This window comes from Tenrec ecaudatus, chromosome 9 (genome assembly GCF_050624435.1).
Source record: "Tenrec ecaudatus isolate mTenEca1 chromosome 9, mTenEca1.hap1, whole genome shotgun sequence".
NCBI classification, from domain to species: Eukaryota; Metazoa; Chordata; class Mammalia; order Afrosoricida; family Tenrecidae; genus Tenrec; species Tenrec ecaudatus.
Window position 1 is genome coordinate 103780275 of NC_134538.1, and position 72089 is coordinate 103852363.

A 72089-nucleotide genomic window follows, 5' to 3' on the forward strand; every position below is an offset into this window, starting at 1 on the left:
TAACTTTCTGTGAGTTTTGAAATATTTCAAAATAAGATAGCATTAAAATAGCATGTGTTGTTCTTTGAAGTAGATAAAGAATTTTTACAGTTGGAAGGGAGTTTGGAGCAACCAACAAAAGCAAAGGCCAGTGGAATGACTACAGAAGGAACAGGACCAGCAACCAGAGTCGGTTCAACCTTTTGCAAAAACACTACATTCGGGGCCTCTTTGGAAAGGAAGATGATGGCTTTAGCGTGAGACGCCCCCAGTCTAGAGAAGAACTCTGAGCTCCCCCACATAGCAGCCTCCCCTACTTCTCCCCCAATCAGGACTGGAGGCTCTCTGCTAGCCCATTCTCAGCATCCCTTCAGATCTCTTTTCCGTAAGAGTGTCGAGATGACCAGAGCTGCACACAGCCCAGCGGGCAGCACAAACACAACAATGTACACAGAGTCAGTTATCAGTCACCGCAAGTCTTCTCATGACAGAGGCAGGAAATATGGGGAAACACACCCACACACCGGCACAAAAGTCAATAGAGTAGGTGGACTTAAACTTGAAACTGTATCATTTATTTATTGAACCTCTTTCATATGTGACAGGCACTCTTAACTTCAGGGAATATTGTGACAAGCAAGTAAGCAAGGTGCTTGCTATTATAGATATTGCATTTTCTGATGGAGACAAACAATGGGAAAACTAGAAAAATAACATAGCAAAAAATACCTAATAATCTGCACTGGGGAATCCAAGTAAAGTTGGGTAAGTAAGAAGGGGAAGAGTGAGAGTATATGAAATGTTTGTGTGGGTATTAGCTGGGGCGTTAGAGAAAGCAGCCAGGGAATGTGCCTCTCGTATCGTGACCTTTGAACAGGGATTTGAATGATGTGCAAGAGGAAGACTTACAATATCCCCGGGCCAGAATAGGACAAACCTGGGGAGAGACAAGTGCATGTGTGAGAAATATTGAACAGACAGCAAGGAAGCCAAATTGTTAGGAGCCTAAGAAGGAAAAAGCGAAAGTTCAGGAAGTCTACTGGGAGGACTTTCATGTCCATCATGAAGGACATTGGAGGTCATTGTGAGGGTTTATATTTCATTCTAAATTATTGAGTTTATTATAAGAGATGCAAGAAAATATTTCAGCCAGTAATTTTTTTCAAAAGATTGTGCAAATTAAATTTTTTAAATTTTGAAATAAAGTAGATGAGCAGATTAGTAGTTCTAACACACACACACACAAACACACACACAGAGGAGTCAGTAGGTGAGTTAGAGGAAAATGCTAAACAACTTCTCCCCAAATACAAGACATAAACAATAAAAAGATGAAGCAGACAGAAGGGATGAGATGCATTCGATGAATCAAGATGTGAATGAACTGTTGAATGTAAAACTGATTATCTGCTCTGTAACTCTTCACCCAATTCACAACAGAAATATATCTTTAAAAAAATATTCCCACGGATTTAAAAATAAAGACACGCTTATAATAGGGCATTAGAATTTCAAAAGAGGCAGTAAGCTAATATTGCTTAAATAGATTAGTCTCGCTTGAGAACATAGAGGTAGTTTTTTAAGTAAAATAATAGAAAAGAAAACAATATGCTTAAGTTATCCTGCTAACTGATTTGGTAGAATTCTATCTTAATTTATACTTAATTATTTAAAGTAGTCGTATCATATTAGGTATGTAAGAAAAAAATCTTTAATCTAAAACAATCAAACAAAAAGGTACTACTAGAAACCTAAATAACATTTAATAATAGAATTTTTAAAACTAGTTGACACACTGACAAAATCAAGTTATTTCTACTGCTTTTGCTAATATTTCATATCTACCTTGGAGAGATTAGATACAAGAAATAAAAGAAATATAAGTACTGGAAAAGGAAGTCCAAAACTGATTAATTTTTACAAGAAAACCAAACTAAACTAAAAACTCAAAAATATGCAAAGAAAACACACAACCAAATATGAAAAAATAACACAGGAATCAAACAGAGCCACCATCGGGGGGGAGAGGCAGTGTTTCGTTCCATGATGCACAGGATCACTGTGAGTCACAACAGCCTCAGTGGTGACTAACGACGACAGCAACACACGAAACACCAAACAATGATCTTTTCTATGCGCAGTTACTAACATGCTAGAAAATACATAGGATAAACTTTTTGTTCATAAATCAAAATCTATAAAATATCCCAAAATAAATCCACTTATAAATGTGCAGGGCAAACATAACAAAGAAAGTACTTTTATAGGAAGACAAAAGAAGACTTAAATAAAATGATAAACACCACATCTATGGTTGGGGAAAGTCACCATTTAAAGTAAAATAACTACTGAAATCAAGTCAGTTATGTCTCCTAGAGACCCCATGGTCAGAGTAATATTGCTCCTGTGGGTATCCAAAACTATAAATCTTTATGGGAACAGAAAACTTCATCTTTCAGAGGGACTGGTGGGTCTCCTACTATGCCACCAGGGCTCCTCAACATTTAAAAAATGCCAATTTTAATAAACCTATATATTTAATTTATCTCATTGCTAAGCTCAGTAGCATTTTCATAAGTTTACATGTTAATGATAATTTTTACACTAATGCATAAATGTGAAGAATAACTACAATGTTCTTGTTAGAAATGGTAACTGAGCTGGAGCAATAAACTTTGCCCAACTTAATATCTAACTGTATTACAAAGACATAGTGGTAAAACTCATATGTTATTTGGCACAATAAAAAGTAGATAATTATTATAAAGAATATAGATTTCTGAAATAGATGTAGGAAGATGTAGGAAACCCAAATAATGGAACAATCACAAATGTCAAATGGATATCCAAAGATAAATGACCTCACAAAGACTTGGAAAACTCAAAATCAAAAGGAAACTGAGGAAAAGATACGTGTTTCCTTATAATATTCTGCAAAACAAATAAGAGGGTTAATTGGTGAGGTGAAGCAGAAAGCTATATTTGTGCTACTAGCATTCGTGTAAATTAATCCCATCACTCCAGAGGTCACACTGATATTGCAGCCATTAGTTAAAACTAAACATGTGCATACTCTATATGACTTAAATCTACTTTAAGACATTTACAGAAGCATTCATACATTTACATGAAGATATTTATTTTCAAACACTCATACTTTTACTTTCAAGGTATTTATATGCAATAACAAAAAATTGAAAACAATCTGGATGCTTGCTATTAGAGGAACAGTTAAATAAACTACAGGACACCCATAGAATGGAATACTACATAGTATTCTGGAATACTACACTATATTTCCAAGAATACTAAGGAGTCTTCTGGAAAACCATGGTACACCCACAGAGGTAGCATATGAACTAGAACCAATGGTCTTGAAGGAAGAAGCTCAAGTTGCACTGAAAGCATTAGCCCAAACAGGACTACAGGAATTGCTCTAATACCAATGGAAGTGTTTCATCAAGCTGGCGAAGCACCAGAAGCACTCATTTGTCTACCCCAAGAAATTTGGAAGACAGCTATTTGGCCAACTGACTAGAAGAGATTAATATTTGTGCCCATTCCAAAGAAAGGTGAACCAACAGAATGCTCAAATGATAGAACAGTATTATTGATATCATATGCAAGCAAATAATCACCCAACAGCACTTGCAGCAGTACATTGACAGGGAGTTGCCAAACCTTCAGGCTGGATTTAGAAGAGGATGTGGGACAAGGGATATCATTACTGATGTCAGATACATCTTGACCCAAAGCAGAGAATGCTAGAAAGATGCCTACTTGTGTTCTATTGACTGTGCAAAGACTTTCAACGGTGTGGATCAGAAGACACTGAATAACTTCGAGAACAATGGGAAATCCAGAACCCTTCATTGTGATCATGAGGAACTTGTACATAGATCAGGAGGCAGGTGTATCAACAGAACAAAGGAATATGGCATGATTTAAAATCAGGAAAGGTGTGTGTCAGGGTTGTATATTCTCACCATATTATTTAATTTGTATGCTGAGCAAATCATCAAAGACCAAAATCCTCATTACATTGATTTTGTCTTTCTTAGGTCCACAATCAACGCTTATGGAAGCAGCGTCAAGAATTCAAAAGTTGAGTTGCATTAGGTAAGTCTACTGCAAAAGGTCTCTTTAGAGTATTGAAAAGCAAGGGTGCTATTTGGGGACTCAGGTGTGCCTGACTCAAGCCATGGTGTTTTCCATTGTCTCGTACACATGAGTATATTGGATAGAGTAAGAAACATCCAAAAATCAATGCAATTGAAAAGTATCATGGACTACTAAAAGGACAAACCTTCTTTTTGGAAAAAGTACAGCCAGAGTGCTCCTTAAAGGCAAGGGTGGCAACCTTAGGCTTCTATTCTTGGGACATATTAGCAGGAGAGACCAGTCCCTGGAAGGATATCAAGCTTGGTAAATTGGAGGGGCAGCGAAAAAGAGGAAAGCCCTCAACAAGATGGATTGGCACAGTGGCCACCATGGGCTCAGGCCTAGGAATAACTAACTGTGAGGATGGGACAAGACTGGGTGGTGTTTCATTCTGTTGTACATAGCATTGCTGTGGGCTGGAAGAGGTTCAATGGCACCTAACAACATTGATAGGTAGCACATGAAAAGCATTCAGGCAGGATCAGGCAAGCTGAAAAGTCTCTAGAGTTAGATGTGAATGCATTTGCTATTTCAGACATAACAAAATGAAACTCATTGCAGTTGAGTCAATTCCAACTCATAGCAAATCTATAGGATAGGCTACAACTGCCCCATAGGGTTTCTAAGGCTGGACTCTATAGAAGCAGACTGCTACCCCTTTCTCCCATGGAGTGGCCTCTTGAACCACTGCATCTCCTTCATTGGAGACAGAGATGCAACTTTCAACAAGAAATATTGCTTGGACATACTTCACAATCCCACCTCATTTAAAAGAGATAATGATAGGTCTCTAATTCAGGGATTTCTTCATTCATCCGTCAGTTTGCTGGACTCTGGTGGTTGGCACATGGCTGTGAGGCTGGACACGAGGCCACCAGTATTTCAAATACCAGTAGGGTCATCATGAGAGAGAGATTTCAGCAGCGCTTCCAGACTGAGGCAGACAAGGAAGATGGAAATGACAATCTGCTTCTTTGAAAATTGGGCTGTCACCCTTCTGGATCACAGTGGAACGTGGACGAGGCAGTGCTTCACGCTGTTGCACACAGTCCACACGCTCTGACTCAGAGTTCACCTTGGGAGCACCAAACAGCCTCAACAACAGGCTTCAGAGGTGGCCAGCCCAGCTTTGAAGTTACAGAGGCCTTGTTGTTTCAGTTTTTCATAGGAATAGGAACCAATACATGCATCTTCCCTCTCACAAAGATCCAGTCACATCCCAGTTTATCCAGTTCCTTAGAAAACGGCATTAAGCTACAAAATCACAACAAACCATGGCCATAAAGTCGATTCTGACTCATGGAGGCCTTACAGGACAGACAGAGCTGCTCCAGGTGGTTTCTGAGGCAGTACGTTTTCAAAGAAGGGGAAGCCAGCATCATCTCTCTGTTCCTCCCACCCACCCCAGGGGCGGTGTGTCTGAACTGCTGACTTTTTTATTGACAACGCAATGTACAATTCATGAGGGTTTCTAAGGAAGCAGCCCCCAGATTAGACAGCGAGGTCACCCTCAAAATCATGTGAGAGGAATTCAGTTTTCTGTAGTAAATAGGTATCTTTCAATACCCCTTTCCCCCCCAAAAAATTTTAAAATTAAGGGTTAAAATGTCAAAATAAATATATCTGCCTTATTTAAAAAATGAGAAGAAAAATTAATAAAATCATTGAAAAAGAATGAGCTAACAATATATTTAACAAGTACACACATAATATAATACCATATATTTCCATTGGTACAGACATAAAAGAAAATAATTGACAAAGATAAAAATACATAAGAAATTGAGAACAGTGTTTTCTTCTAGAGAAAGTTCAAGGAAACTTTAATTTTATTAGTAACCTTTCATTATTTTACAGTGAGAAAGCATTCATGTCTTGCTCATATAAGTAAAAATAAAGAAAATATTCGACAAGTCATGTGCACCTGTTTGGGGGTCAGTAATCATGATCAACATACTTCTGACTGTCTTCTTTCCATGTGAGTCTGTGTTAGACTGAATTAAGGTCATTCATTTTATTAACATAAAGTCTTTTCCTAGCGCTACTATTTTCAACCATCTTCATGCTCGAGAGGCATTATATAATGAGTAAAACTAAAATAGTTGTGTTTATCAATACTTCTATGCAAGGAGGAAAAGGTACTATACTGGCTGAAGGAATACTAATGAAAATAAGTTGAAAGCATAATGGAAATCGTGCCCCATACTGGGGAACAATTATTACCCAGATGCATATTTCCCAACTATTGTTGTGCGGTGCTGTCAAGACATTCTGATTCCTAGGGACCCTGTGTTAGTCAGGGTACTTTAGAGAAACAAATCCACAGAAACTAGTGTATAAGAGCGAGTTTTATATAAAGGGTAAGTGCACATCAAGAAAACATCCCAACCCAATGCTGCCCAAACCCACAAGTTCAAAATTAACCCATATGTCCAACACCAATCCACAAAGCCCTCCTCCATCTCACAAAACACACACTATGATGCCGACTGCAGGAGGAAAGCCAAATCAGTGAATGTGTAAATCATCTCAGCACTGGCAGAGGTCTCCACACGGCTGCTCCAGCACCCAGGACTGCATCAGGGAAGGTCCAAGTGCCTTCTCCTTGGGGATGTCTTGCAAGAAGTGAGCCTTTCCAGATGAAGCAGGGAACTGTCTAATGCAGCTGCAACCTAGTCTGACCATCACAAAGCAAGAGACCCAAGAACTGGAAAGGTGAGGCTCACCAAGCCATTTATCTTTCCAACCTTCAATTAACCCCACATATGTTTATTGGCCAGGTTGGTACAATGAACTACCTCAGACCCCATATGACAGAGTGGAACTGCCCCATAGAGTCTTCACACTGGTGATCTCGACAGGAGCAGATTTGTAGGTCTTTTCTCCTCCTTGCTGCCGATGGGTTCAAAGGAGCAACCTGACCCTTGTTGTTGGTGCCATCGAGTTGGCTCCAACTTATAGCGATCCCATGCACAACTGAATGAACCCCCACCCCCACACCCCACCCCTACCCCAGTCCTGTGACGTCCTCACAGTTGCTCTCATGTTTAAGCCTATTGTTGTAGCCACTGTGTCAACTCATGTCATCAAGGGCCTTCCTCTTTTTCAAACCCTCTCCACTTTACCCAGCATGATGAACTTCTCCAGGGACTGACCTCCCCTGACAACATGTCCATAGTGTGTGAGACAAAGTCTCACCATCCTGGCCTCCTAGGAGTGTTCTGGCTTTACTTGTTCCAAGACAGATTTGTTTATTCTTTTGGCAATCCATGGTACTTTCAATGTTCTCCATTATTGTCGTAGTTGAAATGCATCAATTTTCCTTCAGTCACCCATATTCAATGTCCAACTTTCACATACCTATAAAGTGATTGAAAATACCATGGCTTGGTTCAGGTACACGTTAGTCCTCCAAGTAACACCCTTTGGCTTTTCAATGGTTTAAAGAGGTCTTGGCCAGCAGATTTATCCAAGGCAACATTCCATTGAGCTCTTGACTGATGGATCCAGGAGTATTGATTGTGGATTCAAGCAGGATGAAATACTTGACAACTTCTATCTTTTCTCTGTTTATCACAATGTTACTTACCTATTGGCCCAGTTGTGAGGATTTTTGTGTTCTTTATATTGAGTTGTAATCCATCCTGAAGACTGCATTATTTTTTAAATCATTTTACTGGTGGCTCATACAGCTCTTTTCACAATCCATCCATCCATCCATTGTGTCAAGTACATCTGTACATTTGTTGCCATCATCATTTTCAAGACATTGTCTTTCTACTTGAGCCCTTGGTATCAAATCCTCAATTTTTCCCTTCCTTTCCCCACCCTTCTTCTCCCTCCCCACCCTCCCTTCCTCATGTATCCTTGATAATTTAAAAATTAGTATTTTTTTTCATGTCTTACCCTGACCAATATCTCCCTTCAAGTACTTTTCTGTTGTCCAATTGTCTACAGATGGGCTTTGAGTCTCCATTCTGCACTCCCCCTCATTCACATTGATATGATATTTTTTGTTCTGGGTCTTTGATGCCTGATACCTGATCCCATAGACACCTCATGATCACACGGGTTGGTGTGCTTCTTCCACATGGACTTTGTTGCTTCTCAGCTAGATGGCCACTTGTTTATCTATAAACCTTTAAAGCCCCAGACGCTGTATCTTTTGATAGTCGGGCACCATTAGCTTTCTTCACCACTATTGCTTATGTGCCCGTTTTGTCTTCAGCGATTGTGTCAGGAAGGTGAGCATCACGGAATGTCAGTTCTTAGAACAAAGCATTCTTGCATTGGGGGAGTACTTGAGTAGAAACCCAATGTCGGTCTGCTACCTTAATACTTAACATATAAATATATGTTCATAGATCTATTTTGGTATTGTTATATATAAATATATGTACATATGTACATGCCTATATTTAGACCTCTATCAATGTACTTTGCCTCCTAGTTCTTTCCTCTATTTCCTTTTACTTTCCTCTTGTCCCACTGTCATGTTCAGACCTCATTTGGGTTTCAGTAATTCCTCTCAATTACATTGCCATTGATCAAAACCCACCATGCATCCTACACCCTCCTTGCCATCAATTTTAGATCATTTATTGTTACAAGACTGCCATTCTTGATCTACCCTACACTTAAAGAGCTAAAGGCAGATTCCTCTGGGTTAGACGAGACTTTTATTTGCTAGAGAAGGAATCCGCAAGCAGTTGAGTTGTCAGAGTAGAATTATGCTCCACAAACTTTCTATAGCTGATTTTTCAGAAAGTAGACTGCAACTTTTCTTCTGAGGAGGCTCTGGGTGGACAGGAACCTTTCAGCTGGTAACCTAGCATGCTAACCTTTTGTGCCACCTGCAGAAGCCTTCCATTAGGCTGTAAAACCAGCCCAGTCTTGATTTATTTTTCCTTAAGAAATAGATCACCAATGTAGATCGTCTTTCTGGATAAAGCTTTAGTAACATCTGATAAGATTACAAAACTCCTTGCTTAATTTCTGTTTACAGTTTACCAGGCACAGCCCCCATCCTGCCTGGAAACTGAAGTGCAGAGTTGAGAGGCCTAGTGCAATCTTCCTCTGCCCTGGGGTATAATGGCATAGAAAAGTGAGGCTCCCAGGCCGTCCAGAGGGGACAGCCAGCTCCTTAGGCACGTTTGCATCTGCAGGACCCCTGGACCCTCACAGGTGACCAGGCAATCTTCCTCTGCCCTGGGGTATAATGGCATAGAAAAGTGAGGCTCCCAGGCCGTCCCGAGGAGACAGCCAGCTCCTTAGGCACGTTTGCATCTGCAGGACCCCTGGACCCTCACAGGTGACCAGCAGTTTCCCTCCCCCAACATCCACAAGCCAGCATGATGACCAGAAAGATCAAAAGTCTGTCTTCATCTCCCCAGGCTGTTAAACCATTTGACTTACTGCCAGAGTCAATTCCCATCATAGGGACCATATAGGATAGACTGGAGCCACCCTGTGAGTTTCTCCAACTACCTTTCTGCGTGAGTAACAGCCTCATCTTTCTCCCTCCGAGGAGCCGGTAGTTTTGAACTGCTGTAACCCAAGCTGCCGCCCCGACTACTAAAGGGTCTTTGTATTCTCTCAAGATACTGAAGTAACTTCAATATCTTCTCACATATGATTAGTCTTCCAATACATTTATCACTTTTAAGGCATGTAAAAGCGGCTAAAATGTATGAAAGAAAATCATTCAAAATCAGAGATAAGGCTACAAGAGATATCGATGACTTAGCACCTTTCCCTTCTCTGTCATTAATCCTATTTCATGCAAGCAGCAATTAGGTTTGTTTACATTAAATCAACATACATGATAGTATTAATTATAAACAAGAATGAATGCGCTACTAACTTCATGCCAACAATGACCTCACCTACTGCCCGTGTACCCAGACAGAGTCAGGTTCTACAGCTTCAGGCCTACAGGGAACTCATACTAATAACTGGGCTTGAAAGGGAAAAAATGAAAAGCAGAAAATGAAGTACATCTCCAAAAGCAGTTCTTTACAACTATCATCTCTAGTCTCATAATCTAAGACATATAAAAGTCTCCATTCCTACCGACTCTCTGCTAGACACGGTTGGCAAAGGGGGTGGGTTCCCGTGAATGAGAGCCTTACAAGAGTGGGCCATCTCGGGGTCTTTATAGCGTGGCCACTCCAGAGAGGGTTTATGACACCTCCTACATCCCATCCCTCTTTCTGCTCTGCATTAGTCCACAATTTCCCTCAGTTCGCAGTCCTCCTGGGCTGCAGTCAGCTTCGTGCGCTCCTCAGAATGCTAAGGTCTACCTGCATAAGGTCTCTCTGATGGCTGGCTGCTCTGTAACCTCTGCTCCCAGGTGTGTGGGTGGATGTGCTTTAAGTAGCTTGTCTAACAGTGACATCTGTCTGGTATTCTTTCTTTTCTTTAGGCAAGTCCATTTCTATCTCTCGCCCTCCTTCTGTCACCCTACATGGGTGGCAACTGCTCCCCAGCACAAAGAGCACACTGCAGGCAGGAATGCTAAGAGGAGAAAAGAAATCACATGTCAGCGCCCCACTGGGATAGCGCAGCTACCAGGAACAATAATCAGAATCCTTTTTTTTGTACTAGTTCTCCCTAGAGCAGAACATATTGTAGCCCTTGGAAGTTAGGGAAAAGATACTGAGTAATGTTCCATGATGAATTGTTCTATATGTGTATGTCGGTGAGAGGACAATATGTCCTTTGTAAAAAATTCATTCTATTGGGGGCTCTCACAGCTCTTATGACAATCAATGAATTGTGTCAATCGTATCAATGCATATGTTGCCATCATCGTTTTCTTTCTACTGCAAGACAGGAAAATACTTCAGTAAAAATCAAGACTGTGTAAAGAGCATGTGTGGAATCAGAGGCTACCATTTTGTAAAAAGAAGACATATATCAAAACAGAGTCACTTTTCCTGCACAGATTCTCTTCTCCAATATACTCCCATTAATTATAATTTTAACTGCATTTTGACTCCATTTAGTCATCCACTTGACAAACATTTAATGAGTCCCAGGATGTGATTCTTTCCCATTTCAGAAAGTGGCAGCTCTGTCCTTCCGACAGGGCACAAACCTTTCGTTCATCTTTGACGCTTTTCCTTTCCCCCATTCTGTCATTCAGTCCATCAGCGGATCCTGTCTCTTTTATCTTCAAAAGCTACCTAGGGTACCAGTATGTCTGACCATTCCCTTTGTGACCAAGTTGATCCGGCACCCCCATCAGCCTCCTAACTTGTGTCTCTGGTCCCAGCCTTCCCCTCTCAGTTTACTGACAACACAGTAGCCAAAGCGATTCTGTTAAAACATGAGGCAGGCTGGTCACTGTTCTTCTCAGCCCTGAACTCCCATCCTGTTCAGAGTTAGAGCTAAACTTCACATCATCCCCTGTAAGAATTTTCTTTTCCTACTCTCTGTTTTGCTCCAGGCCTATTTAATATCCCTCAAAAATCCTGGCCATACGGCTATCAGTTGGAACAGTGTCTGGGGTCTTAAAGGCTTGTATTCAAACAAGCAATCGTCTAAGCGAGGGGTCCGCTAAGTCCACACGGAAGAAGCACAGCAGCTCATGTGATCCAAAGATGACACTAACAAGTTACAAATAAGACGAAGAGAAAAGTGCCAGGGCTTAAGTTGTGAACACCCAATTGGTAGAAGGCTATTGATGATAGAGGGGGTCCCAAACCCCCCAAACCCATTTGTAGAGTATCTAGTCAGATGAAGCTGCTGGAAGACCCTCTCTTGCAACAGGAAAGGGTCTTGAGCAGCTTTACTATCAGATACAATCATTGTAAACTTGATTATGCTGGATTGAACATGATACTCGGTCAATTGACCCCCCCTCTTGACCCAACCTGAATTTTTATTAGGCGCAAGTATCTTTTGCTTGTTCCATGACAAAAATTTCTTCCCTTGCTTTTTAAAAATTGATGGTGGTCTTTTTTTCTTACTCATTATTTCTGTTTTTATCTTATTATTATTTTGTCCCTGCCACTTTAATTTATGTTTGTTTTTTATTGTTTCTATTGGGTTTCCCAGTTGGTGAAGCACAGAAGGAGCAGATGCATAGAAATAATAACCGATGCAAGGGTCTATATGGGGTGTAGGGGTGGGGTGGGACCTAGGGAGGGTGAGGGGGTTGGGGAGCAAACAATGAATGCAGGAGTGGGAAGAAAGCACTAGAACTGATTGTGAATACACAACTCACTTGAAAAGAGATTTAACCATGGAAGTACATCCTATATCAAGAAAATCACACACACACACACACACACACACACACAAACCAACATGACCTATGGTTACCATAGGTGAAGGAGCAAGAGTTGTTGCATAAGGTGCATTGAGTTTTTGCCAGTGGTGGTAGAATGGTTTGAAAAAGGACATCAATAGTGGCTGTACAGCACAACAAGTATAACCAATGATACTTAATTATACAAGTAGAAGTTGTGGAACTGGAGAATGTTCTGTGGTGTATATTTTTGCCATGATTAGAAAAACACAATAATTAAATGAATAACAATGACTACAAGGATGATGAAAAATGGTCTAGAATTGAATGTGATGGCAATTGTACAACTCTTCTTGATATTATCGAATTGTATGACACATGGATAAAATTCTATAAAACAATTTTTTAAAAAATGAAGGGCATGCTTCTTCCTCAGGGGCTTTGTGCCTGCTGCTCCTCCCCCTGGAGTGTTCTTCCTGGAAGCCACATGGCTTGCTCCCTTGTTGTTTTTTCCCTTTGAATTTTTAAAAATCATTTTATTAGAGGCTCATACAATCCTTATCACAATCCATACATACATCAATTGTGTAAGCCACATTTGTAAATTCATTGCCCTCATCATTCTCAAAACATTTGCTCTCCACTTAAGCCCCTGGCATCAGCTCATTTTCCCCCTCCCTCCCCACTCTACCCTCCCTCCTGAACCCTTGATAATTTATAAATTATTATTTTGTCATATCTTACACTGTCGAACGTCTCCCTTCACCCATTTTTCTGTAGTCCGTCCCCCAGGGAGGAGGTGATATGTAGATCCCTGTAATTGGCCCCCCTTTCCACCCCACCTTTGCAACTCCCTCCCTTAGTTCATCAATGAAGGAAATGAATGGTAAGTGGGTGGAAGTGGTCCCTGTCTGGACAGAACATCACCCAGATAGGACAAGGATAGAACTGTGAACCTGGCAAATGAAGACGCTGCCACTCACTTTAGGAGCATCTGGAAAAGAAGGCAGAAGCAGGGCTTCTGAGACACATTTGTAGTGGGAAAAGATGAAAGAGGAACAAGAGAAAAGAGCCCTGAAAGGGTACTGCTCGCAGTCACGATGGGGGGGACTTTCCTTCCCAAGGACAACATTCCTCTTCCTCCTCCAAGGTCTCCCCAACGCCCGCCCGGAGTGCCGGACACCTCCAAGGCAAGGGGACACCAAGGACACCTCCAAGGCAAGGGGACACCTAAGGACACCTCCAAGGCAAGGGGACACCAAGGACACCTCCAAGGCAAGGGAACAGTTTATTTTTAATGTTCTGTATTTTTTTGTGTGTGTAAATGTTCTAGGAGGTATTTCTATATTCTAAGAGACTGCTAACTTTATATTAAAGTCCTAGAAAAGGAATTCATAAGTGTAATTTTTGGATCTCAGTACCAATTACTTGGTTTTCCGTGATTTTTATGGGAAAATATATATTTAGCTCTTGAACTTCTCAGTGTTTGAATACAAATTTGGAATGACTTGAGACTGACCACTGAGAGGTATCTTTTTTATGTGAGGGGATAGTGCAATTGGAGTTCATTGCAGCTTTCCAGTTGGATATTCTGAAATGATTGCTTAACAGTGTGCAACAAAAAAGGCCTAATTTGTGGCAGCTAGGTTTTGCCACCATGACAATGCAGCCATCTCAGTGCACCAGTTTTGGGGAACAAAAATCAAAACCCAGCATGCGTCTCTTGGCCCAAGTACCTGACTCACCTGACCTTGCTCCATGCGACTTCTTTTTGTATTTTCAAATGACATGAAAGGACAGCAATTTTATGATGTTGAAGAGGTGAAGAAAAAAACATGGGAGGTGCTGTCAGCCATCCAAATAGATGAGTTTGAAAAATGTTTCCAAGAATGGAATCACAGATTTGGCAAATGTATTAAGTATAATGGAGAATACTTTGAAGGTTCTAAAGTTGTTTTGGAAAGAAATTTAAATACATATCTTTGAAAGACATTTTTTTCCATTATGGGAGTACCTCCTGATGTGTATATTGTATGTGAATGTATGAAGTTGTATGTCAGAGCAACTCTACAGCACACTGGAAGACTGTCCAGATGGGTATCTGAGACGGCAAATCTTTTTTTTTCCCCAGCAGTTTTATTGGCAAGTAATTTACATGTCATAATTCAATAGTTCAATCATATCATGAGGAATTCTACAATCAATTTTTCATCTTTTCTCTTTCCCCATGGTTAAATCATGTTGAAGATTAGTTATTCAATCACAATCTAGCCTAGTACTCCCTCCCCACTCCCATCTTCATTAGTTACTCTTGAAATCCCTTTTTCCTCCATGTCTACCCCTCCCCTATTTCCTTATATCCCTTTATTTCCATTATTCTCAGAATACATCCACTCCTCCTGTGCTTCACAGCTGGGAGACTCAAAAGAAAACCATAAAAAACAAAACTGCACTAAGGTGGTAAGAGTAAAAGCGTGGTACTATACAAAGCACTAACAATGTGTAAGAAAGAAAAGACCCCCAACAATAATCAAAAAGCAGGGAAGAAATGTCTGTCATGGAAGCAGTAAGAGATACTTGCACCCAGAACATATTCAGGTCGAGTGTATGGGGTGGTCAACTGGCCAAGTGTCAAGTTCAATCCAGCACAATTAAGATTACAATGGTCCCTGCCTGATAGGAAAGCTGATGGAGACTCTTGGTTGTGGCTAGAGCGGATCTGCCAGTGGCTCGGTCTGACCAGATCCTCTGCAGATGGGTTTGGGGTTCTCACTCTTTCCCATAGCCCTCCACAAACTGGGCATTCATAATTTTTGCTCTGATGCGTTTCTCTTCACCATATTTGAGTTTTGTAATTGTTATCTTTGCATCACACAAGCTGGTATTGTTCTGTTGTGTGAACTTAGTTGACTCCTCACTTAGATGGCTGCTTGTTTGAATATAAGCCTTTAAAACCCTTGACACTATTAAGATTGATAGCCTGATACCATCTGCTTTCTTCACCGCACTTTGCTGTAGCACCCGTATCTTCAGTGACCGTTTCATGAAGGTGAGTATTGAGCAGGGCCACGATGTAAACACTGATTCTTCTTAAATTGGGGCAAGGATTTAGTGTGAGCCCAAACCCCAGTCCTGTATTTATGCCTTCATTTATTTATTTATTTAAATTAATTTGCTGTGATTTGGGAGCCAATGCATGGCATAGCATTCCAGAGTTCAGTCATGTCAAAGATAATTATACAATTTCTTGCATACTCATACATGTTTTTGAAAACATATTTTTCCTTCCTGGACTTCTTGACATCCTCTCCCTCGTCTCCACTACCCTTCTGTCACCCCTTCCCTTGTTATATTTTCTTTCCCTGTAGGTTCAACTTTCCTGGGGTTCATTTTTTTAAAAAATAATCAAACAAATAACATAGCTTCAAGAGGATGAGCCCCAAAGGGGACGCACCTCTGAGATACACTCTAAGGTAAACGGGCATAAGCAGACTCTAGCATGATGGCCATCACAGGGTTGCGTACTGGACGGTGTTTTACCGAGACCTTGTTTGTTCGCCGACCAACCACACCTTGGTACAGTGGTCTTCTTCTACCTCAGGCACCGTGCGTTACCCGGCTGAAGTCCTCAGGTTACCGGGGTGTCTGGCGCAGAGCCCAGTTCACCCAGTGGAGTTCCTAGTTAGGGTCTCACCACTGCAGCCTCTGGAGCATGCCCTGAACCCCTAAGATCAGGATTCCGTGTCTTAGGGATCTGCTGCACCTGTCCTGGGTTCCCGGGGTACCCTCAGACACTCTAGGTCAGCTCTGCCCTCCAGCTGCTAGTCACTAAAGACCCCCTCCCCACCCCGCATCTAGCAATCTCAAGCACACACCCAGTCTCTCATCCCCCACCCCACTTCCCGTCGTTGGTCAGTCCTCTCTCCCCTCCCCACAATAGACATGCACCTATGTTTGCCCAAACTTGACCATTCCCTCTCCCCCTCCTGTGTTGCCCCTCCCATCAGTAAGCCTCGACCCTCTAGCAGGACCGCCTCCTTCTCTGGGGAACTTCACCTGGCAACCATTCAACGGCAGCATCTGGCCAAGTGAGCCACCCCACACTTACTGGAGGGGATGAGTGTGGTTCATCGGCGCTGGGCCAGCTCTTTACTAGACCGGATGGATTCTATAAATCTTGACGGCACTAGAAGCTTCATCTTTCTTCTGGAGTGGCTCATGACTTCAAAGGGTTAGCAGTCCAACACATAGAAGTCCGCATCCCCCCAATGGCTTTGAGGGTTTGGGTTTTTTTTAGCTTTGTAGTGTCCTGTTGGTTGGGGGACACACAAGGTCTTGATACATGAACTCCCAGGATGCTGTATTGAAACACGTGCAGTCCCGGCAATCCTGTGACGGCCATCCTGATAGAGCCTGCTTAAGCTCATTTACATTAGTGCATCTCAGGGTGCATCGCCATTGGGGCTCACCCTCTTGAAGCTATGTGATTTATTTTATTATTTTTTGAGAAATGAAACCCAGGAAAATAGATATATTTTTCCAGGCTGTTAAAGTGAAAACAAAGCTAAACATATTCTTATAAAACTGGGTTTAAATTGAAAAGAAGTGTCTAAATTCTTATGGCTGTTGGGTGCCCTTGAGCCCACTCTAACTCACAGTTCCCTCTGTACAACAGAACAAAACTCTGCCAGGCCCTGTACTGCCCTCATGCCCGTGCTCCGTCTGAGGCCATTGTTGCAGCTATGTGTCAATCCATCTCCGTGAGGGTTTTCCTCTTTGTCATTGACACTCTACCAAGCATGGTGACCTTTTCCAACAACTGGACGCTTCTAATAACATGTCCAAAGGACACACGATCAAGTTCTCGATTCTGAAAAGCAATCTAGCTGCTTTTCTTCGAAGACATGTTTATTTATTCTGGTAGTCGATGGCACTTTCAAGGTTGTTTACCATCACCGTAATTCAAATGCAGCAATTCTTCGGTCATCTTCTTTATGAATTGTCCAACTTTCATATGCATATGTGGCGATACTATGGTTTGGGTCAAGTGCACTGTAGTCCTCAGAGTGACAAGACTTGAGAGAGGTTTTATTGCTTAAACATTGTTTGATCTCTTGATTCCATAAGCATTGATAGTGGATCCAGGCATGATGAAATCCTTGGCAACTTTAATCGCTTCTGTTTATCCTAATGTTATCTGATTGGCCCAGTTTCCTTTACAATGGATTGTTATCCCCACAGTGAATTGTTATCCACCTGGGAGTGCTTCAAACCCTCCTTGTTTCAGCAAGCGAGGTTGTGTCATCGATATATGGTTGGTTGTTATAAAGCCTTCCTTTGATCCTGGTGCCCAGTCCCTCTCGATTGAGTCCAGCTTCTCAGATGACGTGCTCAGCACACAGATAGCACACGTATGGTGAAAGGATACAACCCTGACACACCCTTCTCTTGATTGTAAACCATGTGGTGTATTCCTTGCTCTGTTCAAAGCCCTGCCTCTTGGTTCACAGACTCTCCATGAACACAGGGAAGTCTTCCGGAATATGCCATCTTTGTACTGCTATTCATAGTTTGTCATGGTTCACATAACATCCTTCTGGCAGTCTCCGCTGGTAAGCATCCTCCTGGTAGTCTCCGCCAGTAAGCATCCTCCTGGTAGTCTCCGCTGGTAAGCATCCTCCTGGTAGTCTCCGGCTGGTAAGCATCCTCCTGGTAGTCTCCGCTGGTAAGCATCCTCCTGGTAGTCTCCGCTGGTAAGCATCCTCCTGGTAGTCTCTGCTGGTAAGCATCCTCCTGGTAGTCTCCGCTGGTAAGCATCCTTCTGGCAGTCTCCGCTTGCAGCCAAGATCCTTCTGTCATATCCTTTTTTGGTACAGCTTGAATGTCTGGCAGCTCCCTGTCTATGTGCTACTGCAAAGCAAGCCTACAAGAAGTGCTCTCAGACACAGGATGTCTGCTTCCTGCCATTTGCAACCTATGCTAAGTGAGTTACTGACATGCTCTGGTTTCTTTTTTCCTCAAAACCAAACTCACTGCCAGAGTCAGTGACTCAGCAACCTCGTAGGACACATGAGAACTGTCCCTGTGCGTTTCCAAGATGGTAAGCTTTATGGAAGCAGCAAGCCTCCTCTTCCTACCTTGGAGAGGCTGATGGTTCGCAACTGCTGACCTGGTGCCCCAGGCATAACCCACTCGGGGTAAAATGTTACACCGTGAATTCCTTCCTTATCAGGACAGCCAGAAAGGGATCCTTTGGGGGACTAGTGGACTGAGAAAGGTACGGGTGCTGCTTCAGGGCGTTGTGTGGGTTGGCTGTTTGGAAAAGGCGGTGATTTCCAAGAGCACGCCTTCAACCTAGTCTAAGGTCTGAAGGATGGTTCTCGCAAGCGCGCACCGTGACTGGTCAGTGAAGAATCTGCTGACAGGCAGCGAGCCGCGCCAGGGCGGAGCCTCGGCGCCCCGACCGGCCCGGCGAAGTTAGGGATGGGGCGGAGTCCCAGCCCGAGGCCGCAAAAGTGAGAAGCGGGCGCCGCCCCTCTTGCACCCAGGCCTGGCCTGCCGCGGCTCCTGCACCATGGGGCGACTGCTGTCTCTGAGCCTGTTGGGGATCACGCTGGCGCTCCTGGGCGAGAAGTTCTTGGTTCTCAGGTAAGGGGGTGTTCTCTCCCGGGGTCCCTATGTGCGTGGTCCTGGCGACGCGCGATGCCGGCCGCCCCCCCCCCACCCTCCCTCCGTCCCCCTTGCCCTCTGGGCCAGCACGTTCCCAGGCTGGGTTGCTGGAGCTGTGGGACCAGCACTGGCCTTGGCACCGGCCGGGATAGCAGGGGATCCGTTCTGGGGACAGGGACCACGCAGGGGTGGGAAGAACTTTGGGTTGTCTCCGCTCACTAGCTGGTTGAATATCCTCACCCCACGCCCAGCTTTCGGTAAAACCAATCAGTTTGGATCCAACACTGAGACCTTTTGGAAACTTTCTAGAGCTCCCCCGCCCACCCGTGTGTGTGTGTGTGTGTGTGTGTGTGTGTGTGTGTGTGTGTGTGTGTTGTCTGGGTTGGCAGCGAATGCTTTGCAATGCTTTCAGGGCCAACCTGTGTTTTACCTGGAAAACAAAAGTATTACTCATGTGTCGACAGTTTAGTTCTAAAGGTTTATTGGTATTGCTCAAACTATCCACTGAACTAAAAACACGGTTCTCGATCCTTCAACCTCTGTTCCCCAATCCTGGGGCTGGAGATCAAAGACGCTTGAGACTGGACTCTGAGCTACTGTTCTTAAGTCACTTGCGTATTTAAATAGTCGCCTTGGAGCCTTGAAGTCAGAATGCCAAGCAGCATAACTACCTACTGCCATCGCTCCCATTTGGGTTTGAAGGGGGACGAAAAGAAACCACCACAGTCGTAGATACCATGTTTTTTAAGTTACCGATTCACATTATATAAGCCTCAGGAAAAATCATTCAGGAACTCTAGAGCTTCTAACGATGCATACAGCGTGCTCTCGCAGAACCAAAGGAAACCCAAACCCACTGCCCTGCCATCCTGTCCATGAGGACTCCTAGGAATCGAACCCAGGATTTTGGGGAGCAGACAGCCTCATCTTTCTCCCTTGTGAGTTTCAACCGCCCATCTTGCAGTCAGCTGCACAGCGCCTAACACCCCCCCCCTCCGCCGGGCTCATTTTACTGTATTAGGAACTAGAAATCGATAAAACCTGTGTGTATCCAGGACAGATACAAACAAACCCCTATAGTCTAGGCTGAAGTCGGCCTTGGAGGATGGGTGAAGCAACCTTGGAATGGAGGTGGCCATTCTGGGTGGAAAGTGCCGTGAGAGCAAAGGCAACCAGGTGCAACACTTGGGAGACTAGACTAGCCTAGACCTGCGGAGAGGCAGCATAAAGAGCCGTGTGAGCTGTCCGTCGCATAAGGAAAGGCCCTCAGATACGATGGACACATTTGCTAAATGGAACTATTGATATATTTTGTTTAAAATAGGATCCTGCTAGTTATGTTCTCTAGAGAAACACTTGGAACCTTCCAGGTAGAGTAGACCCGTGATTCTTCACATTGGGACCTGCTGGAGGACTGACGGATGATTTCACTCCAAGAGATTCTGATTCATAGGGTCATGGTAAGACCCAGGCGTTGGTAATTTTTGCATTTTTAAAAACATTTTATGTTTTTTTGTGAAGTGGGTGAAGGTTTACAGAGTGAGTCGATTTTCCATTCAACAATTCTTAAACAGTTTGTTTCATGTCATTGGTTGCAGTTCCCACCATGCAGCATTACTCTCCCCACTCCTTCCTTTTTTCTGGGTCCAATTTCTTCTTTTCTCACCCTGCGTGCCTGGACTTTGTCCTGGGCCAAATGCTGTCCTATTGCGCTCAGATGCTGATTGTTCTAAGGAATGCACTCCTCCTTGGGGTTATCGGTGGACCTTTCGACTGTCTGACAGTCTGACTGTCTGACTGTCTGACTGTGGAACCCTAGTTGTGTACTGCTTACACGGTCGGCTGCAATCCACGATACCAGCAGCGCAAAACCACCAGCCACTGCTCTGCAGAAAGACTGGGCTTTGTTCTCAAAACAGATACAGTCTCGGAAACTTAAGGGGCAGTTGTACCCTGTCCTATAGTGCTGCTATGAGTTTGCATGGACTCAATGGTAGTGAGTTGTTTTGTTTTGTTTATTGTTTGGCTGTTAAAATTAAGCCACTGAACATTAATAGTTTTCATTATTAAATACTTTTTTTATAATTCAAATGTGCAGTCAGGATCAATTCCAGCTCATATCAACACTGCTTAGGGTTTCTAAACGATAAATCCTTTTAAAAAACATTTTATTGGGGTCTCATACAACTCTTATCACAATCCATGCATACATCCATTGTGTAAAGCACATTTGTTGCCATCATCATTCTCAAAACATTTGCTTTCTACTTGAGCCTTTGGTATCAGCTCGTTTTTCCCCTCCCTCCCCCTCCTTCATGAACCATTAATAATTTAGAAATATTATCATTTTGTCCTATCTTACACTGTCTGGCGTCTTCCTTTACCCACTTTTCTGTTGTCTGTCCCCCCCCAGAGAGGAGGTTATATGTAGATCCTTGGAATCAGTTCCCCCTTTCTCCCCCACCTTCCCTCTACCCTCCCTGTATTGCCACTCTCACCACTGGTCCTGAAAGGATCATCTGTCCTGGATTCCCTGTGTTTCCAGTTCCTACCTGGACCAGTGTACATCCTCTGGTCTAGCCAGATTTGTAAGGTAGAATTGGAATCATGATAGTGGGCAGGAGGAAGCATTAATTACTAGAGGAAAGTTGTATGCTTGATAGTTGCTATACTGCACCCTGACTGGCTTGTCTCCTCCCCACGACCCTTCTATAAGGTGATGTACAGTTGCCTACAGATAGGCTTTGGGTTCCAACTCTATACTCCCACTCATTCACAATGATAAGATTTTTTTGTTCCTTGATGCCTAATACCTGATCCTTTTGACACCTCATGATCACCCAGGCTGCTGTGCTTCTTCCATGTGGGCTTGGCTGCTCTCAGCTACATGGCTGCTTGTTTAACTTCAAGCCTTTAAGACACCAGATGCTGGGCACCATCAGCTTTCTTCACCACATTTGCTTATGCACCCATTTGTCTTCAGTGATCGTGTTGGGAAGATGAGCATCATGGAATGCCAATTTAATAGAAGAAAGTATTCTTGGATTGAGGAAGTACTTGAGTGGAGGCCCAGTGTCCTTCCGCTACCTTAATACTAAACCTACACATATGTGCACATAGATCTATTTCCACATCCGCATATATAAATATATTTACGTATGTACATGTATTTATTTAGACCTCTATACATGCCCTTTTTCTCCTCACTCTTTCTCTATTTCCTTTTACTTTCCTCTTGTCCCACTATCATGCTCAGCCTTCACTTGGATTTCAGTAATTCCTCTTGGTTACATTACCCTTGATCAAGCCCTACCAGGCCTCCTACACCCTCCTCACCACCAATTTGGATCACTTGTTGTTCCCTTGTCCCTGGGTTTGTTAACACCACTACCTTTCTCCTACTCCCCCCTCTCCCATGTCCCCCCAGAACTGTCAGTCCCTTTGTTTTCTCCTCCTGGTGTGCTCCCTTCTTGATTTGCTCCATTTTGGGGGGTTCAGACTGCGCTGCTTCCCCACCATGTTATTCCTTTGGCAGCCACATAACAGTCCATCGCCTTGAAGGTTTCCTCTTTTTCACGGTTCCTCTACTTTACAGAACAGGATGTCGTCCTCTAGATCTGTCCGCATGATACGTCCAAAGTCTGCCAGACAAAGTCTTGCCATCCTTCCCTTTGAGGAGCACTCTGGCCTTCCTTCTTTCAATACAGACTGGTTTCTTCTTTCAGCCATATCCATGGCACTTTCAGTATTCTTCTCCAGCACCACAATTCAAATGCATGGATTCTACTTTGGTCTTCTTTATTCAGTGTCCAACTTTCACAGGCATGTGATGCAATTGAAAATACCCTGGCTTAAGGCAGGCACAGTTCTACCTTACTATTACTGAAACTTTTGCCCTGTTTCCAAACCCCTGTTGCTTGTTTGAATAGTGTCCAGTCCCTTAGCTTTTAAGTTGTACATGTCAACAGTCCATGTATTTGGTCTACAAAGCTGCCCAAACATATATGCTTTCCTTTTGTCAACAGTATTTTAAATGTTATACCTTTGGCTAAATCAATGACTTGGTCAATAGAATACCATATGCCCCAGGGGGATTGTCTATAATAGTCCCAATAAAATTATTCTGATGTTTCCAAAGAGAACCAGGGATATATATCTACCATAGATATATGAATCTATTTTGAGCTCCCATTTAAAAAGGACAGAGTATATTAGAAAGTAGACTAATACAAACGTAGTGAGGTTCAGATTTAATACAGTATCATTGGTTCTCCCTTTGACGCTTTTAAAATTTGTTCTACTTTTTTTATTCTGCTTTCTTTTCCATTGAGGTTTTTTGGTGTTCCTGTTGTTATTATTGTTGCAATTTTGTGGTGTTTTTCTTTATATGAAATACAGGATAGGCAAATCTTTAGAGACGTTAACTTGCTTAATAAATTATTTGGGTCAAGGCAGAGAAGATTGGATGAAAATGCAGAATAAATAATTATGGGTACAAGAATGAAGAAAATGTTCTAAAATGGATTAAGGTGATTTTGCACTACTCTTCTTAACACATTTAAACCATTGGGTTGTATGATATGTAAATTTATATGTCCATAAAATGATTAAAATGAGCACAATCAAACAAACAAATAAAATCCAGTTTTTAAGAAGTCTCAAAATGTGAAAAGTTGCATATATCAGACCAACGTACATGCCATGTCTTCTGTCTTCCTTTCTGTGTGTCGACACCAGAAAGTCCAGCGAGGAGTTAGTGCCGGACCCTGTCCTTGCAAGCCAGAACTGAGGCCAAAGACAAGCTGCCCTGTTCCCTCCCAGACTCCTGATTTCTGTGGGATAGTTTTCTGCTGTGGGAGCACAATTCCCCCCGCTTTTCACGCCTAGGTTCTAGTCCTTAGTTACTTAGTGAGGAGAGTACGGGGCCCAAACAGCCTCACAAAGTCTGCATATAAAAGATAAAACTCTAGTGTATGTGTGTAAATCTGGACATGAAAGATAAAGCCCCTGCTTACAAAGATTTCCTCATTTACAGACTGTGGGGTGTGGACATAGTACTGCCTGCTACTAACACGGTGCTCCCTGTTGCTTTAGGCACATTGCCGCTGTGGCATCCCAGTGTGCCCTTGCTGTGCAGCAAACATGCGGGCATGAGGATGGTACCCAATAGCCTCAGAGAATACTGCGTAGTTTCATCCCCTCTGGATGGGTAATGCTGTTTCCTGAGTGAAAGAAATAGTGATCGATTTCATGTTAATGACTATTGATTTAGAGTTTTTGCTTTGAGACCAGAGACCCAGAACTAATTTCCTCACCCCATTAACCCGAACCCAACCAACCTCATTGCTCTTGGTTCGATTATGAATTATCGTGACCTTGTAAGACAGAGTAGAACTGTCTCATTGGGTTTCCCAGGCTGAAAAATCTTTGCAGACTGCGCATCTTTCTTCCATGGAATGACTGCTGGGTTTGAACCAGCAAATTTTTGGTAAGCAACCAAGTGCTTTAACCACTGCACATCCAGAGGTCCTTAATCTTTAGGACAGAGATTGTAATACCACTTGCCACATAGTGAAATCGTGAGAAAGAAATGACTATACATGCAAAAGTGCTAGTCTAAGGACTTCATACGGAGATTGGTACCACACACAAAGTAAGCACTCCGCTGTAATCCTTGGGTGGCACAAATGGATAACATGCAGCTCAGCTGGTAAACACAAGGTTTGAGGTTCAAGTCCACCCAGGGGATTCCTTGAAGAAAAGCTTGGAGATCAACTTCCAAAAACCCAGCCCCTGAACACTCTATGGAGACACTTCTACTGATGCACATGGAGTCTCCGTGAGGCAATTCTGACTTGATCTGAGGATAGTTCTCTCCAGGCAGCCTATTAAGTTTTGTGTCATGGACCCCTTTGGCCAGTGGTTCTCAACCTGCCTAATGCCGAGACCCTTTAACACAGCTCTTCATGTTGTGGTGACGCCCAACCATAAAATTCTTTTCGTTGCTACTTCATAACTGTAATTCTGCTACTGTTATGAATTGTAATGTAAACATCTGATACACAGGATGTATTTTCATTGTGACAAATTGAACATAAGTAAACATAGTGATTAATCACAAAACAATATGTAGTTATATATTGTGAAATATTTCTAATTACAAAGAAATGAAATTTTGTCTTAAAGCTTCACGCAGGGTACTCACTCATATGTGGGTGTATCGGCATGTGGGACCTGCCTGGAGATGGATAGAGTGGTGTGTCGGTTCCTAAGACCATCGGAAATTTGTGTTTTCTGATGGTCTTAGGTGACCCCTGTGAAAAGGTCATTCAACCCCCAAAGGGGTCATGACCCTCAGGTTGAGAATCGCTGCCTTTGGCAGTCTGATGACGCCTTGATGAGTCCTTCTCAACAAAATGTGTCTAAATGCATAAAACAGAATGCATAGGATTGCCAAAGAAGCCAATCATACTCAAATATTGTTAGTAAACTATTTCATGACATAGTATTTTCTTTATTAACGTATTTAAATGCTCATGGAAACAGCAGTCAAGATATCAAACAATATATTACATTGGGCAAATCTGTTGCACAAGACCTCTTTAAAGTGTTAATAGAGCAAGAATATCATTTCAAGGCTGGGTTAGGCTGGCTTGACTAGAGAAACAAATTCAGGGACACTCAGATATGTGTAAGAGAGAGCTTTATATCAAAGAGCAATTGTATATTGAGAAAACATCCCAGCCCAGTCCAGATCAAGTTCATCAGTCCAATATTAGCCCATATGTCCGATACTAGTCCATGAATCCCACTTCGAACTTATGGAGCCATTTGTCATGATGCCAAATGCAGGAAGATCACGAACCAGTGGGTGCAGAGTCTTCTGGATCCAGTGGCAGTGGAAGCATCTCAGCACTGGCTCAAGTCTGACATGACTTCTCCAGCTCTCAAAGTATCTGTCTCAATAGCAGGAAAGTGAATTTCAAGAGTGTGTGGCCCACCTCCAGGAAGAAGAAGAGGAAGTCCCCAGAATCCTCATGAGAAGGCCACATTCACAAGGAGGGATCATGAGGCTGTGACCTGATTGACGGGCTAGGACCCCCCCCCCCACCTTCATTCCTAATACCCTCAAGTTGACATGAGATTAGGCGCATCTGCCCCAAGCATTGGTGTTCGCTGTTGCCTCATAAGTATGTGAAAGGTGAGGTAGTATCGATGAAGAACACAGCTTTCCCCCGGATCCTGGATGCTTCCTCCCCCCAACTACCATGATCCGAATTCTACCTTGCAGGGCTGGATAGGACAGAGGCTGTACACTGGTGCATATGAGGGTTGGAGGTACAGGGAATCCAGGGTGGATGATACCTTCAGGACCAAGGGTGTGAGGGACGATGCTGGGAGAGTGGAGGGTGAGTGGGTTGGAAAGGGGGAACTGATTACAAGGATCCACATGTGACCTCTTCCCTGGGAGAGGGACAGCAGAGAAGGGGGGAAGGGAGACTCCGGATAGGGCAAGATATGACAAAACAACGATGTATAAATTACCAAGGGCATATGAGGGAGGGGGGAAGGGGGAGGGAGGAGGGGGAAAAAAAGAGGACCTGATGCAAGGGGCTTAAGTGGAGAGCAAATGCCTTGAGAATGATTGGGGCAGGGAATGTATGGATGTGCTTTATACAATTGATGTATGTATATGTATGGATTGTGGTAAGAGTTGTATGAGTCCCTAATAAAATGTAAAAGAAGAAAAGAGAAAAAAAAAAGTATGTGAAAGGTGGACCAAACTGGCTCAGGCACAACAATCGTGGGGCAGGTGCAGGACCAGCACTGGCTTGTTCTGTTGTTTGGAGGATTGCTATGTGTTGAAATATCTTCATGATACCTCACATCACAATTAAAAGCAACTAATCATTTTCAATCTAGAGTATTAAATGTGTCTAGATATTGGTTAATACTTAGGACTAGATATTTTGAGGAAGTTAGTATAAATAGTATTTGAGATGTCTACAATTGACATCAGATAGAAAACTATCTGCAATTTCCCTTCATAACAGAGTCATAGGTACTGCTTTGAGTACTGTGGTGATTGCCCACGTTATCATCAAAGAATTGGATTTCAATTAGAGATTAAAACAAACATTTTGTTTTACCTCCCAAGTTGACTAACCCTAGGTTAAGAACCATGAAGTACTGGGTCCTGTGTGGATCGTGTGGGAGGTGGCTGCTGGCACTGGTGAAGGAGCCCAGTACTGTGTACACTTTGCCCCAGTAGTACATTGTGTGCTAATGAATCAATCTGACTCGTAACAACCCTGGAGGACAGTGAAACTGTACTGGGGGCTCCGGGGCTGAAATATTTTCAGGGGCAGATTGATAGCTCTTCTCAACCATGGACCAGTGGATGGGTTTAAACCGTCAAATTGTTTGGTAGCAGTCAAGCACTAACCATCAGATCACCCCTCTATGAGGGGCCTTCAAAAGGTCACAGGAAAAAAAATCCATTATCTTCCCCCCCCCACCCCCCCATTTTCCTAGGAACTTTTTGAAGCTCCTCCACATAGTATCTGAACTTGATTTTGTTAAGTCTGTCCTGATTTCTAGAACACAGTGGAAGTACCCTGCGGGGCACCAAGCCCGTCATCTGTGCAGAAGCGGGTGGTACCCTCTCTTTTTCCACAAAGTGGTTGGTACCCTGGGACCACAATCCTTTAGGGGAGTAGCTCAGCGCTTAATCAGTGTGCCACCAGGGATTCTTTCTTTTAGTACACCCATTGTATAAGGGTAACGAAGCAGGAAATTACAGTTGTATTTGTAAAAGGAGAGAAAAAAACAGAAGGGACCGAAAACAGGTCAGGCAAGTAAGTTTCAGCTTGAGTGCCATTTTAACAGATAATTACACCCCCTGAAGCTTACTCTGGGTTCCAGGTGGTAATGTGGTGGTTGACTGACGACATCTGCATGGTGGCAGAGTGGCAATCGTCATGCCATCTCGGACCTAGTATGTTCATAGCTCCCCATGGACTAAGCTCCATGGATTACTCCACAGTGGGTGTTATTGTTACCACTTCTGACCGCAAAGACTAGAGAGAAGATGAGAAAACCTGTGTGTGACCTTCGGAACAATAGCTCCCACGGCCATTGGCCTAAACTGTTGTTGAGAGGAAGGAAGAGGATTTCCTTTTAGTGCCTAACATTCTTTCATTGTTTCTGTTATTTTCAATTATCTTGAAACAACAGTAAAACCCAATTCCTGCAATCTTAAAATGTACCATTTTACTAAAGTAGTTGGCATTTTTTTTCGTTTCTCCCCTCACAATATCGAAGTCAAAGAGTATTGCCACTCCGATTCCAGTTCATAAAGGCACACCGCTATTCTAAACCACGTATGTTTGACCGTGTCTCTGTGAACAGGGGATGACTGAGGACATGCTCTTTCAGAAATGCTCTTGTCTTAATCTCATTAAGAGCCCTGATGATGCCTTGGTTCAGTTGCTAACTGTCAGGTCAGTGGTTCAAACCCACCAGTGAGTTGATAGAGAAAGAGGAGGCTGACTGCACCTGTAAAGATTTACAGACTCAGGAAACCTATATAGTTATATAGTGTCACTGTGAGTCAGAATCTACTCTATGGTAGTGAATTTAGTTTGGGTTTTAGACTCACTAGGGTTCCTTCAAAAAAAAAAGGATCATTTTGTGCCATGGGGAACATATTTTAATGTAAAATGTTAAATAAATTTAGATGTTGCTTGATAACTAGCAATAGATGTTTTGAGGAAGTTGTTATTGCAAATGGTCTTTGAGATTTCTATAACTGAAATTATATATTAAAATATCAGTAATTTCTTATATCTTGATAAATGGAGATTAAAGTTGTCCAAGATTTCGTCTTACTGGGACCCACAGTTAATGCTCATGGAAGCAGTAATCAAGAGATCAAATGACACATTGCATTGTGTTCATCTGATGCACAAGCCCTTTGTAAGTGTTGAAAAGCAAGGAGGTTACTTTGTGTTGAAAAGCAAGGAGGTTACTAAGTTTTGCCTGACCCAAGCCATGGTCTTTTCACTTGCCCCACATGCCTGTGAAAGTTGGACCCTGAGCAAGGAAGACCGAAGAAGAATGGATGAATTTGAATGATGGTGTTGGTGAAGAATAGTGAAAGGTCCATGGTTTGCCAAAAGCACCAGCACATCTGCAAGGCAAAAGTATCGCCAGAATGCTTGCTAAAGGCAAGGATAGTGTGTTAGACAGGGTGCTCTAGCAAAAAAAAACCAGGACATGATTATGATTTTATATATGGAGATATATATATCACAAATAGCTGAAATAAACAGCTAATTAGCCCACAGCAGTACAGAGGGCACAGTTCAATTCAACTATCTGGAGGCAGATAGCTAATACACTGGCAGTCCTTCAACGCACGAGGGCTGCTGGGTGCAAGTCAAGGAAGCAGCCAGCTGAGTCTTCTGTAGAGCAATACAGGCAGTCTGGCCACAGGCAGCAAACAGGAGGGTAGGTCACCAACAGTCAGCCAGATGACAGGGTCCCCCAGGCCCCAGATTACGTGATATATACACACCAATAGTGTGCTGAATCGGGTCTTGAAGAAACTTCAAACTAGAGCAACACGGTCCGCTGGTTGGGTGTCCACAGGTTGGGTGTCCCACAGGGAGTGTAGCTGGCAAGTTGAGGCAGAGAACTATGTAAGGCAGCCACACACTGCTCTAATCATCAGAGAGCAAGACACAGACAGGTGAGGCTCACCGAGCCATTTATCTCTTTGCCCTTCAATTAAACTTCAACCTTATGAATCCCACATGTGTCTATTGGCTAGGTGGGCACAATAAACCTACATGTCCCACAGAGTGATACTTCATTTCACATACTTGGACGTGTTGTCAGGAGAGACATCAAAGTCAAGGGGCAGTGAGAACGAGCAAGGCTTCCACAAGATGGATTGACTCCGTGGCTGCGACATGGGCTCGAATATAAGAGCCAGTGTGAGGCTGGCGCAGGACTGGGCACTGTTCCCTTTTGTTGTCCACTGGCTCACTGAGTTAGAACTGCCGAGGTGGCACCTAACATCATCAATATCAAATTTTGAACAAAACCCAAGTGGACATCTTTGATTCCCTGAGGCTTTGCACCATGCTCACAGGAATACTGCCCCATAAAACAATAGCGTTTTGATGGACCACGCATTTTGAAGAAAGTTGAAAAGCCCTCAGAGTTGAACCAAGAGAGAGAAGGTTGCCCGTCTCAGTGAACCAGGGGCTGCAGTCGGCACTGGTGGAAGAAAACTAGAATTTCCACGGATTCCGTAACTATGGAAGATGCATCTCACGTGGTTTGGCAGCTTCAGTTCTAATCCAACATCTTGATTTTGCCAAGTGTCCCCCTCAATGGAAGCCCAAAGTGTCTCAGAAGGATCAGCCAGCTCAAAGAGATGATCTGTTTCTCGTCCTCTTTCGGAACATCCAAGCTCGTGAAGATGACGTTAAGGAACAACTTGTAACTGGTGACACATTTTGGATTTGCTAATAGGACCAGAGAGCAAGGTTCACTGAAAACGGTGACTTCTGAGCTGATCCACAGGAGCAGCTTACTTCCAGGCACAGAGGTCAGCCCCTTAGGTTATGGTAATTTTTTGGAATTCCAAAGGGGCAATCTTGATAGATTTTCTCAAAATGATCATGGAGACTTAAAAGAAGTTTTAAGCAAATTGAAAACTGCGCTGGGCGAGAAATCGGCTAGGAATACAGTGCTGAGCAATCCCTCCCCCTCCCTATTAGAAAGATACCCCTGCTTACCTTTTGAGCAAACACCCCAGCCGCACAGTGGGGTATGCATTGGGCTGCTGATCAGAAGGCTGGTGGTTTGGGCCCATCAGGTACTGCACTCAGAAGGAGAGACTGCTCTGGGAAGCTTTGAGCCGCAGCAGCTAAGGAGCAGTTCTCTTTTATGGCAGTGGGATTACTGCTCAGGTGTAGCGAGGACTTCCCTCTGAGGCTGTGATTGGGAAGTCATGCCCACTCCACCCACAGCACTGATCTTGCCCCTTCACACTTCTTCTATTTTTTATTCTAACTCTTTCAATTTTTTCCCCCAAAATACATATATTTTTATAGGTTTATTGACTCTTCGTGCACATATCATGCAATTGGATAGTTGAGTCACATCAAGAAGAATTGTACAGTCATTACAGCGATACTAAGGCTTTAAAGAACAGGTGAAACGCATACAGTTTCAGTCCCTCGAAGAGGCCTGAACTGCCGTTTGGACATGGTGAGCACTGACGAGTGTAGGATTCTCCAGGAAAGGCGTAGAAAGATGGAGACACGGCTTTCTGCCGTGTACAGACTTAGATGACGAGGCTGTATCCAGAAATGGTAGCTTCACTTTGTAACGTTTTCAGACCATTAAAGGTGTACATGACTTTGGATGATACTTTTCAACTTCATATGTTGCCATGGCGGTGGTGCTGTCCCCTCTTTGTGTCTTAACACATGATGGGAGTCCGAGAAAGGCCGTGTCCCTGTCAGTCACTGGGGATGCTCCTGGGATCATTCTGCAGAGGATTGGAGTGCTGTTTGGATTTTTTATGGGCTCACAATGAAAACAGGGCTTCTGGTTCTACTTCTCAACTCTCTTCCCAAACACCGGAGCTGGGAGAATTATGACTTGGTGTCATGTTTATATTTGCAGAGGAATTTGCATTGCAACTTTTATTTGCTGAGTTATTGGCTTTCTTTTGCCGCCCACATCTATCTATAGAACTGTGTGATGTGCATTTTTGTTTTAACTTGATTTTATGTGCCGTTTTATGTTCCTGCCCTTGTTTTCCTGGTTTCTTTCATCTGCTTTAGATTTATGCTGCATTTTATGTATTGCCATAAGCCTCCTTATGGGCTTTCTGAAATAAGACAGGGATATATAAACAATAGATATTTCTTACTTTCTTTTTTTTAAAACAGAAATCGACTGAAGGCCTCCAGAGAAGTAGAATCTATAGACCTTCTGAACTGTCACCTGATTAAAGGAATCGGTATGTATTAGGAAAGCTCGTAATGTGACACTGCTTGGACAGCAATACTGGGGGGGGAATCACTACTAGGATTTTGACATGGAATTAAAATTTTCATCTATAAATTTGATTAGATGAATAAAAATGTCGTTGGTCGGTATAAGGCATCATGCAAAAAAATACACACACACACACACACACCATAGTGAATGAAGGGGGAAGAGCAGAGTGGAAACCCAAAGCCCATTGTCAGCCACTGGAGATCCCCTCACAGAGGGGTTTAGGAGAGAAGATGGGTCAGTCAGGGTGCGATGTAGTACCGATGAAGAACACAGCTTTCCCCCAGATCCTGTATGCTTCCTCCCACCAACTACCATGATCCGAATTCTACCTTGCAGGACTGGATAGGGCAGAGGTTGTACACTGGTGCATATGGAGCTAGAGGCACAGGGAATCCAGGGTGGACGATACCTTCAAGACCAGGGGTGTGAGGGGCGATAGTGGGAGAGTAGAGGGTGAGTGGGTTGGAAAGGGGGAACTGATTACAAGGATCCACATGTAACCTCCTCCCTGGGAGACAGACGGCAGAGAAGGCAGGGAAAGGAGACTCTGGATAGGGCAAGATATGACAAAATAACAATCTATAAATTATCAAGGGCTCATGAGGGAGGGGGGAGTGGGGAGGGAGGGGAACAAAAAGAGGACCTGATGCAAAGGGCTTAAGTGGAGAGCAAATGCTTTGAGAGTGATTAGCGCAGAGAATGTATGGATGTGCTTTATACAATTGATGTATGTATATGTATGGATTGTGATAAGAGTTGTATGAGCCCCTAATAAAATGTTTTTAAAAATTAATAAAATTTTTTAAAAGAAAATGATTAGGGCAAAGAAAGTATGGATGTGCTTTATACAATTGATGTACATATATGTATGGACTGTGATAAGAGTTGTATGAGCCCCTAATAAAATGTAAAAAAAAATGTCGTTGTCACCCTCTTGATCTCATGTACCTGGTTGTATTCCTTTTCTTTTACCGTCAGTCTAATCTATTAGTTATTAATGTAATGCTATGCTTATTATTTGATTTCTTGCCTTATTATTGACTTATTTGAACTATTTTTATAAGTGTTATAGTCTTCGTCATGTTTGGCCACTAAAGTTTAGGTTCTTTTAGCTTAGTGATTAGCTAAACTCAGTGCCATCAAGCCAATCCCAGTTCAGAGCAACCCTACAAAACAGAGTGAAACTGCCCCTGTGAGCTTCTGAGGCGGTAACGCTTTATGGGAGTAGAAAACCCAGGGGAAGTCAGAAAGTAGGAGTATTAGGCTGGGTTGTCTAGAGAAACAAAACTCTTATGTATAAGACAGAAGTTTATATTAAGAAATAATTTTTATATCAAGAAGGCATCCCAGTCCAGCTCAAGTCCATGGGTCCGATGGTAGCCAGCTACCTCTTCACACTCGGGTAGCTTCAGGCCTATGGTGCAGAAAAGTGAAGCAGGGGGCAGGTAGATGGCAGGCTGGTGGGTGCAGAGTCACGTGGATTCACAGTTGGTGGCACCATGGCAGGGGTCTGATAGCTCCCCGGGTTGGCAGTCCACCTGGGGCTGCCCCTGGAGGCAGACACGAGAACCCACACCAGAGAGCGTGAAGGGCCAGAGAGAGATACCCAAGGTATTTGTTTTTTGTGGGTTTTTTTTAATGTTTATTTTAGTCATTTGATTAGGGGCTTATACAACTCTTATCACAATCCGTACATACATCAATTGTGCAAAGCACATTTGTACATTCATTGCCTTCATCATTCTCAAAACATTTGCTCTCCATTTAAGCCCCTGGCATCAGCTCCTCATTTTCCCCCCTCCCTCCCTGCTCCCACTCCCTCTTGAACCCTTGATAATTTAAAAATTATTATTTTGTCATATCTTACACTGTCTGACATCGCCCTTCATCCACTTTTCTGTTGTCCATCACCCAGGGAGGAGGTTATATGTAGATTCTTGTAATCGGTTCTCCCTTTCCACCCCACCCTCCCTCCACCCTCCCAGTATTGCCACACACACCACTGGTCCTGAAGGGATCATCCGCCCTGGATTCCCTGTGTTTCCAGTTCCTATCTGTACCAGAGTACATCCTCAGGTCTAGCCAGATTTGTTAGGTAGAATTGGGATCATGATAGTGGGAGGGGTGGTGGTGGTGGGAAAGCATTTAGGAACTAGAGAAAAGTTGTTTCATTGTTGTTACACTGCATCCCGACTGGCCAGTCTCCTCCCGACAACACTTCCATAAGGGGATGTCCAATTGCCTACAGATGAACTTTGGGTACCCATTCCATACTCTCCCTCATTCACAATGATAAGATTTTTCTTTCTGATGATACCTGATCCCTTCGACACCTCGTGATCACACAGGCTGGTGTGCTTCTTCCATGTGGGCTTTGTTGCTTCTGAGCTACATGGCTGCTTCTTTACCTTCAAGCATTTAAGACCCCCAGACGCTATATCTTTTGATAGCTGGGCACCATCAGCGTTCTTCACCACATTTACTTATGCACCCATTTGTCTTCAGCAGTCGTTTCAGGGAGGTGAGCAGACTATGATATGATTTTTGTTATTTAATGCCTGATAACTGATCCCTTTGACACCTCATGATCACACAGGCTGGTGTGCTTCTTCCATGTGGGCTGTGTTGCTTCTGAGCTAGATGGCCGCTTGTTTACCTTCAAGCCTTTAAGACCCCAGATGCTATATCTCTTGATAGCTGGGCACCATCAGCTTTCTTCACCACATTTGCTTATTCACCCACTTTGTCTTCAGTGATTGTGTCGGGAAGATGAGTATCATGGAATGCCAGTTTAATAGAACAAAGTATTCTTGCATTGAGGAAGTACTTGAGTGTAGGCCCAATGTCCATCTACTACCTTAATACGAAACCTAAACATATATGCACATAGATCTATTTCCACATCCTCATACATAAATATATTTACATATGTACATGCCTTTATTTAGACTTCTATACATGCCCTTTGCCTCCTAGCTTTTTCCTCTATTTCCTTTTACTTTCCGATTGTCCCACTATCATGCTCAGCCTTCATTTGGGTTTCAGTAATTCCTCTCGGTTACGTTACTACCAGACCTCCTACACCCTCCTCACCACTGATTTGGATCTTCCCTTGTCCCTGGGTTTGTTAACACCACTTCCCTTCCCCACACTTCCCCCTCTCCCATGTTCCTCTGGAACTGTCAGACCCATTGTTTCTCCTCCAGATTGTTCATCCAGCCTATAAAAAGGCCATAATTCAAGGGAGCATCCTCAGGCTGTGACCTTCTGGGTAGGTTGGATTCTGGCCCTAAAGCTTCACACAGGTTCAAGTTGACATAATGTCTAACTGCCACAGAAGGTAAGTTTCATGTGGGCCATCATAGTGTTTATACAGTTAACCCGCATGTGGTGGACCTAATGCGTCTTTGGAGCTTTACAAACATGTAGCAAAACATTTTCATTGTATATTCTAGGCTGTCTCTGAAGAATGGGAAATTGTTGTCTTCTTGAGTTTTAATAATTGTAGTGGCAGAATCTTTGAGGAGGGCATCCTAGGAACAAGCCTTAATTCTGCTGTGGATCAAGGGTTCTGTGCAAATTCACTCTTCCCCCAACAGGGCGCTTCAGCTTATCACATGTGTCCCCAGGGAATAGTCCGCGTCCTGCACTGTACTCGACCGCAGTGACTAGTGCATACTAGACTGTAGAGGCTGTGGGATTAATAACGGCCCAAGACATAGCTTAACAAAGCCCGTAAGACAGGACGAGTTTCTATTCTAATTCTGCCACCAATTGACGATGGACAAAACTGCCCCTGTGGTTTTCACCTGTGTTGGGGGTACAATTCAACTTTTAAAATTCTCACACCATTTATTTACAATTTTACTTTTTACGCACTATGGAAATAGACTACAACCATGTCATCATGTCCCTTCTCTGGAAATGGGAGAAACAGGCTAAGGTTTTAAATTTGTTTTCTAAGGAATCAAAGTCTAGGTTACAATGAAGTATACTACTCCTGTGTTCATAGGTAACATGGTGTAACAACTTAGAGTATGCATGAATTCTTCAACACAGACACGAGAGAAAAGAGAAAAAACAAATGGAATCAAGTTATACTTAACGTTTCTAAATTAGTATTTTATACTTAATACTATTTTTGGAAACTATATCAGTACACAGTTATTTTTAACAACTATATAGTATTTTATGTGTGTATATGTATATGGTCATGTATTTACACACATGTGCGTCCTCATGTACACATACATGTTAAAATGGATAGAAATCAGCCACAAGGAAGAGAAGGGCCAGTCAGGGTGCAGTGTAGCACTGGTGAAACACACAACCTTTCTCTAGTTCTTTAATGCTTCCTTCCCCTTCCCCCCTACTATGACCCCAATTTTATCTTACAAATCTGGCGAGACTAGAACATGCATACTGGGACAGAGAAGAGCTCACAACACAGGGAAAAAAGAACAGAGAAACCCCTCAGGACCAATAAGGGGAGCAGCCATACTAGGAGGGTCAGTGAAGCGGGGAGGAGTAAGGGGAAACCAATCACAATGATCGATGTATGGCCCCCCTTCCAGGGGGACTGACAGCTGAAAAGTGGGTGAAATTTTTTTTAAACATTTAAAAATAGAGACTAATTTATAAATGATCAAGGGGATATGGGGGAGGGAGGGCAAGGGAAGAAGCGGGGGGAAATGAGCTGATGCCAGGGTTCAAGTAGAAAGAAAATGTATGTTTTTTTTAAAAATGATGACAACATATGTACAGATGTGTTTGACAAAATGGATATATGTATGGATTGTGATAAGAATTGTAAGAGCCCCAATAAAATAAAATAAAAATTTAAAAGAAATACATAAATGAAAAATAGAAATTCTGTCAGCACCCTCCACCCTCCTACAAAAATAGCACCAGAAATAAAGTTTCTCAAAAATTTCAATGATACGTAAAATATGTGTTGCAGTTCATGGCGTGTGGGGGCATATCTGAGCTCCCCTGGCTGCCTTATCACCCAGAGGCAGAGATCCGACCTGCCTCCATGTGCCCTCTCTCTGCTCCTGCTCTGACCCCAGCCTCAGCAGTCTGTAGCTGTGCGACTTTGACCATTCATTGCAGTGACCATACAGACTCAGAAAATACTTGGGACTGTGGTCATTTGTTAGGGAGGTTAATTTTAAACTCAAGTTCACTGCCAGCAGTCCATCCTAACTCCTAGGGCCTTTATGGGACAGCGTGAAACTGCCCCGTGTACATTTCTGCGACTGTAGCTGGGACTAGAAAGCCCTGTCTTTCTGCCAGAGTAGCTGGTGGGTTCACACTGCTGACTTCACTCTCAGCAGCCCAACCCGTAACTACTCCACCACAAAGGATCCTGGGGCAAGTTAATAGATGACCACAGCCAGGACCAGTAGACAGTAAGGATAGAGTCACTGGTCCACAACAACACCTCTCGTCAGTCAGTCAGCAACAGGCTCTCTCTGGTCCTCAGTCTCTTAGTCTTAGGCCAGATGAGAAGGTACCCCATCATCTTCGTGCTGCACCGCTGCGTGTCTGTGCCACAGTCTCTGGTACCTCTGGTCTAAGCTTCCTCCTCTTCAGACAGAGCTCTCAGAATGTGCTCTTATGATGGTCTCGGGATTTCTCTTTGCAGTTGTTTCAGAGATGGCTTATCCTTGTAGCTAGAGAGTGGTATCGAAAACTGACTGGCCCCCTCTATCAGTGTTCCACATGCCCTGTTGCTTAGCCCCACCCCATCATCTGGTGGGAGTTACAGACCTGTGGGGCCGTCATACCAAGATTGCGCTCTGCCACATATGCACAGTCATGTATCCTTTTCCACAACCACATCTTTTGTCAACATTCTGCAGTCTGCTGTGTTCTTAGTGTGGACCGCCTTCCACATCAGCACGCATACATTTATCTGATTCTTTTAAGTATTTGCACAGATTATGAATTAGGTCACAAATCCCCTATTAATGCACCTCTTGTTTGCCTGCAGCTTTTAGCAACTATAGACAAATCACACAACATTCCTGCAGCTACAGTTTGTGTATCTGTATGTCTATAGGCACCATCTTTAGCTGGAACTCTTACCATATCTGTTTAAATTTTCCACAGCTTTTGCTAAATTACCCTTGAATTGGTAGCACTAATAAACTTAACAACCCATGTTTGTAATCATATTAGTTCCAAACAGCAGTCACACTTTTTTTCATAGTATTCCTATTTTTATTTTGAGAAGACTATATTTTCTAGAACAGTTTTAGGTCTGCAGAACAATTTCACAGCAAGTACTTTCCTTGTGCCCCTTCTGTCCCCATCGGAATTTCTTCTAAAGTCTTGTTGCAAACGATGAGCCGATATTGGCCCGTTTCCCTTACCTAGTTTACATAGAGGGTCCCTCGTTGTGTAGCACAGTTGTGTGGGATTTGAGGAGCATGTCCACCCTTGCAGTGTTATGCAGAATAGCTTCACTGGCCTAAAAGTACCCCACGGGCAGCCCTATTGTCCTCCCAGTACAACGCTTGGTAACCACTGAGTCTTCTGCCATCTCTGTGTCCTTTGTCCAGAATTCATATTGTTGGCATGGCAGCATACGTGGCTTCTGCAGTGCCCTTCCCATGAAACAAAGAAGTGACCCTTTTCTGAACCACACACCAGAAAGCTTTCTCGGAACGCCCGTTCTCCGGGAATCCTTTCCAGCTTCAGAATGTCTGCACGTCTGTTACTTGTCTGTCATTCTTTGCACCTCTGCTTTCGTGTCTTTTCTCATCCACCCTCTACCCCCTGCCACATTGCTACCTTTGTCTTTTCTCAACTGAATTCCCTTCACTTCAGCTGCTTGCTGCTTTCTCCTTGGTTTCTTCTGTTTATTCCGTTACCAAATAGTTAGCAGGCTCATTACTCGATACAAGCTCATTACCACATACCAGACGGAGTGACTCTGTGCGGAGTCATGTGGACATTAGACACGATTTCGATCTAAAGCTGTTCTTGATAGAGGTTATGAAATGCACTAACTCTGTCCTATCTTCTGACTGGAGCCAAGAAGAGGCCCCTTTCAAAGGGGGACTAAGCAGAGGCCGCGTGGTGTCTCTCAGGGCTAGATGCCGGCTGGGTGGTTGGACCAGTGATCTCTATGGTTACTGTCGCTCCTGATTTAATAATACTCAAACTGCCCCTGGCCCTGTGGAGCCTACCTTCTGTGGATTCAGGTCTCAGAGTTGGAAACAGGGCACAGCCAGATGCATTACAGGACAGACTGCCAAGTGTATTCCTCTTACAACTCTGAATGGAAGGCGCCTTGGAGAAGAACTAGCCTGGCAGCATTTGTATTTCAAACGGGCATCTGTCTGTGTTTGTGACCTTTCTGCGGGGATGTGCGCGCACTACTGCCTGGCACTGGAAAGGACGAGGAAATACATCACCCATGGCCCCTCTCGTGAAATGTTCAGTGCCTCTGCGGCACTTCAGAAGGCAACAGAGTAGGGAGGCTGAGTGATTAGAAGCACATTTGGGATATATTTTTAGATCTAATTAGAATTGTGCTTTCTTTTTCCCCTTTCCCCTTCCCTCTGGGGTTAGCGCATAGCCTATGAACATTTGCAGAATGCTGTATCAGTGATGCATAATGGTTAATAACTTGTGGCTATATGCTTTTGAAAAGAGTCGCTATTCTACTGTTTGCTTTTGTCAAAAGAAGTAACCAGATGGTGGACGTATGAGGGGCTTCCAAGGGTTCGAGGAAAAATGCCATTATCTTTCATTCTGTGTTTTCCATTAACTTTTTGCGACCACATCACACATTCTCAGATAGACTAAAACAACTTTTTAAGGTAGACACCAAGAGCAGCGCATTCCTTTCTTGGTTCCTTTCTATGTAGACATAGCAGAAGCCATATATTTGAGGCTACATAATACCGGTTAGGGGGAGCATCCCACCCAACTCCCCCTTTGCCCCTCCCCGTAGATGCGTGTATACACACACTAACCAAAAAGCACTGACGATGGATGCTTTGCAACCCTTCCTGCTTTATGTCCTATTGTCTCGGGCCTGTCTCTCGTCAGAAATGGCAGTCATCTCCCATGCATCGTGCGGACTGTGTGTCCTTTGTGGACAGAAAGTACGTTCCCTATTCCATTTCATGTTCCCCTTCAAAGCCTGTCATCCAGGAGAAACTAAACATTTCCACACCCCCAAAACAATATCCGAATCTAAATATTTTTAAAATAATAATAATCACAGCAGGAATTGGTTCATTCTATTTGAAGCTTGAAAATGGAAAGCATCTTATTTTCTAAACATCTTTGAAATCACTGGCATTCAGAAACGTGGTCTAAAGTAATATTTTTAATCAAAAGCTTCAACAATAACTGCTGTTCAGATTAAAAAATGAAAACAAAACCAACCCAATAACGTGTGTGATCTTTGTTACCATATCATTCGCAATCTACCTGTGGGGGAAGAAAAGGGAAATAGATCAAATAACCACCATGGTGAGATATAGGTTTAATTGTTTCTTTCGGTTGTGAAAAGGTAGGGTACTGAGGCTCAGGGAACTGAAGCAATGTGAAAATTCCCCTTCCAACATAGCCTTCTTTTCTTGATGATACAGGTAGTTCAGAATGGGCTGCTGACTGCAAGGTAGGGACCTCAAACCCCCAGCCACCCCACAGGAGAAATATGAGGCTCTCTGCTCCCGTAGGTATGTTGTCTCAGAAAACCTACGGAGCACATTCTACTCTGTGCCGTCAGGTCTCTATGAGTTTGAATCTGTGCCAGGGTAGGGGTGCGTGGCTTAACATACATAGGTAACCCCACTAACCCATTTCCATCCTGTCACTTTCAACTCATAGTGATCCTAACGGATAGACTAGACCTGCCCACACAGGGTTGCTTAGTCTATAAATATTTTTGGAAGCAGACTAACAGGACTTTCTCCTGTGGAATGAGGGGCTGGTGATGCCAGTGAGCTTTTGGTTGGCAGTCAAGCACTCAGCCACAGCAACCCAATGTGACTTATGAACTAAAAAGTAGAAAATAATAGTCCACAAACTGAATCTTCTGTTGGGTATGTTAAAGGCTAAGTTATTGTTAAAATATTATAGAAACTTAGAGAAAAGAAAGGTTGGCTTTTCTCCGACATAACAGTTTACAAAGGTAAGCAAGAGGCTTTGAGCGATTAGATGCTGTACAACATGCAGTCCTTCAGGGACCCAGTCTGGCAAAGCAATAGAGTTATCTTCAATGTATTGCTTCCATCTTGGTCCAAGGCCAGAATTCCAGTTGTTGTCATTTCCCAGACCAGTAAAAGTAGAAGTAAAAAGTTATGTGGTTACAGGTATGTGATATTCTCTTGTTTTCCTTGGACTCAGGAGTTGAAAATGTCAGGTAGTCTCACAGCTCACGCTCCCATACTCAGCTGCATGGCCAACCACCAGCAAGAAAGTATGGGAAATGTCTGTAGCTATACTGGAAGACTTGCTTGAGAAAAGGAATTTAAGAGTGGTTTTAGGGAAAAGTGAGGAATATGAATCGGTGGAGAGAAATAAGGAAATCATTCTTGGTAAGAAGCATGGTAGCAATGATATGATTTTTGTTCTTTGATGCCTGATAACTGATCCCTTCAGCACCTCATGATCACACAGGCTGGTGTGCTTCTTCCATGTGGGCTGTGTTGCTTCTGAGCTAGATGGCCGCTTGTTTACCTTCAAGCCTTTAAGACCCCAGACGCTGTATCTTTTGATAGCCGGGCACCATCAGCTTTCTTCACCACATTTGCTTATTCACACATTTGTCTTCAGTGATTGTGTCGGGAAGGTGAGTATCATGGAATACCAGTTTATTAGAACAAAGTATTCTTGCATTGAGGGAGTACTTGAGTGGAGGCCCAATGACCATCTACTATCTTAATACTAAATCTATAAATATATGCATATATATTTATTTCCCCATCCTAAAAATCATATCATTGTGTGCTCACCTCCCCAATAAGATTACTGAATACAAGTGGATGCATAAGCAAATGTGGTGAAGAAAGCTGATGGTGCCCGGTTATCAAAAGATATAGCATCTGGGGTCTTAAAAGCTTGAAGGTAAACAAGCAGCCATCTAGCTCAAAAAGCAACAAAGCCCACATGGAAGAAGTACACCAGCCTGTGTGATCATGAGGTGTCGAAGGGATCTGTTATCAGGCATCAAAGAACAAAAAATCATATCATTGTGAATGAGGGGTAGTGTGGAGTGGGGACCCAAAGCCCATCTGTCGGCACCTGAACATCCCCTAGAGACAAGCCAGTCAGTGTGCAGTGTAGCAGCAATGAAACATACAACTTTCCTTTAGTTCCTAATTGCTTCCTCTCCCTGCCCCACTATCAAATCTGCCTAGACCAGAGGATATACAGATAGGAATTGGAAACACAGGAATCCAGGACAGATGATCTCTTCAGGACCGGTGGTGAGAGTGGTGATACTGGGAGGGTGGAGGGAAGGTGGGGTAGAAAGGGGGAACTGATTACAAGGATCTACATATAACTTCCTCCCTGGGGCTGGGCAACAGAAAAGTGGGTGAAGGGAGACGTCAGACAGTTTAAGATATGACAAAATAATGATTTATAAATTATCAAGGGTTCATGAAGGAGGGGCGAGCGGGGAGGGAGGGGGAAAATGGAGGCGTTGATGCCAAGGGCTTAAATGGAGAACAAATGTTTTGAGAATGATGAGGGCAATGAATGTACAAATGTGCTTTACACAATTGATGTATGTATGGATTATGATAAGAGTAGTATGAGCCCCCAATAAAATGATTTAAAATAAAATTAAAAAGAAGCATGGTAGCAAGAATTTATAAGGAAGAATTTACAAAGTGAAATGTCTTTGGAGAGGTGATTCTGACAGACGTGTTTTAGACAAAATATTTATTAAATGTTAGGTTGGATATTTTGATATGCTTTAAAAATCAGATCAAAAGGATTTGAGTCTTACTTCCACACTTTGTAGTTTGTGACCACAAGAAATTTGCTTACCCTTTCAAAGGCTCCATACTCTCCAGTCATGATAAGAGATAGTAATATTGCCTCGTAGAGGTTATTAAAATAATATAAGACCCTCTGAGTAAAGCACTTCCTAAAGAGCCTGGTACTTTGTAAACACTTAATACATGTTGGTAGCTATGATTATTACTATTGTCAGCATCATGATTATCATCAGTGATGTAGATGAGAAAAAATTTCTTCCTTAACTTCTCTTGCAGTGATCAGACCAAACAGGTAGCATGAAGTGATACAAATCTAGTGTGGCCATGGCTACAGAAAGGAAGACGCCTCTCCGGAAACCATTGCAAAGAGAACGCCAGCTCTCACTCGGTACTTGGTGTTGGCGTTGACAGTGGGATGAGGGGAAAGAAGTGAACAAAGTGGTTGAAATGAAAACATCTATGAAACGTATCACCTTTAATTAAAATACTCAAAACTCAAACTCACTGCCACTCCAACCGACAGCGACCCGAGCGTGTCCGTTTCCTCCCTCAGTGTCGCCGGCGGTTTCAAACAGCCGGCCTTGCAGTAGCAGCCGAACATGTCACCCAGGATCCCACGAGGCTCCTTGACTTTTAAAGTATACCTGCTGTTTTCAGAAAATTTAAAACAAAGAAGCTAGAAAGAATAAAATGAAAACCACTCATAATTCTACCACCCAAAGAAATGTTTATTTTTCTAATAATGCTTTTCTCCCTGTATGCATAAGTAGGGAAAAACACATTCAATTAATATTTTTAAGTTTTGTTTTGTTTTTTAAGGAAAAACAAATTTTCATTCATTGAACTGCTAAGTGCATCTAGTAAACAAAACGGAGACTAAAATTCGAGTGTGTGGAGTTTCCCAGGCCCCTGTCCACTTTCAGTTGCAAACCACTACAGGATTTACTCATGGAGGGGGACGGCAGATCTTCCTTGAATGTGCTGGAAGACAAGGACCCTTTTTACAACTAGTTCTCATCTGTGCGTACGCAAGAATGTTTGCAGAGTTGCAGGGCGGTCATAGACAGCTTTAAGTCCATTTAGGCTTCTTGAGGATCCTAGACCCCAAATTGAACATCTCTGCGCTATACTCGACTTAAACTAGTATTCATCATCCTTCTGAAGAGCAGGCAACTGGACCCTCTTTAACGGAGTTCTTGGCCTGCCTTCCCTCCTGCTCTGATAGAGCCAGCAGCCCTGGCGGCACCAGGCTGAATGCAAACTCATGAATCAAAAACAAAAGGACTGGCTTGATAGATGCTGTTAGGTTTTGACAACCTAGAAATCATCTTGGAGAAATCCTTTGGAGAGGTCTTAAAGGGGAAGATGGGATTTTGTGGGCTCAAAGAATGGGCCATGATTTGGCTTAATCTAAGCCATGTTTATTCTTCTTTCCTTGTGCTTGGTCTATTATCTATCTGCGGAATTTACACAGTAAGACCACTGGGAAGACCTTATGTCTAATTATTGGCTGTGCTATGTGGAGTGGAGTGCAGACAATCAATAAACAATCAATACTAATTGTAGCCTGCCTCACAGACAGGAGTTAGAAGCTTTGGCTGGCTTAGGTATATGGTATTTTCATTAATTTTCTTTTACTAGTTTTGTTTTTCTCTTCCTGTAATTCAAAGCCCAAATGCAAAGATTAAATGGAAAGCTTGTTTTGCTTATGAGGACAAGCAGACATTGTTTTTTAAAGAGGGACCGTCTAATCCCAGGTGTTTCGTCTCTGTTAATGAGAGACGCGTCTGCGTGCGCTTTCGTTTGAACATGCAGCGAAGGGGACAGGGATGTTTGCACGGTTAAATGACTGTGAGTCTGTCCTTCTGAAAGTAATATTCCCCTGGTGTCAATTACTTTTAGACAGACATCTGGATGTATAGCAGAAGCGCATACAGATGTCACCTCTTTTCTGTGTCACAGCCGGAGATGCGCTGATTGCTTGACTTTGATTTGAGTAAACATACAATGTCTAATTTTTAAAGTCAGGAGTTCACTGCAGGAAGGAGTTTAGACTGACGTTTATTAAGGAGAACGTTTCCATGGGACAGAAGCAGAGCCATCCCTAAAGATACAGACACTGGTGAAGTAAACAAAATCCTAGTTACACATTATCTTAACAAATAGCAAAATTTCATCATGACATCCCCCTATTGCTCCTACTTACAGAAGCTGGCTCAGAAGATATTGACATACTTCCCAACGGCCTGGCCTTCTTCAGTGTGGTGAGTCTCTGTTTGCACACCTCTAGGGCGGGCGCTCCACGGGGGGGTTGGTGCAGGCCCACAGAGCAGAAACTTCTCTCAGAATCCCAACACTTCTAAAATGTGTCCTGCTTCCAAAAGCTAGGTCTGGTGGGATCTTGGAAGATTTCCTCAAGCGTATCCAAACCTAGAGTTGGAAAGTGTTTATGGTTTGGCTTATTGCTCTTTATGCCCTTTCTGCATGACACTGAAATAGTCCTGCCCACTCAATGTGTTAAAAGTGTGCCTCGTTCCAAAGATAGATTGCCTTATGGTGGCTCTGAGGCACTAACATTCTCCTTTTTAAGAAACAATAGCCACTCTTCCTCGCATTAGAAATCCAAATGAGGGCATGTCCTCTTGCCGGCTCTGTTTTGAAACAATATACAGGCTTCACCCACTGCACGAAATCTGAGCATCCCTACGAAACATTCCCTCAGTTGAAAAGGCATAATGTAAAGAAAGATTCCCATTAATTTATATGGGGAAATTTTTTTGAGCATTTTCAGATCTCCAAAACATACTAAATAACATATAAAACTTAAGCTAACGCTACCATATCGTGCTCATGGGCAGCTCCGAGCTATGAAGACGGCCGGCGTACCTCCCCAGGAGGGCGTTTTGGTGACGCCGGTCTGGCTACTCAGAGCTGGGTCTATGCTTCGTCTTTAATGAGTTGCTGCAAAATACACTCCGAATACAAGTTTCACCTTTTGTCTTCTTTTTTCAGTAAAAGTGAAAATGTTGTTTGATTTCTTTCAGTTGTTGAAAGCAGGAACTGATCCAGGTCTTTGGAAAATCACAGGGATGTAAAGAGACCTTTTAATAAGTGGGAGATAGCCGTGCTAACGCTCCCAAACCAAGACATAACCTTGTTTTGTGGTTAGCTTTTCCTTTTTCTTTCTTTTTTTCCTCTCTGAATAGCCGATCATAAGTGGAAAGTCTTTGACTGAGTCTATTTGTACCTTCACTTCTCTCTTCATTCTCCTAAGCTGAAAAATAATATCCTATTTTGGCGCACAATGAAACTACTTTTCAATTGATTGTCCTTGGTAGTTCTGGCTGACACCCACAACTGTGCTGAATGAAAAGCCATGAAAGCGGGTGATGAGGGGCTTCAGACCACCTCCTTCCTTGAGAAAAGTAAATATCCACTTCTGAAGGCAAGGGACCCGGATTTCTTCTTCTCCTCCGGTCACCATTGTCTCCAGGCTGTGCCGCCCTGAAGGGAAGTGGGAAAGTTAGAGACACATTAAAGAGAGCGGTGGCACGAATTATGTAGTTGTCAGACTGCGGAGAAAGGTGAGACCATGTGCCTTCGAAGACAATAAGAGTCAGAACACTTCAGTCCCCTCTGGTTATTACATAAAGACTGGGCTGCTGGTTCTTACCACTGAGACGAAAAAGAGATGCTATGAACGTTTGCAGAAACAGGAGAGATTATATTTAATGAAACACACTACAGTAATAAAAGAAAAGTTTTCTCTACCTACACAGGCTGAACTAAGTGATGGAGTAGGACTCCGGGTCCGTGCTCAGGCTTATGTCTAAGGCTAGGGAACACTGGGACTTCACTCAAAATTACCCATCAATGGAGATGTTAAAGTCCTGAATAAAATAGAAGGAAGTTCTTTTTTGTTTTTCTTTCAAGATAGTGTTTGTTAAGATTTGTGTAATCCAGGATTCTCCCCTCTCTCTAAGGAATGGATCTCAAGTAGGAAGGGTGTGATCTCTAAGCCCAGAGCTCTACAGCCATTGCATTCATTTATTTATTTAGTTTAAAATAAAATTCTATTGGGTTTTGGTGGAAGTTTACAGAGTGAATTCAGTTCCCGTTTCCCAGCGTTACACATCTTGTTCAGTGACCTGGTCACACTGTGTTCACCCTGTCAACATGCCCTGATTGTGTTCCGGTCTTTGCCTGTCTAGAGCTTCGTTCTCCTCACCCCTTACCCTCTGGTCTCTTCTTTGGAGGACATGCTGACCTTTTGGGCTCCCCTAGATGGCCTTTTAGTGTGTTCCCATACTGATGGGTCCCAAACTCACTGCCAGGTAGTTGATTCCACTTGGAGGCCATGCTCCCGTCTCTCTAAAAGGTGAGCTCAGGATGGCTTTCTCTGAAGACTTGAGGCATGGCTCAGGGCGATAGCATCAGGGCGTCCTCTCGGCTCTACTCCTCCAGCAAGTCTGTACGTTCTGTTTTTCTCCTCTTCCAACCCAAACTCCCAAACCAAACTCGTGGTCACTGAGCTGACTCCACCTGTAGTGACCCTGCCGGACAGAGTGGCATGGCGCCTGTGGGTTTTGAGGCTCCCTATTCAAGTTCATGAGAGCAGAAAGCCTCATGTTTCTCGGATGGTGTGACTGCTAGGTTCAAACTGCTAACTTGCAGTTGCTGGAATCTGGTGGACCTCTTCCACGAGGGCCCGTTTATTGCGGCTCTGATCAAAACTGGAGTTGCCAATGGCTGAGCATCATCGGCTCGCTCTCTGGGGTCAGGATAGAGGAGACTGTGGCTCTTGGAGATCCTGCAGCCATTGTAGCCGAGGGGCATGTTACAGTGGCAATGAGCTAGAAGCCATAACAACAGAGTTTTCTCCGCCTTTTTTCCTGTTGTCTTTCTGTATATGAGTTTTGCATATGTAAAGATGTTCTCACTCTAAGACTGCTTTTCATTGACTCGTCATTATCTTAGCTGTTACCAAAGGCACTGGTAACACATGCCAGGTACCTGCCTTCGTCCCTGGCACCTCAGTTCCTCTCACCCACACTGTTGCCCAGTTCTGGCTTGAGGGTCACCTCAGAACTAACACCACACAGACAGAGGGATTAGATGCCATTGCTGTAGAATATAGAAGGGTTTCTACAGCAGGAGACACGCAAATAACGATGAATAGTTCCCACCGTCACTGCTAAAGCTGCCTCTATGCATGCCAACGGTCTACTGTTTATAGGATATTAAGAAAGAACAGAGACCTTTAGCAGCTAAAACAGCCCTGTCAGAAGGCCACTCAGTTCCTACCACACGACATTGTTCTGCGGTCACCCCAAGCCAACAAATACCCCTACAAGAACCTCACTGGAAATCCAAGTTAAGACGTGGGGCAGGCGGGCGTGTTTGGTTCAGAGAAAGCAATTGTGCTCCTGTTGGTGGGTTGACCAGGTGGAGTGACCTGCCATTGAGGAAAATACTAGACATGAAGTATATTGTCCCTAAATGGGAGAGAAGCCCAGAGAGAATTGTCCCTAATGGGGCACTTTTGACCTAGTTTTTAGTCAGCTCTCGGTGATCCAGGCCGTGTACTAAACACAACCAGGACTTTGGACTCTGTCCTTCCCAGATGCATAACCTCCTTTGCAGACCACACCAGAAGGATCATATTTGGAACTCCCACTGAGCGAACTAGACTTTACCTTAGACATACCTGTAGAAGATTAAAGGAACTGAAATACGAGAGCATCCCCCCCACCCAAAAAAATTGATTTCTTTTTCAAAGCTATGTATTTTAATTGTTTTACAAAACAACCTTATCAGCTTCAAAGTACGCTACATTGCACTTAATATCTTTGTCAAATCTGTGCTTCCATTCTTGGAGACATGGTTCAAATTCATCTGTTTGGATGGCTGACAGCACCTCCCTAATTTTTCCCTTCACCTTTTCCATGTCCCCAAATCCTCAGATCACTGTCCTTTCATGTCCCTCTGCATTCTCAGATGCAAAAAGAAGTTACCCAGAGTGAGGTCCAGTAAGTCAGGTGCAAGGAACAAGAGAGGCCTGCTGCTTTTTGCCAAAAACTGGTGCGGTGAGGTGGTAGCATGAGCAGGTGCATTGTCCCCATCTGCCACCAATCAGACCCTTCTTGTCGCACACTGTCATGCAATCTTTTCAGAACCTCTAACTAGAAAGCTTGATTAACAGTCTGAGTTGGTGGAACAAACCCCAAAAGCACTCTCTCTCTCACATCAAAAAACAAATGAGCATTGGTTTTGGGGGGTATCCCCTCAGACTCCCATGGGCTTAAGGCTGTAAGGCCCTAATGTGAGACGAAAACTCGTCCTTTGTGAGCACGAAGTAAATGGCAACTCAAGACTAACATAGGTTTGCTGTTTTTACGCATCGTTTGCTTTTTTATGTCATGTTTCAGCCCAGCAGGCAACGTTCTAATTTTGTAAGAAAGTGTTCTTAAAAGTTTTGCTTTATCTCCAAATCCAACCCTCATTGTTTTGGTAAATAGTGTCCAGTAATCAAGTTGTCAATCTGTATGCATCAACAATCCAAGTATTTTGATTTTTCAAAAATTGGTGTTTTAAATGATATACCATTGGACAAATCAATGATAATATCAATAGTGTTACCAAATATCCAATGGGGATGATTTAGAATATTCTCCAGTAAAATAATAATGACGTCTGTAAAGTCAACCTGGATCTTTGAGCTCTCACTTAAGTGCAGCCGTGATTAAAAATGGTTCGTAAGGCATGGCTGTGTTTGATACTTACCCTTAGGAAGAACTCACTAAAGAGATGAGTGCTATAGCAAAGTGTGGTTGAAGAAAAGAAAAAAGATGGTGCGCAGCTATCAGAAAGAAAAATATATAGGCTCTTAAAGACTTGTTCATTAGAGAAAGAAAAAGCAGTCATGTAAGTGAGGTATCAGCTATGTCCACACAGAGGAAGCACATCAGCTTGTGTGATCCAAGGATTGTAAACAATAAAATCCAAGTCCAGAGGAGGGAACTATTTTGGAGTTTACATTCTGAACACCTGTTTTTGCAGAAGTCTATAGATGACCGTGAAAGCCCAAAATCCATTTGCAGGGAGCCACAAGTGGGTTAAGCCTCCGTTGAATCCCCTCAAACTATGGCCCAGGAATGAGAATGGCCTGGTTATCAGATGGAGTACATTGTACGGTAGACTACTACAGTTGTAATTAGATTAAAATGTGTCACCTCATCAGTGTGTCTGTATGTGTAAAGACATAGACATGCTATATGGTGATAAAGACAGAGGGGAAAGGGACCAAGCCAGAGGGAATGTTCGGGTTGCGGATGGCCTCACTGAGCCCAAATGTGAAGAACTTGAGGGAGGGAACCCTAGATCCCTGGGGGAAAGTATTCATGGGCAGAGGGAATCATGTGTATGAGTGGTCTATCTATTAGGTTGAGTTGAAGAGAATAACTGGTATAAGAAGGATAGTAGTAGAGATGAGTACAGAGAGGTGCGGTGTTGAGGGGTAAGAAAGTGTTAGAGGCTGAGAAAGGCAGACAATAGAGGACGGTCAGGTAATTGTAAGAGTTTTCTCTTTTGATCAGAATGAGTTGGGAAGCCATAAGAAAGTTTTGAGTCATATCCTGATGTAATCAGGATGCCGACTTGGGAACAGACTAGAGGGGTTAAGGAGAGAAAGACCACCGAGGGGCAACAGATGTCACACGTACTGGTGGTTTGGATCAGGGCCACCGTGGTGGAAGAGTGAGAAATGTTCACATCCTCATCAGTGGGTGTGTTTCCAAGGTCAAGTCTGCAGGAGTTTCAGATGGCTGAGAGAGGAGGGGCAGCCTCCTGACATAGACTCTGTGGAACATGGTTTCTGGCATTTTTGTGAGCAAATTTCAGGTCCTGGGCTTAAGGGTTACAAAGACTATGTAACCAGCACTATGGAAACCTTCATTACGTCACACTCTCAACTCTCCGCTGGTGTGTTATTGGAACCAACTTCCTGGTTCCCTTTCTGGAGAGAATAAATGCCATCTTCTGCACCCAACTCAGCAAAATCGGCTGCTATTTACCTTTCAACTTCCAGTGTGCTTCCAGTGCCTCTTCGCTGTTGTCCTTGTGGCTTCAGGTGGCCATCATTAACCTCAGTCTCTACTTATCATTTATTGATAGTCTCATATTAGTTCATTAAAATATTTCGACCATTTCTATTGGGCTTTTTTTCTTCTGTTTTGCAAAAAGGGTCTAAAATTTCCAGGACTCCACAGCTTTGAGTCAGAGAGGTCTGGAGGACTACTAATGATGGATCTAAACGAGGCAACACCGAGGGCTTTGGAGTTAAGAATCAGCCGCGGCTTTAATTTGGCTTCATTTAATCCACATGGCATCAGCACTTTTATCGATGATGGTAAGAGCAGATGAACTGCACACATTAAGAAATTGATAATGCTGTACAAATGGCTGTAGGAAAGAGTGTTAGATCATATTGACGGGAAGAGAAGAACAATCAGCTCATGAATTATTTCTTTTTTCTTCAGACAAGCAAGTTGTTGGCCTCTTCAGCCAGCAGTAAATTATGCTACATTTTGAAATTTCTAAAGTTCATATCTGAAGGATGGTCTATTTTCATAACCTTTTGCTATACCTGTGATCAAAACACTAAAGGGGGCTATGTTTCTCGATTAAACTATAAACAGATTATTCATGAATTCTGTCGATGGAGTTGAAAGCTTAAAGGTCATGGGACCAATGACCAGAAACAATGCCAGATAGACAGTGATGGGAAAGACGGGAAGGAGAATGATTCGTTAGGCTGTGTAACAGCTTATACATTCAACCTTTCCTTGCTGATGGTATTTAAATGTCAGTTTCTGCCCACAGGTCCTAGGGGTCTAGCTTGTAAATTAACTCTATTCTTCCCAATTTTTTTGTTCTTTTTTAGATGACACCATTTACCTCTTTGTTGTAAACCACCTGGAACTCAAGATTACAGTGGAAATTTTTAAATATGAGGAAGAACAAAATTCTCTTTTGCATATCAAAACGATCAGACATGAGCTCCTTCCAAGGTCCTTATACCATTTGTCTCCAACATATCCCTTGCATTTACAAATAGCCACCTATGATGGTGCGCGCAACTTTTATCAGAACCAACTGATCCTTGTCTTGTAGAGCAGGGAGAACGTGGCACATGAGGGCTGAGTTCGCTATTAGAATCATTCGCGCTCTGTGTGAACTCCCTTGAGACGTGATGGGCTGCAGATGAGGGTCTCTTGGGTTCATCTTGCGTATAGAAGACACACTTCATCCCCTTCAACCCCCCCCGCCCCCCCGCTGATGCTGCTACCTTCCATCACCAAAATAATAATTCCTGTTCAGCTGAAGAAGAGTGACCTGCTTTACGGGGGTGCAGGGGCTTTCATTCTCAGGGTCAGTGGGGGCCAGAGGCCAACGCACTGGGAGGGATTAGAGTTGGAAGTGGGTCACCACTACTTCAAGAACAGAAAGCTCATTGATAACGTGGCTGTAAGAGACTCTTCTGTACCCCTGGGGCCCAGTGTGCATTAGACTAATGCTTCTTTTATTTTAAACTTGATGAATATTTTTAATTTCTGCTTCCCTAGCTAGGGTTTATACACGTAACTTCTGACCATTCTTCCATAAATGCACTTCATAATAAATAGGCGCATAAACACCATTCAGGCATCGTGCTTCTCTTTCAGAAAGAAGAGACTCATCTTCCCCGTGGCGCTGTTCTTTTTCACTTAACAAAAGAGAAAGTCTCTCTTTTAGAAATTTCTGCATAGGGTAATTGCAATTTAAATTTAATAACACCCTTGCCTAACTGCTTTTAAAGATGTCATTGTTCTTAGTGTAGAAAACTCTCACCTGAAGCAGTGTATGACGACGGCAGTTCCACCATCCATCTCCCTGCAATGCCTGCTCCTTCTCAGCGGGTCGGCTTTGTGAGCCAGGTAGAATTGAACCTTCAAGCTTAGTTTGATGAATAACTAAGCAATGGAACTCAAGAAAACCTAGCAACTGAGTCAGTGGTAGCTAGGCAAATAACCTTGACTGACCAGCACACTGGCCAACCAGATTCTGTTTATCTTTATGCCATGGAAAGCTCTGTCCCTACATATTGCTCTGAAACCTGGCAGTGCTTGCCATGAAAACACCTACTCTGCTAGCACCCAGCCTTTGGGGGGAAGAATCCTGCTAAATGGCCCATCTTCAAATTACCTGACGTAATACAGAATTGCTCTCTGGCAAACAATATGGGCCGGGGGGAGAGGGTTCTTCAAAATTTCTCGATCGTTGCATTCTATTTTCCCACAAACTCTGCAAAGTCCCTACTATTAATATTACAGCATAGTCTGTTGCATTCGACTGAAGCCATGTGGTGTAAGCTAATCTTCCAAAAAATCTCTCATGCATGTTATCTTTCTTTTTCAGTGTGAATGACATCGTAGCTGTTGGACCTGCACATTTCTATGCTACCAATGACCACTATTTCTCTGATACTTTCTTAAAGTATTTGGAAACATACTTCAATTTACACTGGGCAAATGTTGTCTACTACAGTCCAGATGAAGTTAAAGTAGTAGCAGAAGGATTTGATACAGCAAATGGAATCAGTATTTCACCTGATAAGAAGTATGACCCCTGCAGAAATATGCTTAATTTTCCCCAGTCCTGGTGGTGGGTCAAGTGCTTTTTTATTCCCCTTTATTTTCCAGTATGGAAATACCTCCCTTGACAATTCTCCTATTGTAAAAGAAATGCCAAAAAGATCCCAACTAACCTCAATGCCATCGAGTCAATGGTGACTCCGACTCATAGTGATGCCATGGGTTTCTAAGACTGACTGTTGAGGGGAGTAGAAGGTTCTATCTTTCTCCCACAGAGTGGCTGGTGGTTTGAACTTTGGACCTTGCAGTTAGCAGCCAGACATGTAACTCCTATGCCACCAGGGCCTTGTGAAAGAAATGCAGAGACTGTGAAACCACACAAAGGCATAAAACATCAACATGAATACACGCATTGGTTAAATTTTAGTACGTATCACTGTAGAACTTAATTTTATAAATGTAAATATTTACATAATGGTATAACACTGATATATGCCTATGTGAAATTCAGATAGGTCTTTCTTTTTAAATTAACATATCATTTTATTGCCTACATATCAGTGTATAAGGAGAATAAAATGTAACCAGATTCCTTTTGCTGGATACACAGATAATTTACATTTTGTTTGTTTGTTTGTTTCTAAACCACTGTATAGTTCTCATTTAGTGCTAAAACTTGTCCAACTATCTTGTTAGGAAGAAATTCCCAAGGAAGCATTAGAGTGCCAGCATACTGGCCAAGTCAGTAGAATTCGGAGTCAGGCAGGTTCAAATCCCAGCCAGGACGCTAGCTAAACGCAACCTTAGTAGCCCCACTTCTTTTCACTTCTGTAGAACGAAAACGGAAAGAAAGAATTAGAACTACTAGTTTGAACTACAGTATGAACCCTTTAAATGTCAGTTTAAGAGATATTGCCAAAGTGCCCACCCAGATCATCTCCCTGTTTTTATAGGTCCAGCCACAGCCTCTGAGAAACGTTATGAAATTCTTTGCGAACTTTCGCTTCTACTAGGTTAGGGCCTAGAGCAATGTAGACTACTAAAAACTACAACAAAATAAACTTGGAAGTCCTCACAACTAATATCCCCTTAGATAGAATCATTGGAATCATCTCTTAGCAAACTGGCCCAACCTGCCCAGGTAATCCTCTTCTTGTCATTTCTCATACTTCTCTATGAGATTCAGACTTTCCAGCCATGTAAACTACAACAATAATAATAATATACAAATAAGGATCAGACTCAGCTTTGCCTCTCTTCCATATCCGTGTTCAACTAAGTACCTCCGGCTCTTCCTCCTGCTCTCATGCCTGCTTCTTTTCCCATTAACACCTGCCTCGTTTACATCCTCTCTGGTTAGAGCATGAAAGAAAGTCTTCTGAGTTGCTCTCTGTCCACTCCCATTTTTTGCACCATTGCCAAGTTTGCCTTTTTATCTCCCACTGGCCTTGCAGAGCTCCCCAGAGGGTACTCTGTGGTCTCCTTTGGGCCTTCTCAGACTGAGCCCTGGGCCACACATGGGCACGTGCTCAGTAGCTATTGGACAGAACCATCTGCAAGGCTATTTCCTGATTCTACACATTCAATGGAATCCAGCTGCTCATCAGAGTAAGGCAGACTGAAGAAGCAGATCAGAGTAAGGCAGACTGAAGAAGCGGACCTTGTAACAGGCTCGCTCCGGCACCAGCTCCCTGCCCCCTGCTCCCCTTTCAACTGTTCCCTTGCTTTCCAGCTTCAGACAAAGAACCCTTTATTTCACAAACCTGCCTCCCTGTTCTTGCCACTGTCTTTGTGCACATGGTTTCCTCTGCCTTTACGCTGCCTCAATCGAATGACCTTCTGTTCAAACCCAGCCTCTGTTTCCGTATTCCATGCAACTGCTTCCTCTTTTGTGTGCCTGTCTTGCTCTCAAGACCTAGACGGTGCTTCAGTTTCTGACCTTAAAGACTTCTTATGGTAGCAATCAGACGGTATTTAACGTGTACAAGCCTGTGGTATTTCATGTGTACAGAACCAGTCTGTCGTCCCAGTATGCATTAAAACTTAACAGGACAGAGGCTGTCAGAGGCTGTCCTGCTCATGTTTTGTCTTTCACAACACGGAGCTCACAGCTTTACACATGGTAATTGCTCAGTACAAGCTTATAAAACAATCAATCCAACAAGTAAAGTTACCTTCAAAAAGCCCTTTCTCTCCTCCCAGATGTAGACAGACTGACTGTTCACAATAGATACTTATCTCTTATTCTTAAAAATTTTAGTATATGAATAGTCTAATAAACTTTGTTCATATATATTTTACATGTAAATGATATTTTACATGTAAAGGAATATCAAACCATAGTGTAGAAGGTAAGACATGGTGTTTCATTGTCCGTTCAGCGGTACATACCATGAACATTATATTAAGATAATGTCATCATGGTATTCTTTAAAACCCTTTTAAAAACAATTGCGCGACCTCATGGTTATTGTCACAACAATGAATTAATTTTAAAATCTTACTTTTTCAATAAAAATTGTTGAAGGCCCGTTGTTGATTAACTTCTTGGCAAGTGGTTAAGACGTATTTGTATATACGATAGTAATGAAACTTTATGTTGGCATGGGTCTCTAACTAGTGTGTCCTTTCTGTAAGGTTCATCTATGTTGCTGACATGTTGGCTCATGAAATTCACGTTTTTGAAAAACACGCTAACATGAATTTAACTCAATTGAAGGTAAAAACAATATATGTGCAAAGTAGTTTAATGTATTTTGAAACTGCATAGCTATAGGACATTTTATCCTTCCCTCTCAGAGAAGTGAGTGCCAGTTACTATTCTGGGTTTTTGTTTTATCGTAACCTTGTCTTCCTCCCACCTAAAGAATTCTGTCCCCAGCCATGGCCAGGATTACATGGCGCAGTGGGTGGATTGATCTATGCGTCAGATTTAGGACCCATTCCATGACGTACGAGTGGCAAGAGATGAATTTACACAATTGAAAAAAACCGAATAGATGAGTTTTCACATGAAGACTTATGTGTGTTGCCATAGTTCTTTGAATAATAAATGACGGGAGAAATTGAGTTCCACACCGTTATTATTTTCTTCCCGCTTGACAACACATATTTTACTTTGACTCATAATTTCCGATCTTGGCTTGATTGAGTTCCTTGAGCTAAGTGATCGTTGCACATCTTTTCAGAGAGAAGGAGTCCATTTTTTTCAAAGAGATTTACTTAGATTGATTATCACCCTAGCTTCCTTAACTTGAGGGAAGATGGCAAGTGGCGCCAAACCAGCATATTAATTTTATTTTAAGCAATATTGATGCTAGAAAGGTGAGCGAGATGTGTGCAGTGTCCCCACATGCATAGAGGCAGCAAAGGTTAGCCCTAAGTTATTTAGTCCCGTCTCTTGTGTCATTTAGCTATTGACATTTTTCTCATTTGGAAGGTCCTCAAGCTGGATACACTGGTGGATAATTTATCTATCGACCCTTCCTCGGGGGACATCTGGGTAGGCTGTCACCCTAATGGCCAGAAGCTCTTCGTGTATGATCCAAACAATCCTCCTTCATCAGAGGTTATTAGATTTTCCATGTTCAACCTTAATTATTCAAGTCCTTGTGCACCAGGAATACAATACGCAGTCACTCCGTGCTTCAGTTAGTCCTTTTCAACTAGGAACACAGGACACTGTGAGGTGGTGGGTTTGTAATTGCTTTAAGCCAATCATTGGCAGCTTTTAACATTGCTCACATTCTTTAGGAGAGGTAAATCTTTTGATATATTAAATTATGGTGGAAACTAGTCAAAAGGCCTTTTTGTAACAAGACGCCCTTCTTGGGTGGTATACTGGCAGTACTTGAACTACCTGGTTCATTGTCAGCTCGCCACATGGATGGGTTTGTGTTCCTGTTAATGTAGCACGAAACGCGTTCATTATCGTGGAGGTGTGTTGATGAACGCAGAATAACGCTAATAACACTAAATTCTGTGTTGCCATGGGATAACTAGATGGTTTAATAAAGTACTTTCTTTGAAGATTTGAGAAAGTGCCTCGGTTTCAACATCAACACCGGAACCCCTGCTTTCAGTAGGAAGTGCTCTTCATCATGCCTCCAGGGGGAAGGTGGGGGGTGGGGGGGCTGGTGACTGACTGAGCGGTGCAGGCAGATCACAGTTCTGTAGTAATCCTTCGTGTCTCCTGAGCAGGTTCTCCGCATCCAGAATATTCTGACGGAGACGCCTACGGTGACTACGGTTTATGCCAACAATGGGTCTGTTCTTCAGGGAAGCTCGGTGGCCTCAGTTCATGCCGGGAAGCTGCTCATAGGCACTTTGTACCACAGAGCCTTGTACTGTGAACTCTAAACCATCCTTTCTGCCGATACAAGAGACGTCTCTGAACAATTATGTATGGATTGCTAATTCAGAAGGAATTTACCTGTAAAGAGTTTACCAAGAAATATATGGCCATTATAGTTAATTTTATTTCAGTGGGAAAGACCCCTTATGTCCTTATAACATTTTTAATATAAAAGGAAAATGAACATTTTAAAATGCTCAGAAAGAGAAGAGAGCTGCTTCTGGGTAAAGCGAATGCCCTTTGCACAAAGAGGCCTCCACTTTGCCTTATTCCTGCTGTCAGGTGAGCGGTACTTTCCTTAAACTGTGAGTGGCCTCCGGCCCAATTGTGTGACCACTGGGACAGTCCTGAACTACTGAGAAGCTTTCTGGTGTTCCGTACTTACTTTTTTTGTAAGCTGGAGTTGTATTAAAGACGAACTCTGATACAAGTTGCGTGGGTGCTTCATTTACAAGGAATCTCTGGAGGAATGATTTGGCAGCTGCTTCTCTGTGATATTTCCCTCAAAAAGTGAGCCTGGCACACATGGCTAGAGTCTCCCAGGGAAAGCTGAGGGTCAATGAACTTTCTGGGTTTTTCTTAACACTTTTATTGGGGGCTCTTACATCTCTTATCACAATCCATACATTCCTCCAATGAGTCATGCACATTTGCACATATGCCTCCATCATTTTCAAAGCATTCTCTTTCCACTTGAGCCCCTGATATCAGCTCCCCATTTCTTCCCCCTCCCTCCCTGCCCACTCTCCCTCATGAACCCTTGATAAGTTATAGATTATTATTTCCATAACTTATATTGTCCTCTGTTGCCCCTCACCCACTTTTCTGTTATTCATGCCCCCCGGAAGGGGGTTCTAGGTGATCCTTGTAATAGATTCCCCCCTTTCTCTTCCCGCCCTCCCCTAATCCTTCCTGGCATCTCTACTCTCCTTCTTGGCTCTGAGGGGTTTATCTATCCTGGATTCGCTGTGTTGCAGGCTCTTATCTGTAGCTGTGTGCATGCTCTGGTCTAATCCGATTTGTAAGGTAGAATTGAGGTCATGATAGTGGGGTGAAGAAAGCACCAAATAGGTAGAGGAAAGTTGTGTGTTTCATCAGTGCTATACTGAACCTGATTGGCTCATCACTTCCCTGTGATCCCTCTGTGAGGGAATGTCCAATTGTCTACAGATGGGCATTAAGTCTCCACTCCTTTCCCACACACACACACCTTGTACATTCACCTTGGGTGTGGTTTTATTCTGGGTCTTAGATGCCTGATACCTGATTCCATCAACACCTCATGATTACACAGACTGGTGTGCTTCTTCCATGTGGGCTTTGTTGCTTCTCAGCTAGATGGACTGTTGTTTATCTTCGCACCTTTAAGACCCGGGATGCTATATCTTTTGATAGCCAGGCACCATCAGCTTTCGTCACCACATTTGCTTATGCACACATTTGTCTTCAGCAATCATGTCAGGAAGGTGAACATCACAGAATGCTGGATTGTTAGAACAAAGCATTCTTGTGTTAAGGGAGTACTTGAGTTGAAGCCCAATGTCCATCTGCAACCTTAATTCTTAACATATAGATATGACTACATAGTTCTATTCCCCTTATTTATATATATATATAATTTACATATGTACATGCCTGTATTTAGGCCTCTATAAATGTCCTTTGCTTCTTGGTTATTTCTTCTGTTTCCTTTTCACTTCCCTCTTGTCCCACCATCATGTTTGACTTTCATTCAAGTTTAGTAATTCCTTGCTGCTACATTGCCCTTGATTGAGCCCCACTAGGCACCCTATGACCTTCCTTCCATTGATTTTAGTTCACTTGTTGTTCCCTTGTCCCAGGGTTGGTTTCCCCCCCACCAGTCCCCCACCTTCCATTCTCCCACCTCCTCTTCTCCCGTATCCCCCTGGAAGCATTAGTCCCGTTCTTTTCATCTCTGAATTATTTATCCTGTCTATCTTTTCTAGATAGACATGCAGATACATTAATAAGTGCAAAAACCAGGCAAAGCCAAATAAAACAGCAAAGGAAGTCAAAACCAACAAAACAATAACAACAGCAGAAAGCAACAACAAAACAACAAAAAGAAAGCCACTGATAAAAATGGAAACACCTATAAGTAGTTCAAGGTCTGTTTGTTGGCCTTTCTGAGTGTTTTCCAGTCGAGTCTGATGGGGTGCCACACTCTGTCTCCCAAGTCTATTTTTGGTATTCCCCAGGGGAGGAGGTCATCAGTCTGCTCCCCCTGCTGCTCTTCTGCACACCCTCAGTGCCTTGCCCAAGCATGATGGGCCCGACCGTGGACTATTCCTACACTGAGTCTCCAGTGCTGTCCTGCATGGCATCATGGTTCAGTGAGGGACACCGTATCCCTTGGTGGGGCCAGCCCTACGGTCTTCCTGAGTGTTGTCTCCTCTGAGCAGGAACATGGCCCTTGGGGCTTGGTGAGTCAGGATGTCCTCTCCTCCTTCTCCATCCCTTTGTGATTCTGCTATGCTCTAATCTGACGCGCCCCTCTCCTCAAGCTGTAGCCCCAGTGCTTTCCTCTGAAGTGCATTTTTCTGAGGATGATGGGGGAGGGGTCCACATTGTTGTGATGGGGGCCAACCCTCAGACCTCTCTACTGGTTCCCTGGTACATAGTGGTATGTTGTATTCACATCTTGGAACATCGGGTTGAAGCCTGGTCTCGCCCTCTCCTTCTCCTGTGGTTATATAAACAATATCCTCTCCTTGGGTGGGTTAGTGACCTGCTGTCCCCCGACCCATGTCTTTTTTCCCCCTCTTTCTTTCCCCCTCTTATTTAGTTGGCTGCCATATGTATTCCTGGATTTTTTTTTAATAAAGTGCAATGAAAGACTATTAACGCTAATTCTCCATTTGAATGGATGTGTTCTACCAGTTCTCTTTCTTAAAGAGAGAGGCTGCCCTGGTACAGCGTGGAAATAAAAAGTTAGAGTGAGAAGGCCAGCCCATCTCCTGGAACAGATGTGTGACCTGGTGCCGGGAGGGGCTGAACTCCACCTGCCACTTGAGGAAGAGTCCTTTCCACCCACGGTATGTGTCTCCCGTCGTTTCTCAGCTTGCGCTCCTCTGGAACTTTCAAAACACTTCACTTCTCCTACTTTCCCCCAGATCATCATCATCAAAATGCTCATTGGTTACTTCCAATGTGCCCTGTAATAGTCTATAAAGGTTACATGAAGATCCTCATTCAATCCTAATCACAACCGCGGGGGAGCTGGTAAAATCAGTTCACAGACATTCAAAGTTACACATGTGGGAAAGGGTGGGTCTCAATCTACTATGATTTCCAGAGCTGTATCTTTCACCAATACATGAAGCTACACCACAGTGTTAATGATTTCAAAATGTAGTTTTAGAGAAGTATTCTTAAATTTGACCTCTGTCAATTTGAATTTTAAAATAATCTACCACTGATGTCTATTGGATATAGTTTATACTAAAAATTATTATTTTTTGATGAAGCGTTAGGTCACAGATGAATAAAGCAAGATGAAATATTTTCAACCTAGTGTTCTACAACAAGTGTCTGTTATCTTGCAGGAGATTCTAACATTGATTATTAACAGGATTATTAGAATGGAGGAGGCACAAAATACACTTGTCTTTACTGCTATCTTCAGTACACATTTTGTTTAGCAGTAGTAAATATCCCCATAAGTACATGTATTATTTATTTCGGAGAAGAACCTTGAAAATCGGCTTTGGTGTGCTGGCTCTTTGTGCCGTGATGCAGTGGGGCCTGGTGTTGCTGGAAGCTGAGTGGTGGGCTGCTGACCAAAAGGTGGGCGTCCAGACCCGCCAGCTGCTCCTGGGAGCAACATGACGCTATTTGCTCCTATACAGATTGACTGCCCGGAAACCCAATGCACCATCGCTATGATTTGGAATCAACCAGATAGCAGTGAGGTTGGCTTTTGGGTTTGGTGTGTGCCATGAGAGTCTGTTTCATCAACTCCAATATGGGGCCACTCTGATCACTTACACTGCCGTGGTTAACTGCTGTCAAACCTGCACAGCAAAATACTTCCCAGTCCTAAGCCGTCCTTCCAAGGGTTACGGTGGAGCTCATTGCTGTGAAAATTGTTCCAATCCATCTCATTGAGGGTCTTCTTTTTCACCCTGACCCTCTGCTTTACCCAGCGTGACGTCCTTTTCCCAGGGCTGGTCTCTCCGGATGACAGACCCAAAGGATGTATTCGGACAGCAGTTCTTCCAGGATAGATTTGACGCTTCTTCTGGCACACCATGGTGCACTCCGTACTCTCTGCCACCGCCGTGGATTAAACACATTCATTCTTACTGTCCAGGGTTCACATGCCTCTGAGGCCATCAAAAATGCTTGGTCTGGCCAAGGCCAGACACCTGTGCTCCAATGTTCTTGCAGCACAGTTCACAATTGCAAGGAGTTGGAACCAACCCGAATTTCCATCAATGAGTGCATTAAAAGCTGCGGCACACACACACAATGGAGCACTACGCACCGCTAAAAGCAGTGGTGGACGCATGCAGCACATCGCCGCATGGGAAGAACTGGAGGAAATCGTGCTAAGCGAAGTAAGCCAAGCACAAAAGGACAAGTACAACATGAGTCCGCTGAGGTAAGCTTTAAAAAAAAATGCAAAGGGGGCACAGGGAAAAAGCTACTACATACAAACATTCCTGGGGTGAGTACAAGGTAGTATGGCAGGGACCAGACCAAATACAGGGATACACATGGTAGACAACTAAAAAGGAGGGGGGAAGGGAATAATAATAATAATAATAATAATAAAAGGGTAGCAGGGGCACGGGGCACTAACCACCCAAGGGGAGGGTATTGATTATATCTGCACAGGGAAAGAGGGACCAGACTTCAACCCAGTGCTCCAAGATGTGAATGCAACATGCCGGCGTGGAGTAGGGAACCAGTGGAGAGGTCTGGGAGCCGGCCGCAATCCCAACTACTACATGAACATCTGCCCCTCCCCCAGAAGAATTTATTTCAAAGAACAGCATTGAATCTGTAGCTCCAGCAGAGGGACATATCTGATCGGAGCACACGGGAGCAGATGAAGCCGAAGGAGGAGAGAGTGGAGCACAGCCTGGCCCACCAGGCCTTGAGGACAATGTCCCTGATTAGAGCAGCCAGTCCACAGAGAGGACCACATGGCTAGCCCCACTATGAGACATGATGCCCCTCACTGACCCATGGTGCTACAGGGGGCAACACCAGAGACACAGGGTAGGAATTGCGCCAGATTTGATCCCACGACACCTAGGCAAAACACTAATGGGGTGCAACAGAACAGCAAGGGAACGAAGTGGCGAGGTCCCCAGGGAATGCTGAAGGTGGACTTTGGGGTCAGGGCATGGTGCCCCCAAAGACTGGACTGGAAAACACTCCTAAAGGCCCAGAAACAGTCCTGGAATTAACTACAAGCTTTTTTTTCTTGTTGTGTTTTTGTCATTGGTTTGTTGTTGTTTTGTTGTATACTGTTGCTTGGTTTTACACTGTCTTGTTTGTGTGCATGTTATTATCTCCGCAGGCCTGTCTAAAATAAGATAGGCTGGGTGAACAATATGGAGGAGAAAACAATGGGTCTGACAGTTCTGGGGGAACATGGGAGAGGGGAAGGTGGGGGGAAAGGTAGTGGTGTTAACAAACCCAGGGACAAGGGAACAACAAGTGACCCAAATTGGTGGTGAGGAAGGTGTGGGAGACCTGGTAGGGCATGATCAAGGGTAATGTAACCAAGAGGAATTACTGAAACCCAAACAAAGACTGAGCATGATAGTGGGACAAGGGGAAAGTAAAAGGAAATAGAGGAAAGAGCTGGAGGCTGAGGGCATTTATAGAGGTCTAAATAAAGGCATATGCAAATATATTTATATGTGAGGATGGGGAAATATATCTATGTGCATATATTTATAGGTTTAGTATTAAGGTAGCAGAAGGACATTGGGCCTCCACACAAGCAGTCTTTCAATGCAAGAATACTTTCTTTTATTAAATTGGCATTCTATGATGCTCACCTTTCCGGCACGATAGCTGAAGACAAAGCAGGTGAATAAGCAAATGTGGTGAAGAAAGCGGATGGTGCCCAGCTATCAAAAGATAGAGCACCTGGGGTCTTAAAGGATTAAAGGTAAACAAAGGGCCATCTAGCTCAGAAGCAACAAAGCCCACATGGAAGAAGCACACCAGCCTGTGCGATCACAAGGTGTCAAAGGTATCGGGTATCAGGCATCATCAGAACAAAAAATCATATAGTGAATGAGGGGGAGAGTGCTGAGTAGAGACCCAAAGCCCATTTGTAGGCCACTGGACATCCCCTTACAGAAGGGTCGTGGGGAGGAGATGAGCCAGTCAGGGTGCGATGTAGCAAGGATGAAACATACAACTCTCCTCTGGTTCCTAAATGTTTCCTCCTCCCCCACTATCGTGATCCCAATCCTACCTTGCAAATATGGCTAGACCAGAGGACGTACACTGGTACAGATAGGAACTGGAAACACAGGGAATCCAAGGCAGATGATCCCTTCAGGACCAGTGGTGTGAATGATGATACTGGGAAGGTGGAGGGAGGGTGGGTTTGGAAAGGGGGAACCGATTACAAGGGTCTACATATAACCTCCTCCCTGGGGGACAGACAACAGAACAGTGGGTGAAGGGAGACATCAGACAGGGCACGATATGACTACATAATAATCTATATATTATCAAGGGTTCATGAGGGAAGGGGGAGCAGGGAGGGAGGGGATAAAATGAGGACCTAATGCCAGGGCCTTAAGTGGAGAGCAAATGTTCCGAGAACGAGGAGGGCAATGAATGTACAGATGTGCTTTACCCAATTGATGCATGTATGGATTGTGATAAGAGTTGTATGAGTCCCTAATAAAATGATTAAGAAATTAGAAATATAAATAACCAAATAAAAGTAAGTGCTTGAACTGATGCACCTGTCTTCAAAGTGATCCTTTTTGTCTTTTTCACTTTAAAGAGATTTGCCTAAAGCAGCCTGTCATTGAATGTGACTGCTTTCACAAGCATTGACCACTTCAGTCTTTTCTGGGTTTGTCATAATTGCACTGTAATCCATCCTGAAGCTGTAGTCTTTGACTTTTCTTTTCTTTTCTTCAGTAAGTACTTGAAGTTTTCTCTTCACTTTTAACAACCAAGGTTGTGCCATCTGTATATGGAGGTGGTTAATGGGTGTTCCTGTAATCCTGATGTCATGTACATGTGGATTAGCTTCTTTTTTTAAATTAAAAATATTTTTGTATTGGTTTTTGTTTTTATTTTATTTTTAATCGTTTTATTAGAGGCACATACAACTCTTATCACAATCCATACATACATCAATTGTGTAAAGCACATCTGTACATTCATTGCTGCCATCATTCTCAAAACATTTGCTCTCCACTTAAGCCCCTGGCATCAGCTCCTCATTTTTTCCCCTCCCTCTCTGCTGCCCGCTCCCTCATGAGCCATTGATAATTCATAAATAATTATTTTGTCATATCTTGCCCAATCTGATGTTTCCCTTCACCCACTTTTCTGTTGTCCATCCCTGAGGGAGGAGGTCACATGTAGATCCTTGTAATTGGTTCCCTCTTTCCAACCCACCCTCCCTCTACCCTCCCAGTATCGCCACTCACACCACTGGTCCTGAAGGGATCATCTGTCTGGATTCCCTGTGTTTCCAGCTCCTATCTGCACCAGTGTACATCCTCTGGTCTAGCCAGACTTGCAAGGTAGAATTTGCATCATGATTTGGGGCGGGGGGCAGGGAGAAAGCATTTAGGAACTAGAGGAAAGTTGTATTTCTCATGATTTCCTCAGCATACAGATTGAGTAAGTTTGGTGACAGGTTACAACCCTGATATTAACCTCTCCTGATCTTAAACTTGCAGTATTCCAGAACTGGTTCTTCATGAGCACAATGAAATGTTCTGTAATTCCCATTCATCACCATGTTATCCGTACTTTGTGATAATCCACATAGTTGATTGTCTCTGCATAATCAAGAAAACACAAATTAACATCTTTCTGGTATTCTCTGTTTTCAGCCAACATCCATCTGACATCAGCAATAGCATCCCTTTTTCTATGTCCTCTTCTGAATCCGGTACAATGTATGGCAGCTCCCTATCTATATATTGCTGTAGTCATTTTTAATTACCTGCAGCAAAATTTTACTCATTTGTAGTATTAATGATATTGTTTGATAATGTTTGCATTGCATAGGGTTACCTTCCTATAGAACAGACAAAAATACCGATCTCTTCCTGTCAGGTGGCCAAGTAACTAGCATCTGCATTTCTTGGCATGGGGAGTACTTCCAATGCTGGGTCAGCTTATTAAAATGTTTCCATGAATATTCCATCTGTCCATCAATTCTGGAAGGTCATGCTTCACTAATACCTCCAGCGCAGCTCGGGTTTCTTCCTTCGGTACCATAGTGTCTTGATCACATTCTGCCTCTTGGAATGGCAGGATGTCGCCCAGTTATTCCTGGTACAGTGGCTCTGAGGATCACTGCTATCTTCTTTCAGTGCTCCTGCATCATTCAAGATTTTGCCCATGAAATCCAACATTGTCACGCAAAGCTTGAAGGTTTTCTTCAGTTGATTTAGCTTGATAAATACTAATCCTGTTCATCCCGTTTGGCTTTCTGACTCCAAGGATGCCCAACTCATTAGAATGCTTTACTTTGTCATCACAAACTGCTTTGTGACACTTTCTGGTCAGTTCTTTTACTTCATTTCTTCCATCCGTTTCAGCTTCTCTACATTCAAGGGCAAATTTCAGGGTCTCTTCTGGTATCTCTTCTGGTCCTTTCTTTCTCATCTTTTTAATAATCTTCTTTTCTTTCTTCATGTATGATATTCTTGGAGTATCTCACAGCCCCTTTGATCTTGGGTCAGTATATTTTTTAAAAGAAATTATTAAATGCATCTTGATTGCATGTTTGATGAATTTTAGACTAAAGAAGTTGGTAGAATTCTTCAGTTTCTTCATCGTGGGCTTTAGTAATTGGTACACACACTTAAATAATAGTTGTATTAACTTACCTTTGTAGGTACAGAGATGTTTTCCTATCACAGGCAGCATTGTACATCAAGATATTGGCATGTTATTTTTGATTATGAAAGTACTACCATTCCTCTCGAGTACACCATTCCTGACATAGCAAAACACAGGATTGTCAGATTCACAATGGCAGATACCAATCCATTTCAGCTCACTAAGGTCTAAGATATCGATCTTTTAAAATATATATATTTTAATGGGGGCCCATAGCGCTCTTACCACAATGCATACATACATTATGTCAAGCACATTTTGTACATTTGTTGCCATCATCATTTTCAAAATATTTTCTTTCTACTTGAGGCCTTGGTATCAGCTCCTCATTTTTCCCTCCTTCCCCACTCTCCCCTTTCTCATTAACCCTTAATAATTTATAAATTATTATCACTTCATGTCTTACATTGACCGATGTAAGATATTGATCTTTATTTATTACATTTTCACTTTTGACAACTGCCAATTTTCCTAGGTTTGTGCTTAGTACATTCCACATTCTGCTTGTTAATGGGTGTTTGCAGCTGTTTCCTCTCAGCAAATGAAGATCCTGCAAACCTTGCTCCGTCTGTGACATTAAGTTTGAGCCTGCTTTGAAGAGGCAGCTCTTTCCATTCAGAATCTGAGTACCTTCCAACCTAAGGAGGCATCCTCCAGCATGTGATCCCATAACTGTACAGGAGGTTTTCAATGGCTCACTTTTCACATGTGGACTGCCTCTTCCTTCACAGTCTTCCCTTAGAATGGAAGCTCTGGTGAAACCTATTTACCGTGGCTGACCTTACTCTTAGTTGAAATACCAGTGGACTAGCTTCCAGCTTCAAAGCAAGATACAGCCATCACAGTACTGAAAAAGTGACAGACTAGTGGATGATCATTTATGAACTTTAACTATTTGGTCAAATTATTCAAAATAACTGAAATTGCAATTGGGTCATGCCATCTCTGGGTGGAAATAGGTGCCATATTGATGTGTGTGATTCTGTTCAATTATTATACGTATCCTTTTCTATTTTTACAAAATCCCACTTCTTTGACAATGGGTAAATGGCAACTTGAATACCTGATCCAGGAGTAAGGGAAATTGAATAAAAGCTATAATATAGTATATTTGATCATTTTGTGTATGGATTAATGAAGCTCATCGAAGGCTGATCTTTTCTTTTCTTCCTTATTTTTTTTTAAAAGAAATTGATTTACTTGGTTTGAATCCTATCTTTGAATCAGACCCTACCTGGGCTGGTGAATGTCTGCCCATCAAAGCAGTGAGGAATTAATAGCACGGCCTCGCCACCCACTTCTACCTTTCCTTGGCTTCTCGTAGTTTTCATTACTCACTCAGCGTGAGAGAGAGAATGCTGGAAGGAGCCCAGTAGCTCTCGCTTGGCTTTCTGCTTTGGGTTTGAAAAATCTCTGTTCCATAAAGCAGAAGGCAGAACATGGGAAACAAAAAAAGCGCCTAGTCTAATCATTTTTCTTTCTTTTTAATAGCAAAAGAAATAGCTCTCCAGTTTAATTGTTTAGTTTCAACGTATTGATTTGCTTCTCTGTAGCCAGCTGTGAGGAAGCACGGGGATACAACAGTGGCCCAGCCATGATGCTTATATTCCAGTGGGAGAGTCAACAAACAAGAAAAACAAAGTTAATTAAAACCATAGTTCTGAGACTTCCTTATACTCGTCATTTATATTCATCCATCACCTGTTATTTTGTCACATTTGGCTTATCTTCCTAAGTCTAGAGGCTTGGATTGTTCAGAACATTGGAAAGCAAGCAGAGCTACATGCAAGTTAATTCCTGCAGACTTTGCCTTGCCCCTTCTCAGAGAACCACAATTCTATGGAAGAGGTAAGAAAGTGGAACATTTCTCTATTATCGAATATTCCATCCAAGTTCAAGTTGCTGTGAATGTCTCTGAATGTTGTTAAGGGCTGTTTTCCATCTCCAGTCTCCCATCTGGGATACAATCAAGGTTCACGACCCAGCCTTGCTTCTTGTGTCACTCTCCTTTTATGGTTTACAAGGCTCCATCTTCTAGAATGTTCTGCATTCTAGATGTATTTGAATCCTCCTGAGGTTCTTGACTTAATTCAATAACATTTCTATTCCTTGTAAATTGGAAATTACTAGAGGCTTCATCACATGCAGGGTAGTCAAGTTTGGAAGGACTACTCAAAAAATGATACGGGTTTCAGAGTGCTTTGCAGCAGAATATAAGAACAAATTGGTCCATGGTGACTATTGCTAGGTCTCGTGGAATAGATTTTCAATCCATAGGATCCCAATGTGGCAGAGCTGCCCGTAGGAATCCAGATTACCAGGTATTTCTCCTACAAAGGCACTAGGTTAGCAGCAGCCAAGTGTGTATATCAGAGCTCCTTATCCCTTACTCCCAAAACAGAGAAAACTCACTGCCATCAAGTCAATGCCAACTTATCGTGACCCCATGTAGGCTTCTCAGACTGGAGTTATTTATGGGAGTAGAAAGCCCAGTCTTTCTCCTTCAGAGCAGCTAGTGGTTTTGAACTGCTGACCATGTGGGTCACGGCCCAGTGTGTAGCCACTACAGCATCAGGGCTCTTGATTAGTGATGCTAAATCTGAGCAGTAGGTTCAGATGGTGGTGAACTATAACACAGACTCACTGCCACTGAGTGGATCCCGACTCATGACAATCCTACAGGACAGGTTAGAACTGCCCCGACAGGCTTCCAAGACTGTGACACTTTTTTTAAATTAATGATTGGGGAGGGGGCAAGCTCATAGATATTATATCAATCCATAAATCTATCAAGTGAACTTGTACAGATGTTGCCATCATCATTTTCAAAACATTTTCTTTCTACTTGAGCACTTTAATATTAGCTCCTCTTTATTCCCTCCCTCACCCACACTACCACCCTTGTGAGCCCTTAATAAATTATATACATATATATTCATATCTCATACCACCCAATGTAGCCCTTTACCCACATTTCTGTTACATCTATCATTGCGCAGTTCTCCCTCCCCCACCTCCACCCACCCTTCCCGTACCCTCATGGAATTGTTACTTCCATTACTGGTTCTAAGAGGTTTATCTCTCCTGGCATCAGTGTGTAGAAAGCTCTTATTTGTACCAACGTGCATAGACTGGTCTAGCAGGATTTGTGAGGTAGAACTGGTGCCATGATAATGGGGAGAGGAAGCATTAAAGAGCCAGAGGAATATTGTGAGTTTCGTCAGTGCTATACTGCATCCTAACTGAATCAGACCGTCCATGTGACCCTTCTGTGAGGGGATGTCTAAATGTCTACAGATGGGCTTTGGGCTCCACTCTGACCCTTCTCCTTCACATCCATATAATTGCTTGTTTGTGACCTTCTGGTACCTGATCCCGTCAACACCTCATGATCACAGGCTGGTGTGCTTCTTCTATGTGGGCTTTGTTACTTCCCTGCGAAATGGTCACTTGTTTAACTTCAAGCCATTAAGACCCCAGACACTTTGTCTTGTAATAGCTGGGCTGGGAGCCCAAAGCCTCCTCCTTGTCCCTCAGAGAGGCAGTGGTGGCGAGCTGCTGGCCTTGCAGAGTTTGCAACCCAACCCATAATCACTCCATCACCAGGGCACCTCCACCCAGACTATAGTGTAAAGGTAACTTTAAAAAAAAATTTCTAGATCTATAGGACTATCTTGTTTCCTAAAAACTTTTAATCATTAGTTTTAGCACACACCAATCACTCTTTCCAGAACAATTACAAATAGCTCCCAATTTATGACAGAGAATTGAATATCATTTTTAAATTTTTTCAGTTTTCATTTGTCTTGTGCTATCAGTATCTTTATAAATCATAACCTTGAACATCCGTGAGTGAGCATCTGAGAATAATCACTCAGTAGACTATGTAATGTAAAACTGCATGTGGTACACACAATACCTCCCAATGAGAGTTGATCCAAAGTACATTTCATTGTACCTCAAATATGTCTTTAGCCAGGATTACCTGCATTATATTATAAAAACAGCTGTTTTCTTCTCTATCTGTATCACATTGCAAAACAGCAATTTTTCTTCTATCATTTTCTTGGCTCACGCACTGCCAAGAGTCGATTCCATTTCAAAGCCATCCTCTAAGGACAGAGCAGTGGGTTTCCAAGGTTGTAAATCTGCAGCCTTAGGGACTCCCAAGCTCATCTCGTCTCGCAGCAGCTGGTGGGCGTGAGCAGCTGACCGGTCTCCTAACAGACCAAGGTATAACCCATCTCAAAAGGAACACCTTTCATTTGTTTGGCTCTGGTCCCATTCTGCCTCTTTTTCTCTTTACCTCAGTTATGGATTGTGGATCTTCTCTGTCAGGGTATGTGGTAGTTACATAATCTGGTGTCAATTTGAGATTATTAAGAGTGAAGGGGTGGAATTTAGCCTGCCAATCGGGTCGCTGCTTGAAGACCTCATTTGGAAGTGCTACAGAGAAAACTAGCTCACTGGAGGTGGTTCACAGACACCCTCGGCAAGACAGCGGGGCTACACTAGGGCCCTGGAGCTGAAGGAGCTACGTGGAACCCCACATCAGCACTAAGATGCTTGCACCGCCACAGAAACCACAAGACTTCCCACCCTCTGGCCTGTGATCTTCCTGCATTTGGCGTCATTGCATGTGTGGCGTGAATCTGAAGAGGAAATTATAGACTGGTATCGGACATAGGGCTAATATTGGACTTATGGGCAGCTCTGGACTAGGCTGGGATGCTTTCGTAATGTGAAATTGCTCTTTTACATAAAACTCTTTCTTACACACATATGAGTCTCCCTGGATTTGTTTCTCTAGTCTACCCGGACTAACACAGGGGGTTATAACCAGTTACCGTAATGGTAATTTGGAAATTTAGTGATGGATTTGGATATTC

At 43.1% G+C, this 72089-nt stretch overlaps 1 protein-coding gene across 4 annotated transcripts; it reads left to right on the forward strand.

Moving 5' to 3' along the window:
- Window positions 1-18871: 18871 nt before the first annotated feature.
- On the forward strand, window positions 18872-58537 carry PON2 (paraoxonase 2). 4 transcript variants are annotated; one of them, XM_075558390.1, is made up of 10 exons: window positions 18872-19042; window positions 32038-32108; window positions 45331-45386; window positions 51364-51529; window positions 52064-52190; window positions 53000-53096; window positions 53657-53823; window positions 56391-56472; window positions 57193-57321; window positions 57954-58537. In XM_075558390.1, exons 1-10 carry the CDS (start codon window positions 18969-18971, stop codon window positions 58110-58112), a joined length of 1128 nt encoding a protein of 375 aa, XP_075414505.1. In that variant the 5' UTR covers window positions 18872-18968; the 3' UTR covers window positions 58113-58537. The 4 variants fall into 4 exon arrangements, with proteins under 4 accessions (XP_075414505.1, XP_075414507.1, XP_075414506.1 ...); XM_075558392.1 differs by having other exon boundaries at window positions 18873-19042; window positions 53657-53778; XM_075558391.1 differs by lacking the exon at window positions 53000-53096 and having other exon boundaries at window positions 18875-19042; window positions 53578-53823.
- The last annotated feature ends 13552 nt before the right edge of the window (window positions 58538-72089 follow it).

Excerpts from the sequence above, each read along its gene's own strand:
- PON2 (XM_075558390.1), top strand. The coding sequence starts at position 18,969 with ATGGGGCGACTGCTGTCTCTGAGCCTGTTGGGGATCACGCTGGCGCTC. Across the intron at positions 32,109-45,330 it reads TCACCTGATTAAAGGAATCG|AAGCTGGCTCAGAAGATATT; the intron begins GTATGTATTAGG and ends TCCTACTTACAG. Across the intron at positions 53,824-56,390 it reads AATTTTCCCCAGTCCTGGTG|GTTCATCTATGTTGCTGACA; the intron begins GTGGGTCAAGTG and ends CCTTTCTGTAAG.